We start from the raw sequence: 66,131 nt of genomic DNA on the forward strand, positions 1-66,131 counted from the left end.
ATCAAGTCAACACGTTCTTTTATATTTCATGAAGAATTGTTGCGCTTTACATGTCTTGTCTGTTAAATAAACAATGTTCTTCAAAACAAGAAAACATGTATGTATATTATTATTGAATGATTATTAAAGTTTAACGGTCAAGTCTGAACTTGAATTTCAAACCTCTGCCTTATGCAGAATGTGATGAGTCTCTCAAACTGTTTTGTTTAAATAAGTTTCCTGTCTCTTTCTGCATCGTCTTGAGATAAAATAAAGATTGAATATTGTTGGCTTTGTCACTGAGATAAGGACACAAAGAGGACCAGTGATCAATGAATATAGTTGAGCAAAGATATGCTATTTCACATGATGAGCTGAGTACAGAGCTGTGGTGGGCTCTGTCACATGATGAAGGCAGAAACATCTGCAGCTCAATGTGACCATGACAAAATAACGGATCATGGTCAAAGGAGGGCCAAGACCCCAGTGAGCCCTGTATCTGTCCTGGGGGTCAGTGTGGACACTGTGGAAGACTACATGTACCTGGACAATAACCTGGAGTGGTCAAAGAACACAGAGGGCTGAGCAGCCTCTACTTCCTGAGGAGCCTGAGGTCCATTAACATCTGCAGGATGATGCTGGGGATGTTTTATGAGTCTCTGGTGGTCAGGGCAACCCTGTTTGCTGTTGTGTGCTGGGGCAGTAGGCTGAGGGTAGCAGATGAAAACAAACTCTCTGCAAAGCCAGTGACGTGGGAGAGGTGGCAGTGGTGTTAGAGAGGAGGATGCTAGACTCATCCCCCACAATGCATCAGTGAACGCCAAAGGTGACTTAACTACTCCTCCCTCTAAGTATCAGACACTCTGACCTGTGGACATATTTTTCTGCTTTAAAAATCCTCCCTCTTTATACAAGTACCAGGATGACCTCCTGAGACCCTGTAGTTGACGTTCCATTTGATTTTATTGCTCATGCAATAAAATGATTTTTTTAAGATCAAATTTCTGTTGATCTTAAAAGAGGACAACTGGAGCTTTAAAATGACGTTACATGTGAGGAGGGGTGGCCTTGCTATGTCATTGAAATGGCTTCCATTCTGATTTGCACATTATGAAAAGATGAATAATAAACATGACTTTTGTAATTAAAATGGACCAAGAAGCAGAGAGAGCTTGAGGTGAGTCGACAAAACATCCAGCAGAGAATCCAGGACAGAGAGAAAGATGTAAAACTGCTTCAAGGTGGAGGCTATCAATGGCTCTGCTGATAAAATAGTGGAGAACAGGAAGAAGGTCTTCACTGACGTGATCAGTCTCATGGAGAAAAGACGCTCTGATGTAACGCAGCAGACTCATTTTAAATCTGTTTACAATGAGTACTGTTTGTTTTGCTCTGATTAAAGGCACTACAGAGAGAAAGCATCAGGCCTCTTCTTTCATGCAGATATGATATTTTTACACTCTGCCTGGATTTAGAAAAATGTCCAATTAAATTTATATAGGGATTTCTTGACAAACTGACAGAGGTGGAAAGAGTACTAAAATATTCTACTCAAGTTAAAGTACTACTTAACTGATTAAATGTTACTTAAGTTACATGTGGAATTAGATATGTTTATCACTGTTCATTAAACTGTATATTGTTTTCTTCCTATTTCTCTTACAAATGATACCAAAGATCTCAGTTGTGAATACTTTAGGATATTTAATCACAGAACCCGAAGTGCCTGGAGTGTGAAGAGTGTATGTTTCACATTTTGTCATTTAAAGATGAAATGATTGAAGTGGAACAATTAACAATTTAAAGTTTAAAATGGTACAGCTGCAGAGCAGGATTTAACAAAGGCATCCCTGAGAAATTAGGAAAATATGTTAAGAATTAACAGTGCTGCTTCCCTTTCCTGGTTCAAGGTTGCAGATGACCAACACAAGCTGACATTCACAGCACAACACGTTTTGTGAATGAGAGATGAAAATAGTTTCAGTTCGCAGGAAGTGAAACTCGAACAGTCGTTGTCGCTGAGAGGAGAAATGGCGCAGAGAGGCAATAAGTTCGACCTGGAGACCTTAACTCAGGATAGAACATATTGTAGCCACATACTGATGGCATCCAAAATGCTCTAACGTGCAATTTGTGTGCTTATTGCTTATGTCTGCACATCCGCTGGTCTCCCTCACTGTTCTGTTTGTCAAAAAATATGAACTTAAACAACAAGGAAAAGCATGCACACCAAAAACCAATTAAGTGAATGGAGCTAGGACTGTAAGTCTCTGTGGATAATTAGCATGCTAATGATCAATGAAGTCTCACATCAAAGTTGTTAGCTGAGTCGTTAACACAGTCTTACCTAGAGTTGTCACCGCACCCACTTGTATGTGGGTCGTTGGAGTCACATGTTCTAAGGTGGGACTGGAGTTTCAGTTGTTTTGGTAGCAAATTCAAAATAGAATTGTAGGTTGGTTAAAGATGGTTTCTCAGACCACCACCTCGGTTAAGAAATTTGTGACTGGACTTTAATGTCCCCTTGGTGAAATTCCTTTTCCACAGCACCACTTAAGGTTGGTTCATACGGCAGGATAATTAGGCCGATTTTGTCCCAGATTCTCCCCTTCCGATAATCTTAAGGACGCCCCGATCATCACAAGATATTCTGATACAATAATCCTGCCATGTGTGGTGCGTTAAGACTGCTTTTAAAATCCTGCCGTGTAAACCGGGCATCACTGTCCAAACAGACAAGATCCACCAAAGATCATACATGTACAAAGCAGAATATAACACAGAGTAAGACCGAAGTCTGGGAAGGTTTTTCCATTTTGACATAGATGGATTCTTTAACACCCCTTTTCAAACGAACGTTCTTCCATGCGTACTTTGCCTTCTGCAAAGGAGTGCCGTTTGTCCTTCAGATGTACATGGGGCTCAGAATCCTTTCCCAAAGAGCTGGCTCTCCTATACTGTGTAAGGTGCAGTTGTTTAGTCTCTCCAATGTACAAGTCCATGCACTCCTCTTCTTACTGGATAGTATAAACAGTATTACTTTGCCTGGGAATGTTGTCCTTAGGATGGAAAAACTTCTGACTCAAGGTATTGGAGGATTTGTTCGTCTGTGGCGTGTTGTGTTGGTTCGAAAAGGGGTCTCAAAAGCCATCTGTGTCAAGGTGGAAAAAACATTTCTCAACTGAGGTGGTGGTCTGAGACACCATCTTTTACCAAGCCACAATGCTGTTTTGAATTCTCTCTCAAAACAACTGAAGTCTCAGTCTCACCTGAGAACATGCGACTCCAGCGACCCACAAACTTACTGGGGGTGGTAACAACTCAGGTAACTACTCTGATGTGAGTCATCCTTGACTATTTGCATGCTAATGATCCACAGAGGCTTAAATTTCTGGCTCTGTCCACCAGATAGTTCAGAACTGAAGAAACCTTCTGGAGGAGAGGTGAAACGCCTCGAATATCTTGAACCACTTCAGTTGTCTTCGGATTAAGCTTCGAATTAAATCATCTCGAGAGTCAAGACATTTTTAACAATTCAAAGCTTAAAATGTTTCAGATGTAGAGTATCATTCAACTAAGGTGCCCCTGGGAAACGAGGAAAGTAAGTTAAGAATGAACAGTGCTGCTTCCTTCTCCTGGTTCAAGGTTGCAGATGACCAACACAAGCTGACAATCAATGCACAGCATTTTTTGTAGATCAGAGGTGAAAATAGTTTCAGTTCTCAGGAAGTGAAAGTCGGACAGTTGTTGCCACTGAGAGGAGAAATGGCACAGAAAGGCATTAAGTTGGACCTGAAGACCTTCTCTTGTTCAATCTGTCTGGATCTACTGAAAAATCCGGTGACTGTTCAATGTGGACACAGCTACTGCATGATCTGTATTAAAACCCACTGGGATAAAGAGGAGAAGAAAATCTACAGCTGCCCTCAGTGTAGGCAGACCTTCCCAGCGAGGCCTGTCCTTTTGAAAAACACCATGTTGGCAGTTTTAGTGGAGGAGTTGAAGAAGACTGGACTTAAAGCTGCTCTTGCTGGACCCGAGGATGTGGCCTGTGATTTCTGCACCAAGAGAAAACTGAGAGCTCAAAGGTCCTGTCTGCAATGCTTGGCTTCTTACTGTGAGAAACACCTGCAGCCTCATTACAAATCAGCTACATTCAAAAAACACAAGCTGGTGGAGCCCTCCAAGAAGCTCCGGGAGAATGTCTGCTCTCAACATGATGAGGTGATGAAGATGTTCTGCCGCACTGATCAGCAGACTATCTGTTACCTCTGCTCTGTGGAGAAACATCAAGGCCATGACACAGTCTCTGCTGCAGCAGAGAAGCAGAGAGAGCTGGAGGTGAGTCAACGAAATATCCAGCAGAGAATCCAGGACAGAGAGAAAGATGTGAAGCTGGTTCAACAGGACGTGGGGGCTATCAATGGCTCTGCTGATAAAGCAGTGGAGGGCAGTGAGAAGGTCTTAACTGAGGTGATCCGTCTCATGGAGAAAAGACGCTCTGATGTGAAGCAGCAGGTCAGATCCCAGCAGCAAACTGAAGTGAGTCGACTCAAAGAGCTTCAGGAGAAGCTGGAGCAGGAGATAGCTGATCTGAAGAGGAGAGATGCTGAACTGGGGAAGCTCTCACACACACAGGACCACAACCAGTTTCTACACGACTACCATTCACTGTCACCTCTCTGTGAATCTACACAATCACCCAGCATCAACACCCGTCCTCAGAAGTTATTTGAGGATGTGACAGCAGCTGTGTCAGAAATCAGAGATAAACTAGAGGATGTCCTGAGAGAGAAATGGACAAACATCTCACAGACAGTGACTGAAGTGGATGTCTTACTGCCACAACCACAACCCAAGACCAGAGCTGATTTCTTGCAATATTCACGTGACATCACCCTGGATCCAAACACAGCAAACAAATGGCTGTTATTATCTGATGGGAACAGAAAAGTGACATACAGCAGTCAACAACAGTCTCATTCCAGTCACCCAGACAGATTCACTGAATTTCCACAGGTCCTGAGTCCAGAGAGTCTGACTGGACGTTGTTACTGGGAGGTGGAGTGGAGTGGAGTGGAAAAGGACTTCGTGTAGCAGTCGCGTACAAAAATATCAAGAGAGCAGGAAGCGGGACTGAAAGTGGATTTGGATGGAATAATAAATCTTTCATGTTACATTGTTTGCAAATGCGTAGTACCTTTGTTTACAATGGATATGCCAACACAAATGACTCAGGTACTCTGTCCTCCAGAGTAGGAGTGTACCTGGATCACAGAGCAGGTATTCTGTCCTTCTACAGCATCTCTAAAACCATGACCCCCATCCGCAGATTCCAGACCACATTCACTGAACCTCTCCATGCTGGACTTTGTATTTCTGATGGATCTACTGCTGAGTTTTGTAAACTAAAGTAGACAGAAGTCATATACAGGAAAAGTGGGATCAACTTGAATCCTTTAACTTGATCATTATTCTTGTTTGTTGCTGAGAGCTGATAGGGGTTACATTTTTCACAGGTCAATCAAACTGGTACTGAAAATGTTTGAGTCTCTCTCTCTCTTTTCTGTTTAGTCACAGAGGCTTTACTGCTGATGATGATTCTTATTCAGCTGAACCAACGTTTTATGTGCATGAACACTTTAACTTTTCTTCACTTTAAATCTCTTTACAAAGAGCACTGATTGTTTTTGTTCTGATTTAAGGCTCTTTACAGAGAAAGAACCAGGCCTTTCTTTCATGTAGATATGATATTTAGTTACACTTTGTGCATTTGATTTAGAAATATCTCAAATGACATTTATTGAAGGATGTCTTTTTGCAGAATGAATTATTTGTTTGAACTTAATTTGATTAAAAATGTACTCTGCAGTATGAAATCAGTGAGATTATGTTTTCTTTATTAAAGCTGAGATTCTGATAAAACAAACTGACAGAGGTGGCAAATGGTACTTAAATAGTCTGTTCAAGTTAAATGAAGTTACTTAAGTTACATCTGGAATTAGATATGTATGAAAATGAAAGGATTGATGTGGAAATACATGATTCCACTTCTAACTCAGGTTAGAACAGATTGTAGCCACATACTGATGGCACCCAAAATGCTCCAACATGCAATCTGTGTGCTTATGTCTGCACATCCGCTGGTCTCAAAAGAAAAAGCAAAAGCATGCTCTCCAAAAAAGCAATGTAAGTGGATTGAGCGAGAAATGTAAGTCTGGATAATTAGCATGCTACTGATCAATGATGACTCACATTAGAGTTGTTAGCTGAGTCGTTAACACAGTTTTACCTAGAGTTGTCACCGCACCCAGTTGTATGTGGGTCGTTGGAGTCACATGTTCTAAGGTGGAACTGGGGCTTCAGTTGTTTAGGGAGAGAATTCAAAATCGCATTGTAGGTTGGTTAGAGATGGTTTCTCAGACCACCACCTTGGTTAAGAAATGAATTCCCACAGCACCACTTACTGTTCAAACACACAATTTCCATCAAAGATCATGCATGTACAAAGCACAAACAGAGAGTTAGACGTAAGTGTGTGAGGGTTTTCCCACCTTGACAATAGATGGCTTCTTTAACACCCCTTTTCAAACAAATGTTCTTCCCTGTCCAGAATCTGTACTTAGTCGTGTTAAAAGGAGTGCAGTTTGTCCTGAAGAGCTGGCTCTCCTATACTGTGCAAGTTGACTGTGTAGCTGGACGTTTTAAATTTGTATAAGAACGAGTCACAGGTACAAACTAAGTCTCTGTGCGGCACTCTACAATCTTAAGCCAGCACAATATGATGTGTGAATAAACATTTATCACAAAAGTATGACATTCTGAATAAATACACTGGATCAAAATGTTCTCTTCTGGTCTTCATTCCATGTTGTCATACGAAGCTGACTGAGAGCCAAACTCACTTTGTTCATGTATTGGTGTTAAGAGTTGAAAAGTGTCTGCCACTCACTCTGTTCTTTCAGGTCTCCCTAAATCCTCCCTAAAGAAACTTTGGAGCATGTTCTTGTTTCGCTTACTTTTCTGCCAATTCTCCATAAAACAAATCAACAACTGTCCTCATAGGACAGCCTTTATAATTGTGTGAATGAGGTATCATTGCATTTTAAACAGGTTTTTATTGTTCTCGTAAAACATCAAGATCATGTGAGACTAATATCGGGATATCACTTAAAAGTAACAACATAATAATAGTCCACCTCTAATAGATGTTTCTTTGGATCCTCGTTTTGTCAGAGCAGAACATGTGTGAGATCCAACAACTTAAAAACGCTGCGTCTTCAAAACCCAAGGAACATCCTGAAATGCTGTCTTCAGTCAAATAGCTAATTTGGAGTGGCCCATAGTACAAGTACAAACAAAAGAAAGTGAAATTGAACTTCAGTTTATTTGTGGAGGTATTTGTTAGTGATGTGGTGGATGTTACCAATTGCTTTTCCAGTTCATCATTGGCTGTTAAATGTTTTACGTTACCAAAGAAATCTGATGTCTAACCACATTATAATGTTCACAGAATAAAAGTAGATAATGAAATGTTCATTAAGAAAAAAGAAATCCAGGTGGATCACATGATGTAGCGGAGCTAGGTAGACGCTTGTTCTGGAGCTCTCCGTTTACACTCGGTTAAAACCTGTTGAAAATACCCATTTAACCTCCAACTTTGTCTAGGAGTTGTAATATGGACTTGAGACCTAGAAATAAGGCTCAACATTTGTCTACTGACCAATTTTCAGCTCAAGAAACTGAGCTGAAAAGCAAGCGACAAGTGCGACATGGCGGCGACAGGGCAGCATGAGGCGGAGGGGAGCTCGCTCATACTACAAGAGATAAAACGTGGTAATGAAGCCCTTTCACAAAAGCTCAACTTCAAAACCGCTGAAATCAATCAGTCTATTTCGGAGCTTTAAACAGTGATAGATGGGTTGTGCTCTCGTATTAATAAAGCAGAGGAGCGAATTAGCACGGCGGAGGATAAGCTAACAGGGAGAGGGACTTCCTGATGGATAAAGTTGACCAACTGGAGAATCATAGCAGGCGCAACAACATTCGTATTGTAAATCTCTGTGAGGGCTGTGAAGGGTCGGTCCCGGTACGTTTCTTTACGGACTGGATTCCTTCTGTGTTGGGGCAGGAGCACTTCGCTGAGCCCCTGATCATTGAGTGAGCACACCGGTCCCGACATCCCGCCTGCCGGCAGACCAGCGACCCAGACCCATCCTAATTCGTCTGTTGAAGTACCCAGACCGAGAAAAAATCCTACGCATCTCCGCCAAGCTGTCCAGAGAGAAAGAGGGACCAATTACGTACAACAGGAACCTGGTGATGTTTTTCCCGGACCTGAGTGCGGGTCTGGTGAAGCGCAGGAAGGAATACAACTACGTTGAGAAGGAGCTACATGCGTGAAAACTCGCATCCTGCACCCCGCGATATTGAGAGTCACCCTGCCCGATGGGTAGAAGAAATTCTTCAAAACACCTGAGATGCTTCTGTTCTCCGAGATTTTCCACCAGGCACCAACAACTGATGTCGATCCTCACCTGTATTGCAGCCTCTCGGGGTGCAAAGATGAGAGTGACATGTCCGCGTTGACCTTCTCGATCTTCTCCACAAACTATTCACTGACTTTCTGTAAGTGCAGCATCATACCTTTTGTGTTTGTGTACTATTGAAAACAGAAGAAAATCCATTATAGGGCAGCTGCACTTAAAAAGATTTTTCTAGGTTGACTTCTTTTATGTAAGAGGGTATTTGTGTTATCTACATACCGAGTTTCATAAGTGTTGAAAACAAACAAAAATGACTCCAGGCCTGACAGGGAATTAGTTGAATATGTTAGTTTTGGAAAGCGCTAAGTGTAGGTCCCGCTTTGTGGCTTTGGATGGTGCCTTATGTTCATGGGATTGGCACTCAAGGGAATGGGGAGATTTATGTTTCTTTGGGATCCTTTTTGTTCAAGTTTGTTATGTTGAGAGGCATTGTTCGTTTTTTGAACCTAACTTAAGGAGACTACATGGTGAGCTACTGCAGATTTGTATATTTTCTACATGGATAGGGTGTTAAAATTTGTTAGCTTCAATGTTAATGGTCTAAATGGGCAAGAGTGTTAAAAGGAAAAGAGTATTGACATACTTAAAAAAAGTTAAAACAGACATAGCTTTTATCCAAGAAACCCACCTCACTATGCAGGAGCACAAAAAATTTAAGGAGAATGGATTGGACACGTGTTTTCTTCATCCTTTAATTCTAGGGCGAGAGGAGTTGCTATTTTAATAAATAAAAATCTTCCCATTACTATTCAGGAAACAATTACTGACTCGTTGGGCCGGTTTGTGTTGATACGTTGCCAGATTTACTCAGAAAATTGGACACTTCAAAACTTATATGCCCCAAACTATGACGACGTCTCTTTTATTCAAGACATTTTTCTCAGGGTGGCAGGAAGTCATCAACAGTTGCTCATAGGGGGCGACTTTAATTTTTGTCTAGATCCTGTTCTGGATAAATCAACAGTTGCTTCAGCTAAAACTAGAACAGCCAACACTACCTTGGAGTTTATGAAAGATTTAAACTTAACAGATATTTGGAGACAAATACACCCTCAAACCAGAGATTACTCCTTTTACTCCAGCCGCCATAACTCTCATACTAGAATAGTCCTTTTCTTATTGTCAACACAAGTAACTTATCGAGCATTAGAGTCTGAGTATCTGCCAAGGCTACTCTCAGACAATTCACCACTCACTCTGTCTATCCTCATGCCTGAGAAAACAAAGAGTTTTTACAGATGGTGTTTGAACCCTACCCTTCTTAAAAAAGCTGATTTCTGCAAATTTATTAGAGAACATATAAAGCTGTTTTGACAGTTTGACATAAACTGTCCCTCTGCCCCTAATAGCTTCATATTATGGGACACATTAAAAGCTTATTTAAGAGGACAAATAATTTCCTACACAAAAGGACTCAAAAAAAAATACTGCAGAAGTGGAGAGGTTAGAAAGTGCGCACGTCCCCATGTATTGAGGCTCAGTCCTCACACGGGCGGCCAGGGTTCGCCTCCGGCCTGTGGCTCCTCTCCCCGCATGTCTCTCCCCACTCTCTCTCCCTGATTTCCGCCTCCATCCACTTTCCTCTACAAAAAAGGCCAAAAATAATTCTTTAAAAAAAAGAAAGAAAGGGAAATTCTTCAGCTGGAAAAAGAGTTTCAACAATCCAGAGATAAGAATACATACCGTTTGCTGGTCAATAAAAAACTTAAATATAACACGTTAAGCACCTACATCGTTGAAAAGAATATGATGAGAACAAAACAAAGGTATTATGAATTAGGTGAGAAAGCTCATAAAGTCATGTCCTACCAATTGAAGGCAGAGGAAAGCTCAAGAACAATTAACCAGATACAAAATGAAGCTGGTGACATTACATACAACCCAAAAGACATTAATGAAACCTTTAAACAATATTATGTACATTTTTACAAATCAGAACTATCTGACGACTTGACCACAATAGATTCCTTCTTATCAAATATCGAATTGCCTGAACTGGACCCGGAGGAACAGAAAAGTCTCGATTTTCCATTTACTCCAAAGGAAATCGAAAAGGCCTTAACTTCTTTACGATCCAATAAGTCACCGGGGGAGGATGTTTTCCCCCCAGAATTTTATAAAGAATTTAAAGATTTACTCCTTCCTCTCCTTATAGATGTAATTAATCTAGCATCCAAAACTCAAAGCCTTCTCGATTCCTTCTCCATGGCTATAATTACTGTTATACATTAAAAAAAAAGACCCATTTAAATGCTCCTCCTATCGACCTATCTCATTATTATATTCGGATTATAAACTGATTTCTAAAGCTCTTGCCAATAGACTTAGTAAATACATACCGAAATTGATCAACCCAGACCAGACTGGTTTTATCCCGAAGAGATCCTCTGCTAGTAATTTATGTAGCTTATTTAACATCATCCATTTAGCAACTTCCACGAAAGAGCCTAGTATAGCCATTACTTTAGACGCGGAAAAAGCCTTTGATAGGCTTGAGTGGCCTTACTTGTTCAAGCTCTTGGCTAAATTTGGATTTGGTTCTTCCTTCATTAATTGGGTTCGCACTCTTTATAAAAAACCTCAGGCCAGAATAATCACCAATGGACACATGTCCACTGCTTTCTCATTGAGTAGATCTAGTAGACAGGGTTGTCCCTTGTCTCCTGGGCTCTTTGTTCTTGCCATTGAGTCTTTAGCAGAGGCAATCAGGAAAAATGCAGATATAAAGGGCTTTAACATGGGGCCCACAACTCACAAAATTAGTCTTCTGGCGGATGATATAATGCTTTATTTGACAAATCCACATGATTCACTTGCTAAATTACAGACACTCCTGGATACTTTTGAGACTGTCTCAGGATATAAAGTCAATTGTGAAAAAAGTGAAATTATCCCACTAACAAAATTTGACTACGTTGAACACCAGCAAAAAAGTACATTCAAATGGGCCCCAAACGGAGTGAGATACCTTGGAGTCATGGTTGATAATGATCTTAAAAATATGTATAAACTTAACTATCCTACATTACTTAGTGAAATAATAAGGGATTTGCAGAAATGGACACATTTGATACCCTGATTGGCCAAATAAATTGTGTTAAAATGAATATATTACCACGGTTACAGTATCTCTTCCAGTCCTTACCCATTCCAATACCACAGAGTTTCTTTAAAACACTTAATAAACGTATTCGGCAGTTCATATGGAATGGTAATATTCCGAGAGTTTCTGTGGAGAAACTCACATGGGACTATAAACTGGGCGGTCTTCGACTTCCTAATTATAAAAAGTGTTATTTGGCTGCCCAAATGCGACTTATATCTTTTCTTTTTGAGAAGCTGTTTCCCCCTGGACCTTAATTGGAAAGGATGTTTTTTAAAGAGCCTGTACCTGGTGATCTCTTTTATAAAGGGACCCCAAAGATTATAACTACTACAACTAAGAACCCTATTTTGATACATTTTATTAAAATATGGTATGAGGCCCATAAATGTCTTGGACTAGAAACTGGTCTCTCACCCAGAACACTTCTGAGACAGAATGATCTCATACCTCTGACTCTGGATAACAAGATTCTGGAAATGTGGCATCAGAAAGGAATTCACTACTTGGAGGATTGAAATGATAACAGATCCCTGATGTCTTTTGAGGATCTGAGGAGGAAGTATGACCTGTCCAGCAAAAACTTTTTTTGTTATCTTCAACTAAGATCCTTTCTACTTTGGGACCCAAAAAGACTTTACCTGCACTCAATGATATAGAAGAACTGCTTCATGAGGGAAATGTACCTGGTCTCATTTCTAAAGTATATGCTCTGTTGATGGAGGGAACTTCAAAACCAGGGCTGCATAAATCTAGGGAGAGATGGGAGTCGGACTTGAATGTAACGATTGATGCAGAACTTTGGTCAGAGTTGTGTCAAAGAAGCTTGTCTGCCACTACTAATGCACGATATAGATTGATCCATTATAATTTTCTCCACCAACTCTATATTACACCACAAAGATTGCATGAACATAAACCTGAGCTATCAGATACATGTTTTAGATGTGGTGTGGAGGAGGGCTCATTTCTGCATTGCACCTGGTCGTGTACAAGGCTTACTACTTTTTGGCACGACTCTAGCGACATTATGACGAAGCTTACGGGGTTTGCCTTCCCATTGGATCCACAAATATACTTACTGGGGAATTTTACAACCATAAAGGCGCGTTTTAGAGAGTCTCAGAAGAGATTTTTTTAAATAGCTTTGTGCATTGCAAGGAAGTGTATAGCGATGACATGGAAGACCTACACCTCTATCAGACTTATTATAAAAATGATTTCAAATTGATGCACTACTGATCGCCTGTGTGGCTCAGGATTGTCTACACTGCCTCTCACCTTGTGTTCCCTTTTTTTATCATTATTATTATTGTGTATGTATATGTACGTATACGTATGTGTATGTATATATATATATGTATATTTAATTGTTTTGCCTGAGTTGTCATGGGTTGGATGCGGGGAGGGGAGGGAGGTGGGATGTTCTGTTTTGTATGTTCTGCTACTTTCTGCAACATACTTTATTTCAAAACACCTTGATATTTGGAAAGTAGAAGTTCTTTTTATCATTATTATTATTTCCAACACCAAAGCTCAAGTGCAACAAAAACAAAACAATGGCCTCTCAAGATATGTCTGACTGTGCAAAGTATTTTGTAGTTTTATTTAAGGATGTTAGACAATGGAATAACACCCATAAATACAGTCGGTATGATGCATCGTTGACGTTTTTTTCCTTAAATAAACCTTAACATTTAGTTGTACTGACTTAGACACTTGACTAAATCAAGTAAAAGGTTAACACAATGTTCTTGCAGCCTCTCAGAAATTTAAAAAAGATTCCGGTGAAATGGAAAAAAAACATGGTCTCCATGTGAGATAATTCCTTTGCACCTCCACATGCATACACGGTGCTAGGGAATCATCTCACATGGACATGTTTTTGTTCATTTCACCAGGGTCATTTTCACATTTCAATACCTCCTTTACAATCTTTTGACCAGCAGTACTAAGCAAAAACACCATGGCTATGGCCATCACGACAATATAAATAAAGGAAAGGTTTTCTGCAGCAGCAAGATGTAAGAATCTCTCAGATCTTGTTTTTTTTTTTTTTCTAACAGCTTCAGGTTTTGGGTTTCAGAGTGCAGGTAGCAGGTGCGTTTCTTTGCTGTGATAGTTTAAAATGATTCTGTGACAACATAATTCAAACAAACTTCCATGGAAACCTTCCAGCTTGCTCCAAACCCATGTGTAACAATACCAGGCAGAGACAGAAGACACACGGTACCAATAAAATCTGCCTCTGTGAATGCACTTTTAGCTAACTTGCAGTAACTACCAAAGTAACTACTTCTTCTGTATATAATATTAACGTCAACAGATAGCAAAATACACAATAATTCCTACAATATAATAGGAAACAAAAAAACATTAAAACAAGGGGGTGGATAGAGACAATAAATAAGCCTGACAAAAAAGAAACCTACCTGCCATGGGGAATTGTACAATAAGGGAGAGGGTAAAACTAGTATAAACAACCAAAATAAAAAAGAGGCAGGCAGTGATGCAGACCACAACAGTAAACTACATCACGGAGTCCAGAGAATTTCCTCTCAGAAAAACACACCACTGACAATTTTGTGTAGGTTTAACACATTTGAACTACTTTTTTAACCTATTGTGTTCATCCTCAATAGGCCACATTGTATCCTGTTAAATCGTGGTAAAGGCAATCCCTCCATTAACACATGGCAGTCAGAATTGATCAGGCGGCAGCCAATCAGAGCGCTTCTTTTAGGGCGAGCCTCCGAAGCGCTCAGCCAATCAGATTGACAGAAAGGGACCCGTGCCTCCGAGTTGTGCAGCACCGCGGTCACGTGACGCTGAGGAAAAAAATGCCAACATGGACCCGTGGCAAGGACGGGATGTTAGTGTGCTGCGACAATAACACGACGGAGGAAAAAGGAAAACACGAAGAATTAAAACCCCATCGACGGCGCTGGTTTCCCTCATCTCCTCTAAACTCAACACGGTAGGTCGACACAAATGTCCGGGAACCTCCTGCGTGGATCCTCCGGAGACACGGAGGAGTATAAATAGAAAATGTTTTGACCCAGCTGAACTTGAGACCCGTGGATTCCTATAGAGGAGCTGTTGTGTTCAGGCGGATTACCATGTGATCGATCGGTCCTGCTAAACAAACACGGCCAGAGCGCTGTTTCTGTCCGCTCTGACAGCCCGATTGTCGGCTCTTGTTAGTTTACCTCTCCATACGGGTATGGGCGCGTCAGTGCGGGCCGTGTTTACCCAGCGCCCTGTTCGTGCACTGTGTGCAGTATGAGGCCCTGCTGCAACATGTGCCTGACCGTCTGACAGCAGCGATACACATCCACATAAGCAGAAAGAAAGTTCCCTTTCACTGTAAAGACTATCGACTTGGAAGCAGGTTTCAGATCTGACGGTTGCGGACATGAGACGGGTCCTAGAAACTCATATGCCCTGATATGTGCTCAGTGAAGTTTATCTTTTAATAGGCTAAACCCCAAACTAAAGTTGCCATATCATTTTTTTCTCTCCAAAAATCCTAACTTTATGTGTAACCAAACATTTAAAACGCTGAGGGTTTTGTGCAGAATATAAATTAAAACAGAATGTTTTCAGTTGGAACATATGATAGGTTTTCTTTTTGCTATTTTCAGTTAACATTGGTTTTAGTACCTTGCAAATCACCACAATCTGTTTTATGTCCCATGTTACACAACAATCCAAACTCGTTAAATTTAGTGTGGTAGGCTACTTCAAACATGTCTATGTATCCAATGACATGAGCTCTATGTTCGATGAAGAAGGTTCTCTGTAGCTGAGTAAAAGAAAACTGTCTGAATGGGCCTCTGTCCACGGGCTCCTTGAGGGAATCTGAAGTCCCTCGTTTCCTTTTGTGAACATGTTTTGGAAACGTCATTGCAAATTATTTGATAAATCAACCTACTACAGTACAAGAAAAATAAAATAATAATTATTAGTTGTTCTTAAATAATGACTTTCCTTGTGCACATGTGGCACTTAAATACATGAAAAGTAGTGTTTATTCAAAGCTTTAAAAAAAAAAAAAGCAATACATTAGAGGTTGTTGGAACCTGATTTAGTTAGCTGGTCATAGTGCTAATGGTTTGAACGTGACTGCTCCTGTCCAGACTTAATGTTAATGTGTCCTTGAGCCAAAACCCAGACCCTCTCTTAAGGTGCGTGCATCTGCCAAATGTCATGAACATGAACTGTGGAAGGGTTGGGCAGTCGGACGTGAGCGTTTCATTCAAGTGGAATTATGTCATTACAATGTTACAGTACAATGTTTTTATGGTTAGATTGTTGTGGATGCTATACTGTCGCACTGGAGAAAATAGGTTTGTTTTCATAGCCTCCTTTTTATAACTCAGTAATAAAATCCTATGTCAATGCTTTCCTGCAGATTTTTGTGATCCTGCTTCTGGATAGAGTTTCCACCACATCCTCCCCTCTGTGTTGGGCCTGTATCAATGGTGTCTCTCAGCAGCAGAACGCTGAGTTTGGAGAATGACCTGTTCAGGGACGGCAGCCTGTTCTCCCTCGGACTCGGAGACGGCGCCTGCAGCGAGGGGGGCAGTTCGGCCTCCTGTGACAGCCCTGAGGCAGGGCAGCAGGGGACTGCGCACATCTGCAGCCCTGGAGAGGAGGAGGAAGATGAAGAGGAGGATGAAGAAGACGGGTTGCGTCTGCTTATTTTTCTCGGAAAGGAGCCCGAGAGTCAGGAGCCTAAGCTGCCGGAATTCCCTTTCCATCCCCCTTCTTCGTTCTCCCCGACCCTAGAAGACATAGAGGAGTTCTTGATGGAAAAGATGGAACTTGTGAAAGAGGAGCTGCTTTCCCCAAAAGAGGAGGCCGGCCTCCAACCATGTAGTCACACCACATCCCTAACTTCTCCCCCAGGTGCTTCCTCAGAGACTGGCACTGACCTAGAGACTCGAGCCTGTCGTTGCACATCAAACCCAGACACTCCTAAGAATGAGCAGAGCAGGCCTAGTCCGACTGAACCATCCCCTCATCCCCAAGTTAACCCCTCAGCCTCACCCATACCCTCCACCTCAACCCCGCCTATGCTCCTTGGCGGTCCACTGGTGCTTCAATTTCAGCCACTCCCTTTGACCCAGCCTCAGACCCCAGCAGGCTCTCCTCCTGGGGCCCATAATGGCATTTGGCTCACTCACCTGGTGATGGGGCTCCAGGGTGCAACAGGACAAAATGTCACCCTGCTGACCCCACAGGTTCCCTCAACCGCCACAACCCTGTTAACTCTGAACAGCCTCGACGGCAAATCGGTTGACCAGAAGTACGTGAAGATTGCTCCTCTGCCCATCACCATGAGGACGTTAGAGATCACAGGTGTGACAGGGGCTGGAGCACAGAGCGGTGGTGTGTTGAAGGATGTTCCCCCCCGGGTGACGAGGGTGCCGCCTACAGAGAGGGTCCACAAGTGCTCGCACCCAGGCTGCGGGAAGATGTACACCAAAAGCAGCCACCTGAAAGCTCACTTCCGTCGGCACACAGGAGAGAAGCCCTACACATGTAGCTGGCCTGATTGTGGTTGGAGGTACGTGTCACCCTGCACTGTATCAGGTATCATTACACCAATAAATAACATTGATGCATTAGGCTGAAATTGGGAGAAGGGTTGCTTTTGAATGTTCACAATACAGGAAGTCTAGTATGAGTAACAGAGCAGAGTGTTTGAAGAGGTATGCAAGAGCAAAATGCTGCATGGTGGCGTATACTGTAATGCTATGAGGAAATATTAAACCAATATAGAGACAATGATCTCTTCGGTTGAATCATTGTTATCTACCTGGAATGTAGATTTACAAAGTGACCAAGCCCTTTCCTGAATGACGTAGCTTTGAGTGTCACCTAAAGTTTAACAGATCAACTTTCCTGCAAGATCACCCTGCATTAGTATGCCAGAGTCAGTGTTGGTCCAAACACTTTCATATACCGACCAAGTATTTAGAAACAGTCACAAAAAGTAAGTCATAATTACATCTTCTGCTTCATGCTCACTTGATATGAAGTGTTCAAAGAACGGTAACATTATCTGACACAAATAACCAAAAAAATCATCAATTTAAACGAGGGCTGCTAAAAAGTCCCGCCTCTGAAAAAGCAGATAGCCAATCAGAGTTTAGGATTTTAAGGCGTTCGATCAGATTCCTAGGGCGGCCTTGGCTGCCCCCTGGCTCCGCCCCCTGACTCCGCAAGGTGCGCACATGTAGATGAAACTGAAAACAAAAAGAGGAGCTGTTTGTGCAGATGCGATGAGGGATAGTTTGTGTCAGTGATTCAGCAAAAAGTCCCAGGAGCATCACAGTTATAGATCTATGTTTTCCAGCAGCTTTCCACAACGCTACCAACTTTGTCTGCTGACATTATGGGGATCAATCAGGCTGGAGTGTAGACAGAAATTAAAATATTGAATTTCAGAATTTACCTCTTTTGTGTGGCTTTGAAACCCGAGCCGTCCACTTGCTATATGGGATGCATGAACTAAGCACTTGGCTTCCTGCAGCCCATTTTAGAATGTTTATATTAAAAAAATGAGGGTTCAATGGAAAAATATCACATGAGCACTCATGTTGATTTCTGTTGAGCGATTAGCCATCCCATTGTTTTTGAAGCACCAGTTTGGACAATTAAAATGATTCTATTTGTCAAAACATCACCAATGTTGCATCAAAACCTTATCTGAAGGAGTACATTTGGTTATTCCCAATGAAAACCTGATGTATATATCTGTGTTGCATAGAGCTTATAAATGTGTGACAGGGACTAAGTCTTTGTTTTCATGTCATCCAGTGTGCATTCTCTCTTTGACACTGTGTTTCTCACTCCTCTCTTCCACTCTTGTGTCCTCAGGTTCTCCCGTTCTGATGAACTGTCTCGTCACCGTCGCTCGCACTCTGGTGTCAAGCCGTACGAGTGCTCACTGTGCGAGAAGAAGTTTGCCCGCAGCGACCACTTATCCAAACACACAAAGGTCCACCGCAGCTCCAGGCCCAGCAGGACAATCAGAGCCACTGTGTGACACCTTCAGTTGCTCTAAACTCTGCCCTGCACCGAACCAGCCAGCCCTGCCTGACCTGGTTTTCGCCTTCGACCAAGGGGGGGGGGGGGGGGGGTGGATCCCTCAGGACTTTTGATGCTTCATAAGCAAAATTTCCAGAAGAGTCTTGAGCTGGCTGGTTTTGCCTACTCACAGTTTCTCTCCCTTCCCTGCTGTTTATCTTTCACTTCTCCTTATGAGCAGCTCCTCTGATACTGATTGAACCGCCCACTCAGGAGGAGCTCAGATGAAAGTGGACTTCCTGGCCTTCAAGTACACGCATACAGATACAATAAGTACACACAAACATTGTCCCCTCTTGCAATCACTGCTTGCCTTCTGTCCCTGTTACCAAGCTACCAGGTGCTGTTAGAAGTAGGTTGGTCAACAGTAACAGGAGCGTGGAGTTCAATAATTCCCCGTCTCATTTTCCCTTCTTCATGGAAGCCAAAATTCAGGGTCCAAATGTATGGAGCTTCCATTTTTGTTCCTTGCTAAATTAAAAATTGTATCTTCTTTATGTGAAATGGATGCTATGTGTACTACTCATAAGGCTTCCAATGGACAATATAACAAAGGGTTAAAGCAGCAGGATGGATGCTTTTAGTGTAACTGTGCACTCTAAATGAACTGTAGGACTCTTTAAATAAGTAACAAATGCTTAAACATTGTGTTTGTCAGACTTAACTTGGAGCTTAGCTCACAATTTAGCCACGCCGATAGGCACTTTGGATGCATTGGCATCCAATCCTGGCCTTTACTGCATTCGTCCAATCCTAAACCACCCTACTTTGACACATACACTTTGCCTTTTTCTCTACCCCAGTACAACCTTATGTGTATGGATGCATTTGTCCATATCATAAAACCTCTCTTGACCCTACTGCTATTATATGACTTCTCTTATTGAACTGTGGTTCTGAGGTGGGGGTTGCCAAATGAGAAATCCCTGTTCTGGACATGTGAGAGCATGAAAACAACACTCTTTGGTGCGTGACAGTTTATAAGCTCTTTTGTTCTCTGAAAATCTGTTGAAATCATTGTGCAGCCAACTTGCAGTATGTGGCCTAGAAAACATCTCGGTCTATATGTTACATGTAAGCTGAATGGTGCAGAAGTGATGTAAAACACTGCTTGTTGTTATTTACGGTAGCAATTACTGTAAAACATTTCTTGGTTTGTTATAGCAGCAAGAAAAGCTAATGGGTAAAAACAGCTGGTAAGGCAGCTTAACACTCTATCACCTGTATTAGTGTATTTAACATGATGTGTACTTAACATAACAGACAGAAATAACATGTACAGCTTGTAGCCTTCATATAAATGTTCTTTTTTAATCAAAGAGGATCTTCAATCAGTGCATTAAGCTATAAAGTTGTGTTTCCTGGAGAGGTTTCTGGGTCTAGTTATGTGAGTTCGATTGTAGCGTGATCAATCTGTGGAATGTCAGGATGAATATGGTCTGGGATTTGGAGTCCCGCTCTATCCATTCACAAACCATTAAGCTGAGTCTGCTGCTTTCAAGTGCACTTGTGTTGGTGGAAAGTGAGAAACAATCATTGTGCTCTTATGGCAGTTCCATGAAATATCGTGGAACTGTTAAAAAAAAAAAAAAAATCACTTTAACTAAGGAAGGTTAGTGTGCACCGCGGCGTACAGTTCTTGCTCTTATTTGCTTTTTGATCTCAACACTTTGGTGTTTGTTAATGATTCAGTGCTTCACATAAAGACACTGTATAATGCTTATGGATTGTGGCTGTTTAACCAGCAGACAGTCGTTACTACAAACTGCAGGCTAATTGCAATTTAAACTGAACTCAGCGACGCGACGAAACTCTAAAGCAGAGCTCTTCTGTACGTAGCAGAACACAGCTATTTACATAGAAATGTTCCACATATCATTGCCAACAGCATAATGGATTCATTAAACTTCTCTCCATTTCAAAGCAGCATGCTTCATAATGTACAAACCCATTTAAAGCAGACAGATTGGCAGACGTGTTTATCTGTCTGAACTGTGGCTGTCTTTGTGTCTGAGCCTCCCCAGGCTGCTTCTACTGACCTACATCCAGACCTGTATTCCCTAATCATCATCATCATCATCCAATTCTCTCTCTCTCTCTCTCTCTCTCTCTCAGTCCTGCGTGTGTTTATGGTTGAACACAGGCTGTATTTGTTTTGTTTTTTTTGAATACCAGAAATGCTATTTTCCTATTTGCAAAAATAAAACAGGAAAAAAATTTAATGATTGTCTGTTATTTTTTGAACTGCTTGTTTTGAAAACTACTGTGGGAGTTACAGTAATCACTTGGTTTATACACCCAGTGTTTTCAGTATAGTGACAAGGATCATTATAACCCACACTACCAATCTGACATTACACTATAATAATCTTGTAGTGTGGAGAGATATGGTCAGGTTTGGACACCTAGCACTAATTGTTTGTCTCAAATTACACTTCACACCAGTGGTAAAAAGTGATTCTCTTTAAACTTGTAACATTGGGATGTTGTGTCAAATCTAGATAAGAACAGAATCTAATGGTTGCAAAGCTAATGTTTTTATTTTATGCTTATTTGTTTAGGGACGAGTACAAAGTAAAGCATTGCCACAGACTTAAGCATTTATAGCCTAAGCCAATTTGTAAAGTCAGTCACTGTATAGGCCTTTAAAATACTTAAAAACCTCATTTTAAATCAAAAGAGCAGACAGCGTGTAAAATGTTGGCAAGGAATCTTAATTATTTTTTGAAAATAAATGGCCATTTTGATTGTTACGCCAGCATCACCTTTCAAAAATAGTTACGACAGGGTCATGTTTACCATTGTGTAGCATCACCTCTTCTTTTAAGATTTAGTTTTGAGCTTGTTATACCTTTATTGCAGATATAGAACAGTGGATATAGTTGGAAATCAGGGACAGAGAGAGTGGGAAATGTAATTTGGGAAAAGAGCCACAGGTCAGATTTGAACCCAGGCTGCCCGCTTCAAGGACTACATCATCTGTTCATAAGGCGTACACTCTGACCTCTCAGCCACTGGCGCCCCATCACCTCTGCTTTTACCAACACTGTGTGAATGTTTGGGAACTGAAGAGACCACTTCTCGTCATTTTGGATGGATGGATTATTGTCCCATTCTTGATGAAGGATTTGATTGTTTAATGGTTCTGTGTCTAGACTTTTTCTTGCAATCCTGGAAGAGTCCTTGCTGCAGTGGTTTAGGTTGAATCCTAACTTGGGCTTACTTTCTGAATGCCATATCCTCTTCCTCCAGACTTTCTTGTTCTCTTTTCAGTCTCGCCTTTTTACGTTAAGGCAAAACTGCTTCTCTAACAACAATAAAAAAGAACAAAACTGAAAAACTCTTTCATAATGTCAGCAGTGCAAGTTTAGGATTTCATAAACCCACAATAAGCACAAACATTTGTATATATATATAAAAAAATTCCATAACTATCTGAAATTTGGCCTCAACCTTTTCTTTTGATGTAGATGCATTAAAGATTGTCCGTGAAAATGTTTTGATCAAAAAAGAATACATATCTAATAAATGAGGAACAACAACGAATCCAAAATTGACCTTCACAACACAATTGTTGAATAAAAGAAAGAATAAATTACTATATGCATACATTAAACCTCATGCTAGATTTTTGTTATTGCACATGAATGAATAAAACAAACTTGGAAATGTACTGTTATCACCATATATCTTTATTTAACAGAAGTAAAGCATGAGCAAGTTGTCTTTGTTGTTGCTGCATTGTTTTTTCTCGTCACCTGGTCTCTACTCATTTACCCAGTGACAGCAACAGTCTCTGTGACATGACATCAGTCTGAGTCCCCTGCTGCGTTATGTGTGTGACAGCAGGGATTACAGCACAGAGTGGGTGACAGGATAACAACATCAAGGCCACTACACCAAGTCTCTGATTTAAAAAAAAAAATGCAGCAGGGAGGTTTCAATCCTGCAATCACTTTTCAATACATATCTGGCTGCTGCAATATATGGTGCTACATCTCTCAGTTCACTACTGGGTACACAGTATAGAGGAAGCTGCTGCAGCTCTGTCTGCACTCTTATCAGGCTGGAATTTCTGGCTTTTTGTTGCTTTCCAGTTGTGTTTGGCAGGGAGGGTGCACCAAAAGGAAACAGTGTTACAGCTGAAATATGCGTTGTCTCGTCTCTCTTTTACTTATCGATGATTAAGTGGCTCAGAAATGGCTGCTTGTCTAACTTCTTCAAACTGTTTTGATTTTGTTTTGTTTTAATAGGCCGAGGCAGGAGTCTGAAGAGAAAGTGGGAATGATTAAGACAGAGCTTTCTGCTAATATAATAGATGTGGATGCAGGCTATAATGTTTTAAAATTAGCTGACAACATTATGACCAGTGGTTATTGTACAAAAGGGTAGTGTCTTCAAAAAGCAGCAGCTGAGCTTCTCAAGGGTATTAGAGTAATTTATCTGATAACTGTAACAAGAACATCTTCTTTCTGGAGCTATCAGCTATGGAGCTATATTACTTTAGGACATTCAAAATGTTGTTTCAACCCTTCTTCGGTTTCTTCTTTTCCCTTCACTGCCTCTGCTACACCAGGATGGAAAATAAAAGGAATTAGTGTTGGATTCAGAAAAGCTTCCCAGGGTAAGCTGAATGCTGACCTGATAAATATTCCTTTGTGTATCAGAAACAGATCACATGAATGTGTCATTTAAAAGGCCAGAACTCATGGAGAGAATTGTGACTACACTGTGGAGGATTAAAGCATCTTCACTGTTTTGAATATATGACCCACTACTTTATTGTTTTGGTTCAGTGTCACTGCTCTCATCCACCTTAGGGCTTTAATGCAGAGTAAGATTAGCGGGTTATCAAGATATTTTAGGCCTTTTCAGACCCCAGAAACATTTCATAATTCTGGAAACTGTAATTGTTTATATCACGTGATCAAACCCTTTAGATTTTCCTCTAAACCAATGTGTTTTATGACCTCGCAGGAGACGGCTTCCCCGATATCGATGATGTCCCAGCCCCCTTCATCCCTGACGTGGAGGCAGGTGAGTATGGGTTTCTTTTAGCAGGTGAAGCTGGGAGCAACCCCCCAGTCTCTGACGATGATATCCTACACCTCATAGACATCGATGTCAGCGAGGACGAGATGTCTGAAGACATTGGACGCCGGATGGACCTGGATGAAGATGAAGACTCCGGGTACGAGTCCATGTACGAAGAAGAAGAGGATGAAGATGAAGACTTCAGACCTCACTCCCCTCTTGTGCAGCAGCTCCGTCCAGCGTATCCACCCGTCCCCGTCAGTCCTCCTGTTCTTGCTCGTCCTCCTGCTGGACCGCCTGTCCCTGCTGGTCCTTCGACCTCTGCTGGTCCAGAAGAGTTGGCTCCATCCATCTCAGGCCTGGGCTCCTACTTGAAGAGGATCAGGGAGGAGTGTGCCGCAGCACAGGACCGTGCAGAGGAGGGGACATGGACGATGGGCAGCCTTCCACCTCCGGACTCAGCTCCTCTACACTCAGAAGATTCTGGCAGGCTCCTGTGGACGACAGTGACTCGGACTGAAACAGAGGACCTGTTTGTATACAAATGTTGTCTCCAGTGAGACTGAAGAGTCCCAGCAACCTTCAAGTAGGACCATGTACTCCAAAAACAACAAAATCTTCCATTGTGACTTTTACCCCAGACATCGGCTGCACTGACGGTTCTGACGTGGAGAGTGAAGACTCCGGTATGACTCCATGTACGAAGAAGAAGAGGATGAAGATTCTCGCTCCCCTCTCTGACAGCAGCTCCTTATAGGGTATCCCAACTATTTGATGTGGTTGGTGAACACACAGGTGGTATCTCTAGCACCAGGTTTGAATTCATACCTGGCTGCCTTATGATTTGATTGTATTAATGAAGCTGTAGATACCTGAAGCAGAAGTAAGTTTACAGTTCTTAACGGCTTGAACAAAGATGTATTTCAAATATTACTTTTAGTTATTCTTTTTAGTGTTTATCTCCATAAGGGGAAGATAGTTAATGCAGATTAAGGTCAGTGGATATTTGTTGACAACACATGCAAATGTTTCCTGTAAATCATCATCAAATATTTTAAAAGAAAGTACATTTTTCTCACTCTGTTGTACTGTCATGTTTCTTTAAGCTAGGTGTAGGTGGTTGTCCAAGACAAAGGTAAGGTAACAAAGGTAATCAATTATAAAAATATTATAATTGATTAAATAATATCTGTTGAATATGCTAACTGTGTTTTATTTTGTCCATTTTAATAAGGAATAGATGGCTCTTTCTCTATGATCTGCAAAGAGTTGTCACCAAAAACAACTTTGATGTGGTTTCTTGCACTTCTTAACATTGAATTAGTTACATAATGGTGATTTTTGTACCAACAGGTCAACAAGGAGAATGAAGACTCTACATCAAGAGAGGATGTTTACATCCCAGGCCAGACGAGAAGGATGGATGGATACAGGAGCAGCTGGAGAGGGTGGTCGCCTTTCTTTTTCATTGTCAAAGTAAGTAATCCCCTCACTGAGACTGCAATAGAAGTAAAAACATAAAGTTAAGGTCAAATGTTTATTAGGCTAAATCATCCCATTCTTGGAAAGCAATTCAAAAAAAAATTTCTACTGTTCTGTTCACTCTTATTTACTATTTGTATTTCTGCCTCACAGAGAAGGAGCCCCTAGTCCTCGAGTCCTGGAGCAGCTGACTCAAAACATGAAACCTTTGAATTCGATTCGATTTGTTTCCTTCTTCTTCTGAGATGGTCGGTTTGGGATGCTTCTCACTCACCTCCAGGGAGTTCATTGAATCTTGATTTTCATATAAACTCAAATAAATTATTGTTATCAGTCCAACTTTTAAATCTGTGATATTGAATCATTTGGTTATGGTAGAATTTATTTTATATGCAAAACTCATTATTTTAATCTGATGAATAATAGAAGAAAGAACATTGAAAATAATCAATCAGTCAATCTTTATTTGTTGAGCACCAATTCATAACAAATGTTATCTCGAGGTACTCAAAAGCAGGTAAAAGACCTTACTCATTGCCATATATCATGTTGCACTTCAGAAACATTTTAGCAAAAGTCACAGTGTCGAAAAACACTGTCCTTTTAATGGTCACAGAAATGTACAGTATGTGAAGTCTTACCAAAAAAACACCTTTAAAAACCTTTAAACTGGACTAAAGTTCTTCACTGTAGTCAAGAACATACAGCAGGGACTGGTAGCTACACTCATATATGTTACAGTGGACTAAGTCACTCCTGCACATACTATAAATGCTCACTGCTTTCCTAGATATGACTGTATTCAAGTCTACAAGTACTGGCTTTTCAAACTATACACATCATTTCAGTTTAAAATGTGAACACATAAATAGATATCATAAATATAATAAAACAGAAGAAGATGTGTGAGGGTATCCAAATACTTCACATTTCTCCCTCAGCTGTGACGAGTCACTGAGCCAGCAGGTAAAACCAGAAACACCACGCTATAGATAATTACCCTCTGAACTTTGACTGAGCAGTTTTGATTTGCGTTTGGCTGATTGTCACAATCCTTTGATTACTAATACAGTTCTGTGATCAGCTGCCAATAAGGAGTTTTAAAGTGCAGCAAAAGAGACGTTTGCTTGGGATTTTTTTTTATTCACTGATTTTGTTTTTTAAAAGTTGGCATGGTGGAACGCTTTGCTTACTTCTGCGTAGTGTTAGTCTTGCTTCAACCCTCAGTTCAGCCCATCTGACCAGCAGGAAATGTAATTTAATGGTGTGATTGCACTTAGTGTATACTGCTACTGGATGCCTTGAATTTCCCTCGGGATCAATAAAGTATCTATCTATCTATCTATCTATCTATCTATCTAGTATGTTGGCCTTTCCAAGTTAAGTCAGTGAACACAGTTTTATTTTAAATAAGTTGATTTTTATATACATTCCTTTATATACATTAAATGCATCAACATGGGTCAATTTAACTTTGTAGACTATGTTCACACCAGAATGATCAAAATGTGCTGAGTGTTAGTAACTGTAATCACTGCTATGATTTGCTGCCACTTGGTGGTTAATCAGACAACACATTCACCATTTCTAAGGATGATACTATTAGTGTCTGAAAAAAGGGTTTATTCTACCCTAAAAGGAAATCACTATGATGAAGTGTACTATGTTGCATAATACTTAAATGTATATAAATTACTCATTACAACAGTTATGAGTGCCTTGCCTAATTAATCTGGCCCTTCACATTTGGAATGGGTCTGATCATTAAGGAACTAATGGATGATACATATGATGTTTTTTTCTGGCTCACTGCATGCTGGGATAAACTGAAAACCAGTCTGTTGGGCCCCTAGGCAAAAATTCATTGGGGGCCCCTCCAACCAGCATTCATCACCATTTGTCTGCCAGTTTCCCAGCATTTTCTCGTCTTTCAGTTTTTTCTTCACTCTTAGATGGATAATTTCATTTTCTTCTATGACTTTCATTGACAAACGCTGGTTTTCATAGCAAAAATGCATGACACACTAAACAGGGCAACGAGAGAGAATGATGTCAAATGGGGCCCCCTTAGTGCAACACATGTAGATTCTGCAAACACAACATGTGCTCTTGTTGGTAAGCCCCAGGGGCCCCCATTGGCCTGAGGCCCAAAGTATTTGCCTGCATTTCCTGTAGACAAACAACGCCTCTGAATAAGAGTGAGGAAGAAATAAATGCATTGTGATACTGACTGCTCTGGCATTATTGGCTGGCTCAACCACACATCTTTTGAATGAATTCCTCTCTAGTGCTAATTATCCACAGGTGCCAAAAGAGTTACCCACAATGCCCTGCTTTAGCTCTAAATATGCATTCCCCTTTATTGGCACCTAATCAAATTATTCAGGAGCGCGTCCATTTATGTTTCAAGTGGCTTAAGTGCAAGATAACAAAAGTAAAATGTATTCATATTCCTCTTTGAGAAAATATAAATCGTTTAAAGGTGTCATTTCATTTAAAGACTGTCTCTTTGTCGTTTCAATAACCGATTATGTGAACAAATTCAAGAAATATGTTTTCCCCTTTGTTTCGTGTGATTTGTATACGCCTGGATAGTTGCCCACATAAGTATCAAGTCTTATTCATCTTTAACTCGAGGAAGTTTGTAGGAGGGTAAAGTGACAACAAGATGATAAACATCCTAGATATAATGTATCTATGATAAACATAACCAGAGAAACGAGAGAGGAAGTGATCTCAGCACGAGTTTAATGACACATTTACGGCCTTTCGGAAGCAACGGAATTCTTACTATAATACACAAACGAGCAAACAGGTGGATATTTTCTCTTACAGAAGAAGGTGCTGATCATGTGGACAAATTCCTTCACAAGAGCTCGCAAGCTGCGTCGACGAGTGAAACTTGGAAGGTGGGGTTGCTCATATATGCTTTCAAAATTTGTACTCAGTGACATTTTGTAATGTCACATTTCTATCGTAAATGCGTTTAAATGTTTTGATAAATTTAATGACCAAACATTTCAGAATGGAAAAAAGCTTTTTTCAACTATAAACTATTAACACAAAAAACATGCAAGATTTCTGGATTACTCAAACAATCCTACATTCAACTAAAATACTGGTCGCAAACGCATACATTTCTGGATATTCAGATATACGACGTACTTTGAACGCATCATCTTTTCGGAAGAATAATTCGCCTGTGGGAGCCAAAGGCAGTTTAATGTGTGTTTTATCCGAGTGTTTTCTTGACACCCTTTCCACAACTCGTTTTCTGAGCCATGGTACTATAGAAAGCTTTCCAGCAATGTTTTGGGAATATTTTTACGCGGCTCGAGGACTCGGAAATTCAGCGGGCTCTACGAGCGAGGTAATGTTAGCACATAGGCTAACGAAGCTAGCTTGTCCTATTAATTAAACTAACATGCATATTGTGATTTTTTCTTCTCCTCGGTTGTTTGGAGACACGTTGAAGAAAAGTTTAAGCATGTGAAACACATGGACTTTGAACTATTGGGAAACTGCTGGTTGACTGGGTTGTGGGTAACGAAACCATCGTTGTTCATCAACAAGTGGTCTTTTATTTTGCTCTGTGTGGGCTCCTGGCTCTCTGACAGTGGAAACCAGTCACTCCAGTCCGATGGCATGAAATAAACCACCTTATAGGACTGGACTGACCTCGTTTGGGAGATCTTAGTGCATCGTTTATAACGTTTAACGCTAATGTGGGATGTTACATAACGCTCATCTGTTACCTTACTGTCCTATTTTTACCCCGATATCATCGGTTTTAACATGACAGATTGTGTGTGTGTGTGTGTGTGTTGGGGGAGGCTGTCACCACACCAGCAGGTTTGGATGAATCTGGGCAGATTTACTCGTATCCATAAGTAGATTACACACACACACACACACACACAGACACACACACACACACACACACACACACTTGTTGACAGATTCTAACATGCAGAGCAAGTCACAGTCAGTCTCTAACATCGAGCTGACAAAACAACATAATTCAACCTTCTGACAGTGATTCCTGGTGGGACAGTTTGGGGGTAAATCTCAGCTGTCAGTCTGTGAGTTGCAGGATAAATCCACATCAGGATATCTGAAGCACTTACAACAGAAGAACACACATCTCTACTTTAGAGAAGAAGTGGGGTTTTTCTTGACATGAGTGTGTCATTTCATGAGGCAGTGTGCAAAACTCCATCTGCACACTTGGAAGGTGGCTTGTATTGGGTACAGATTGTTGTTGTTGTTGTTGTTGTCATAAGATATTACAAAATGCAAGATGGGTTTTGGCCATTGATTAAAAAAAATCACAGAAATGTTGGTTTATAAAAGGAAATAATTGACTATTATTAAATGCATGGACAGCCTAGCAGATTCTCAGCAATTTTAGTTTTGATTACATTTTAAGTTTTGTTATTTAGACCAAAAAGCGTCAGCATCATTTGTAGTAGTATGAAGAACTTTATGAACAAATGAGACTGACACGTTTGCATGCACCTTGATAGTTGAAGTTGTGCCACCTCTGCTTCTTTAGTTTTATATCATTTAAAAGTCTGATGCTCCTTTTTAATTTCTCTTACAAGCACTAGGTTTAAGCAACAAATTCCCCTGCTGCATACACAGCTGTGATCGAGGTAGCGCCAGTGTATGAAAAGGTGGAAAGATTTGACTGAATAATCATTTGAACACATCCTATTGATAATAAGTAATAAAGACTTTTTATAATTTAATTTTAGAATTTTATAGTAGGGTTCAGGAAAAGCAACATGCTCTCTGGCTCTTTGTTTATGGCCTCTCCAACCACCAAGTCTAAACAAGACTGAATCTTCATGTGGAGTGGATTTCCTCTTTTTCATCTCGCAGACATGCTGGCTGTCAGGATGCAGAGACACAGCGGGACCAAGACCACTGAAGCTTTTTTTTTTTTCTGCAGGTAGAGAAATGAAAAGAGTAGACAGCCCTTTGCTCCAAGAAACAAACCGTTTCTCAATCTTTGTTAACACAATGCCTCCTCTCCTCCTGAGGAAGTCACTCCTTTCTGTGGTACCAGTGAAGGGGCAAAAAAGAGATGAGTGGAGGGCAGGTTGGGGCTGAAGAACACACTTGCTGCGTTTACATGGACACAAATAATCAGAATAAAAGCTTGATCAGAATAAAAATGCTGCATGTAAACATGTCAATCAGAACAGACCGATCCGATCAGGCTCATTCCGACGGAGAGGGGTGGTTAATGCTGATCATTGTTTGGCTCAGGATCCATGTACACGCTCGATCCGATCGTGTCTGCCTGACTGGGGCCAAATGGTCTCCCAGTAAAGTGACATGTTTCCATCAGAGCCTAATGTTTACAGCCAGACTGAACTTCAGGAATGATGGCTGTGTCATCTGAAAGTTTAGTCTCTCCTCTTACTCAGTGAACTCCATGAGGACTATGGTCTTCCACCACTTTTGTGTTTTATGTAAAAGTCTCATTAATCTCTTTTATAGATAGGATTTCATACAACCTTATTTTATACCAATATTACATCACGGTAAAAGAGTCTACTTTGGAGCGACGGTTTCGTTAGCTGCAGTAACATCTGTGATATCAGCAGGTTGCTTGTAAACTGTTCATTCATATGATATCAATGTTGTCGTACTTGCATTAAAACTGATTCCGCTACGTCTGCCTAAAAATAATGACCTTTAACATCAGGTGAGACAAATGACACTGCAGAAGAATCAAAGTCACAAGCTTATACAGCCTCATTTTAAAGTCCTGGGGCCTGTACTGCAAAGCGAGTTCCAGGGTCTCTTTGGGTGATCTGGCTTCACTAACCCTAACATCAGAGCTCGTGCTCATCAGTCCTACGAAGCTGTTTATCAACCTGATCTGTACACCCAGGGTTGCCAAGAGCGCGTTCACGTGAAAGGGGCGGAGTTAGCGTCATTTAACCTATCACAATCATCACCGCGTCTGCCATCAGCCGATCATCATATCTACAAACATATTTACAAAAAGTACATCCTATATTAAAAATATACATTTGTTAAGACAAACCGGCTCCCAAGAGACACAGCTGCAGAAACAAATGCGGGAAGGAGAGAAAAAAGGAAAATCTGCAAGTAAAAACTGCAGCTTATATTTATTCCATCGTTTGTTCACCTTATGATAACTCCTGTTTCTTCTCTGATCGGAATGTGTTGCTCTGACTCTTTAAAGTGGAGAGTAGAAAAGGTTTTAGAAGTTATTTTTAAACTGCAGCTCTGACCATCACAAACAGAGCGACTTTGGGACATTAAACTTTAATGAAAATACAATTCAACGCCACAAGAAAATATTTGTACTTGTACATCTTCAACTAAAATTTTACAGCACTTTTTTCAGTCTCTCTTGAAGGATGTCAGTGAAAAATAATCATTAACTAAACAGACTATAGTCTAATGTAAAATCATGCGGGCTACATGAAGCGTCCTCCCCCCTCTCCATCAGCTCCACAATCAAAAGATCTGATTGGTCAGTGGGTGGAGCTTTTCACAGTTTGATCTCTTATCTCCAACATAACCTGCTCCGGAGCTGGTTTTGTGTTCAGCATATGTTACCGTGGTAACATACCCAGGTAAAAAGTAATCCACCCTCGTAGGACTGAAAACCCAGGGTTAACCCTGAAGTTACCTCGCTAAGCTCAAATCCTGCTTCATCGTACAGGCCTCTGATGACAAGCATCGCATTCACATTTACAACCAATAAGATCACAGTCTAGACAGTCAAAGCCTTTAGAGCAGGAACTATAGCAAGTTAAAAAGTCAATGGTTCCAATGTCTGAATGTTGCATACAATATAATGTTCACATTATTTTTAAACTATGAGGAAATATGTCTCCCATTTTCAGGATGTAAAACAAAACAGAGTTTAGAGTTTTCACAGGTCATTTCTGATGATTGTTCACAAACAGGCTGAAATGTCGACTTCTTCTTCTGATGTTATACCGGCAGATAAGACGGGTAGGACCAGTCTGCACATGTCGCATTGGTTTTATTTTGTTATTCATGAACATGCAGAGCATAATCTGATCATTTTATTGAGCATCCATGTAAACGGTGAATTCGGAATGATTTCAGTCAGACTGAAGAAATTGTGCACATGTAAACGTAGCCGCTGATCAGTAGAGTGTTTGGGTGTATTCACACCTACCTTGTTTGGTTCGCTTAAAACAAACTAAAACCCGGACCTTTTGGGCATGTGTGAATACAAACCATCGAACTCAGGTGCGCACCAAACAGCCGGACCGAGACCCAGCCGAAGAGGTGGTCTCGGTCCGCTTCCAAACGAACCCTGGAACGATTCGTTTGAAGCAGACCTCAGTCCCGTAGCCCGTTGCCTCACGCATTAAGGGAAATAATTGTTTGGTTAGCAGCACAGTGTTCTTGTTTGTTTCTATTGCCTACTTCTTTGATATAAGACGCGGAGGTAATCTTTAGTCTATCTTTCAGACACTTTCACTAGTGTTTCATCGCTCTGTTCCTTTATTATCCAATACTTTTAAATCACACTGACTATGAACAGAACAGCGGCAGTCTGATCCTCCTTTCCCCTACGCCACATACTTCATTGATAACCTCGACCACATTCATCATAACTCCGGTTGATTGCCCACACATAGATCTACATTTTCTACACAAATATTTTCGTACCTGTACTAAATGGATGAAAAAGTTGCTAAAATGTTTAATACCAGGACGGCGAGTGCAGCACGCAAGCTCTCCATGATTGTTTACTTTCATCTTGCGATTACCGCTTTACCCCGCCCTAAACCTTTTTATCCAATGATTGAACGATCTTTGCACACATGTGGTTTTGTTGATGAATTCTGGGCCTCTTGTGAAAAGTGCAATGTGAAAACAAACCGCACCAAACCAAAAAAGAAACCTTGTATTTGGTCCGAACCAAAGAAAGCAGACTTTCCTGGTGTGAATGCACCCTTGGATTGGCGGAGAAGCCATTATGTTAATCATTTGTTCCGTCTCATAAGGCATCTTTAAAGTCTGAGCCTGGATGCAACAAAACTAGAATACCTTGTGCACACACCCACTCAGCCCTCAGGTCCAGTCAGCTACAGATTAACCGTCTGTGTAGGCGTTCAACCAGTGCCTATGGCATCTCACCCCCATATAGGGGATGGAAAAACCCATTCAAAAGTATCATACTGCTACATGGCGGTTGCATTTTTAGATGTGAAAAGTCATATAATATAGAAAAACAGTAAAACAAAAGCCCAGTACTCAAATATTTCTACCCTGTCACCCTGTCATTGTGGTTCATGCAACCTACTAACAGGGCGTGGCTTTTTCTTTTTCTCTCCATAAAACTCAACAAGAGCGAACGTAATGTCTCTCTGAGGGTTAATAAATCATCCTGAAATTCTCTTTGGAGGTTAAAGTGCAAGCTGAACGTGCACCATGCAGTTTCATGGTTCAGTAAAAGTAGAGATGAGATAAAGCTACTTCAGCGCTAATACTTGTGGCGGGGTTGCACATACCTGGGGCCCGCCACAGTAAAAGCATGCATTAATGCATGTGCTAAGTCCTGTTTGTGCATGTGCAGGCCTATGTGTGTGAGAAGCATGCCTTTCAAGAACAGAGAGTGGAGACAAGAACTTCCCGTCGGGGATTAATAAAGTGTGTAAAGTCAAGTTAAACGCCTGCAGATGGTAAACATGCATCATGCTCAATAATACAAATGTCTGTGATGTTACTTTAAACTGTAAGCAGAAAACGTGCTATTAGGATATTCTGTTCACCTTGGATGAAGCTCTTATTTCAGGGTGCTTTCTGAATGTCTCTCCCTCACCCCCGTTGGTTTGAATTCACTCCTTCTTGATGATCATTCGTTACCTCCATCTGTGAGGGGGCTTTTCATTTTAAAGGCCATATGTTGGAACGCTACACTTTAAAAGCCAGATGTGAGCAAGATGTTTGGCTTTGATTTGCAATAGTGAGTAGCCACATCACAGTGGAACATTTTTCAAGGTGTTCTTAAAAGAAACGAAAACCCCCCCAAAAAACAGGTGTTAATGATGAAGTGGTAGTTTCTTGTTTTAAAATAATTGGCCAGTGTGAGCAGTGCTGCTGCAGACCGTTTTAACCACTGGTGATGGAATAAGTTGTATGGTTGCATTATCTCACTGGAATGTGGTTCATATGATGGAGCAGTGTTTCTCCCACATGGTGCACCTGGAACTGTGACACAGCCTCTTATTCAGTAACCTTTGACTGTAAACGGTTTGTTATTTTAAATATTCACATGAAGTCGATTTTTACCAACGTTTTCCCTTTGCTGTAATGAAGCTCACATTAAAACCTTAGTCTGAACTGAATTGCACATTTATTCAAACTGACTTTTGGCCTCACTTCTTTGGGCTGATATCCGTGCACATGCAGAATGCTTGGACTTTAATTCATTTAAAAAAAAAAAAAAAACCCTGTCAGAGCAGAGTGGATAAAATAAGAACTTAATTTCAGCTCTCTGTTTCCCTAGTGGGCGGAGGAAGTCCCTCCTGTTGGGTTGCGAGCAGCACTTTTTGTGGTTTATTGACTTGTAATTGTTCTCTCCTATTTCTGTCTTTTTTTCTTCAAGTGAGAGACATGGACAACTCTGTCACCCTGTGGCAGTTTCTTCTCCAGCTCCTATTGGATTCCAGTAATGAGCAGCTGATCTGCTGGACCAATGAGGAGGGGGAGTTTAAACTGCTGCAGGCGGAGGAGGTGGCCCGTCTGTGGGGAGCCCGCAAGAACAAGCCCAACATGAACTATGACAAACTCAGCAGGGCCCTAAGATACTACTACGACAAGGTAAGCACATCAGCTCCCTTTGTCTTGGACACCGCAGTGACTTTCAGGTGACTAATAACGGCCGCTGTGTTTTCTGTTTTTAATTAATTTAACATTAATTTATAATGTTAATGATGTAAGCCACCACAAAACCATTATTGAGTGAACCATCAGCCAGCTGTTTTCCTGCTTTTGATTCAGTTCAATTCAAACATCTTTATTTGTCCCCAGGGGGGCCATTCAAGGGCACACAGAGCAGTAAATGAACGACGATGCTAAAACATTTAACCAAGATAAGAGTCAACAAAGAATAAAGTGTCGAAGAAGAATAGGTGTCAAGAGTGTTAAAATACAAAATTACAAAGTTAGATACAAGGAAGAGCAGAGAGAAAAGGTCTAGAGGTTCAAAAACACAAGTCATAGAGTTAGATTCAGAGGACAGTAAAGGACATGCATGTAACAGATGAAAGCAGACGTGAACAGACGTATATGATGTAAACAGACATGCAGTAGACTGTTGAAATAGACGTAAACAGAACTAACTAACTGACTAAATATGTACTAGCTATAAACAAAGATGAATGCTGAAGAATAAAGTGACCGTAGTGCTATGATGGATACGATACGGACCTGATATCAGACAGAATAAAGTGATTGGACACATCTCCTCACCTCTTCATCCCCACAGGAAACCTGAAGAGACATATTTCTTGACTAAACACACAACACTTCCTAGCCTTCCTAGTCCAGGTCCAAACTACAAACGGGATGTTCTTTAACCTCGCTGGCTTGTTAAACTTTGGACCAATTACAGCTTTTTTTCCCCCCGCACATTTCTGATGTTGGCCTGTGTGGCTAAAAGAATGTCAGAACATGGTTGGATAAAACAACCCTCTGAATAGTGGATTGGCCACAATGTGGTTTGTAGAGTGGAGTTTTAATTGAAGTCCTGTTTCTCTTCTTCACTGACTCCATCTGACATCCAAAGCCTGAGACAGTCGGCTCGTTCTGCTAGAACAACATATAGATCGTTTGAGGTATCCATTATGTTCACAGAGCCTTCCTTGAATGCTGATGTGATTCCAATGTACATGTTTATGACCAGTTTACCAATGCCTTTGAACAATGCACGACTAAAGGGAAATGTATCCATCTGTCTGGAACACCCTCACATACTATATAAATATACATTGCACACTAAGTTGTTCCCTGCAGAGCTGTCTTTATTTTATTGCAAGTTATAGAAAAGTTCTTGCATAGATAGGAAAAATACCCAAGTGCAGACGGCGCACTTTAATTTGACTGTAAATGATGTAATAATGCTACATAGTCGCACATGGTGCATGAAGCAACAACAAGAAGACCACTTGGTAACTATTTCTGTAAGGCAGCTGCATCATAGAGTGACTGTGCAGCACAATAAACACAAGTTAATTGCACCTAAGCATGGTCAAAGTCCTGCTGATGGAGAGAGAGAGAGAGTGAGAGAGAGAGAGAGAGAGAGCGCCATCCGTCTCTCAGTCTGCCTGTGGTTTGACAGAAGCACAGCCTGGCTCAGTGGGCGTTCTGGGCTGGGCTGCTCTGGTTTGTTTGGCAGCAGCATTAGTGGCTGCTAGTTTGGTACAGACAGAGCTGTCCCCACGCACAAAGCTCAGCTGTGGTCTCACACTTCCATTTTTTTCTTTAAGAGCCTCTTTGGTGAAGGCAGACTACTGACATGTAAATCTTGTGTCTCCTGAATTGGGTCTGCATACAATTGATGTATCATTTTACTTTAATATCTAACAGATCACCTGGTGCATTTTTTTGTTTGTTTTCCAGAACATCATAAAGAAGGTGAATGGTCAGAAGTTTGTCTACCGCTTTGTGTCATACCCTGACATCCTGAAAGGGGATGTTGCTACTCGAGCAGAGGGCGGGGACGTCGGTGCTGGGGCCCTTCCTGTCCTGTCGAAGAGAGGGGACAGCGTCCTCCAGGAGGATGAGTCTGGGGAGCGCAGCAGGGTGGCAGGCAGCACAGCAGCTCTGAGCTCCAGCACCAAGCAGTCAAACCGTAATGACTACATCCACTCCGGTCTGTACACGTCCTTCACCCTCAACTCGCTGCAGAATGGACGCCAGCTCTTCAAGTCCATCAAAATAGAGAACCCAGCAGAGAAGATGGCTGACAAGAGAGGGGTCACTGCCTCAGCCCAGAGCCAGGAGCAGTCGCCTCAGCCTCAGCAGCCCAATGCTTTGCCATCCGTCATCAAGTTTGGAAACACCCCTCCGAAGCCAGCGTCGGCACCAGCACAGCCTCCTCAGGCTGGAATAGAGCACGCGCTCACGTCCAGCCGTCTGGATTCTCTGCAAACACTGCCCACGAGGGCTGCAGACGCCAGCACACACTCCCCACTGCCGTCCCAGTCCATCTACACATTCGAACACATCCGTCCGTCAGAATCACCGTTCAGCCTACAAGACCTGACCTCGGCCAGCCCATCCCCAAGCCTTGTGCCTGACTCCTCCCAGGAGCTGGTGATTGACAGTGACATTGAGTCAGGATCATCTCAGCCTGCAGACTCTCAGGCACTGGAAAAGGCGAGTATACTCAACACACACCTCAACAGAAATGAATGAATGAATGAGTCATCAAAACAGCTTAAAGGGTTTTTTAAAAGGACATGAAAACAAAACAGCTTTGTTGGTTTCTATAACTTTGGAAGAAAATCATTCTAAATTCCATTTAGTTTATTAGTTTGGATATTTATATTTATGCTCTTTCACTTATTCACACTTATTATGTGACATCCTAACTAAAAGGGAGCAGGTGGTTTTCGATGGTTGGAGGTTTAGCAACTTGACAGGGTCGTGTGTGGCCAGGCGAGACTGCTTCATTGTTTTTTTTACTTTTTCAGAGCTTATTCATGCTCCCCATATAAACGGCCATCAGCTCATTGCAAGTCAGATACAAATGGTTAGCTGTTGAACTGAAATCATTGGCAGATCATGTCAGTGCCGGCTTTCCTGTGAATCCAGACTGAATTCATTTTTAACCAACAGTTCACTGCCTGCAGTTCATCATGTGTGAGAAAACGTCTCATATTCGTTATAAATTCCTGATCCTCGGATGTTTTCATTGTACTCCATGTATTTACACTGAGAGACATTTCTGTCCCTTGTCCAGCAGGTGGACAGCAGCATGGTTTTGTCAGGAGAGGAGAGCAGTTTGGTGGATGCTGAGACCAGTTCGTCCTCGGTGAGCAGCTGCACCACGGTCAGCACTCAAAACTCAGGAAAGACACGCAAGCCGCCCAAAATCCTGCAGATCAGCCCGCCCACTCTGCTGGTCACCACCTCGGACTTCTCCCCCATGAACCTCTGCAGCCCCTCTCTACCTACTGCCTCTCTCACACCAGCAATGCTGCAGGTAAAAGTTGATGATCGATCCAATATGGCCGCCGTACCGGTTTAATAATGTCAACACCATGTTAAGCAGCTTGAACATGACACAAGACAGAGGATGCAAAGAGCTGCTTGTTATTCGTTATCCTGACTGGACAACCAAAACATGACGAGTCTGAATGATTGAACACGTATGAAACATAAAAGCATTTAAAGAAAACGTGCGGTAAAAACGGGTTTAGCTGCAGCTGTGATCGATGCCTTCCACATGGGTCACTGCTACACGATACTCATTAAATCATGTAGAACCATCTGCAGACACTAAGCCTGACCAGTAGGTGGCAGCAGTACATTGAACCTTCCTGATCATCCAATGTGATGCAGGTTGCCTCATGACTGTTTGTGCCGCTTCATATAATGAACTGGTCTATTAGATCTGTTGTGTCAGACAGAGTTTCTTCTGAAGGCTCGGCTCAGGTTTGATGATCACGAGATTTAGAATCAGATGCATTCAGACCGGAATGTGTTCCTCTTCACTTTACTCCGCTGTCTGTGGTTGACTTTAAACATGGCCTCTTATTCACACGGGTGATGTACGCATTTAAGATGCTAAAAGAAAAGAGTTTTTAATGTTAAAGTGATCAACTTAGATTGAGCCTGAATAATTAAAAGGTAAATTATTGAAACATACACACAGAAGATTTGAAAAATTAAACACAATGTGAACTTTCTTTGTATGATTCCCCACACTTGTTTAAATATGAGCTGTATCTAAGATTCAGCATTTGCAATATGAACTTTCTCTGTAATAACACAGACATGTTCCTTTAGGATTTCTATCCCATTTTTTGATCTTTGTTTTTACAGTTTTAAGCCAGGAAGTTCAACAGTCAGGTCCCATCTTAAAGAAAAGCATCTACATTTGGTCAGTGTGGGCCATGCTGTTGTTTTGGATTAGTCCTAACAAAAACACACTCTTGTTGTTGTTCTTTTTTCCTCTCCAGACTCCCACTCTGTTGCTAACTCCCAGTCCGCTGCTGTCAAACATCCACTTCTGGAGCACTCTGAGTCCGGTGGCTCCCCTCAGCCCAGCCACACGACGCCAAGGAGCCCACCTGTTCCAGGTAACATTTGAGAGCAGGGTTACCTCTCCAGCATAACGTCATAATACAACATGAATGGATTTACGTTGTTAGGAAAGCGAAATGATATGAAAGGGACACACGGTGGAGTCTGCATCTGCACATCAGAGAACATGAGAGCTCCTTTACTGACTCATGAGTCATGTTAGTCAGAAACAGCCAGAACACTCGATAATGAAGGCTGTCGTGCTTGTGCCCTACATGAACTGTGCCATGTACGGACTGGTCAAATGAACTGGACTTAAGGGTTGAAGGGTGCTGAGGCACGGTGCAGATCGCCTCGTGCGACCGATCACAGCTGTTAACGTGTGCATCAGGTTCAAAGATGTCGCCCAGAAAAGGCGATCTAAAGACAGTCTCTTTGTTTAGTGGTCTGATTAAAGAGCAGAGCTCATTCATTTCACCGGACTGCTCCCATTCAGATCAATGAACTCTTTTTTCATGGGAAAAAGAAAGAAGGAATTTATTGAATCACTGCGACAGCATTTTGTGTTGAAAGTTTCCGATTGTCACCAACCAGAGTCAAACCCTGCTCAGTCTCTTCTTCTTCGCCTTTTTAGATATTTATCTTACCTTCTCACACGTCCTCTCTCGGGCCAGCTTAATTTATATACGATTCCAGCTTTAAAGAGCTGCTGGGTGTTCATCTTTGCTCCATGCTCGAATACGTCGGCAGAGCCTGGGTTACTCCAACAGCTGTGTGTGTAGTGTTTAAAAAAAAAAGGTCACTGTGGTTTAGTAGGGACATCCAGCAGCACAACATGAAATGTGTGCATTTAAATATGGATCAGCATAATAGATGTCCTTTAAAAGACTGCTGTCTTTGAGATAACTGTGTCTTTTTGTTAAATCTGGGCCGAAGCTGTCTTAACACACATTCCTGCTCTTTTTCAGTTTCCATCAGTCCTCACCCCACAGTTCCAGATCCCTGTACACAGTATGGATGGGACCAACACTCCAGGGCCCATTTCTCCAGACCCTCAGAAGACATAGGGTTAATCCTCACCAGCATCAAGCCCCCCCCCCCCCCCCCCCATCTCATTCTCTCTCAAACAGAACGATCACATAGGAGCTGCGTCTTTGCCATTCCTCATCACTCCGGTGCTGCCACAGACTTTGCACTACAAGCAGAATTTCCGAGGGAGGATCTAAAGGATCTAAGGGGGAATCAGCAGGCCAGGTTAAAGGACGATGAGAACATTTGAGTTTGTTTCAAAGCATTTACACCCCCACAGATGCTTTCCTACTCTCACACACACACTCGTGCCATCTCTCCTTGTGCACTCATGGATTTATTCCGTCTGTTTTTTTTGGGATCCTCAAGTCAACGATTCAAATGAGGGAGGACTAACCATGGCAACAATAGCTGCGTGTAAATTGAACCCTCTGCAGTGACAATCTGCTTCATACTTGGACACACTGAGCGGTGATATAGTAGACTCCTTTTCTAGACTGTCCTTCTTGTCTTGTGCGCCAGTGTTACATTTAGTCATCAGTTTCTAACCTCTGCTGACAATAATTCTGTTCCCTCTCATGCTCTGTCCTTAACTAATACTCTTCTTGAAGGGTAGTGCTTTAACCCCGCGCGGTGACTCTGATATCTTTTACCCAGATCTTGCCTGCCTCAGTGTGCACAGTTTGCTGCTCTGTGAAGCCATGTCCAGCACGACTTTGACCCTGACAGTAACTGACGTTCACCTCGGCCACAATCAGAGTTAGCATGCATTTAAACTGTGAGCATGTTCTAATGCAACAATAACCCCGCAAGCCAGTGTGCTCCGGTCAGCCAACAGCCAGTAAGCTTTCACGTGATGATGAAAGAAATGAAGCCATAATCTTGTCTGTGCATCACCTCAGCTGACAACATCACGAATATCTTCTTTTTCAACTCCCTCATAATGCCTTTTTGAATGAACGTAACCGTTTTAGGCAGCAATCATGTTGAATACACTTTAAGGAGTCGAGGAGTGGTAAAGGAATAATTTGACATTTTGGAAACATTCTCCCTCTAAAACTGAAGTGTCAAAATGTCGATCTCTATCCTTGCATGGACGTCATGTGCCGGGCGTCATGTGATGGACGTCATGTGCCGGTCTCTGTTGGTCACTGGGAAATGGATTGGCCATGCTATGAAAATTGTTGTCCCATTACATGTATTTTTTTTTTAAACACTAAACAAGATGGTGTTTGTTCATTATATCGAGGAAGTGCCCTTGAAGTGCCAGCCAAGGTGAATCTGATTGGCAGCTTGCTCCAGCCTCACGTTTACCACGACGTCTTACCTGACTTTGAGAAGACCGTAAAGAAGTGTTTATTTTTTTTCCAAATGTTGAACTTTTCATTTATGAAAAGTCAAAACCAAATCAGGGCGACATCGTCTCATGAATCAGAAGTTGAAACCATGTAGATTTTTTTTCGAATGAACGAACTGTTGTCACTGCATCAGTGTAGTTCTTTGAAAAATCCAGATCTGAGCTTCAAACCTTTCCTCGCCTTCGAATTCTGTCCACAGGTGATCTCCTGGACTGTATTAGTCAGCCATGAGCACTCTGCAAACCTCTCTGAAGCCATAACTCTGAGCCACACACTCAAGAGGTAGATCCATATTTCTATGCTGTTCGATGTAGAAATTGTGCAACACACACGTTTACGTGATACTTGGATGAAACACGTTTCAGTGTTTTCTTAACCCAAGTGTCCCTTTTTTAACCCAGGGAGGGATGATCTTAAAGGGGGGGGATGCACACTTGTTTTTACTAAACGTACACACACACACCTGCCCCCCTGCATTCTGCAGCCAATCATAATAGTCTATAAGGTGCCTTACCACAGCCAAGCCCAAGTTTAAAGTGGACAAAGCTCCATCATTCAAAAGTAAGAGGAGAGATATACGACAGCACTTGTGTGTTTTTAAGGCCATAACTCTCAGCCCAGGAAGTTTGAATCCAAACTTCACGCGATCTCAAACGTGCTGCGGCGTTCTTCAGGATGTACATACACGCGTTACCAGGAGGGAGTTCAGCTGCTCTCTTTCTAACCTGCTTCTAAATGTTTGTCAAGCAAAGTTTGCATAAAGTATATAATATACATATATCTATGAAACCTGTCTTATTTTTGTGTAACCTCTCTTTTTTTCCCTGTAATACCAATAGAACTCTTAAGATTAATTTCTCTATTTTTGTAACGGCCAGATATTTCGACGTGTGCTTTGTTTTGTTTCCGTTTCCCCGTGCACGTGGGTTGCTTTCCGTTGTTTTCCTCCTCGTGTATTTGGGAGGCGGCTGCCCCACCGCGGCGTCGGCTGTTTTTAGGAATTCAAGCCTTACGGGGGACAAATCTGAATCTCTGTTTTGTATGTGAAGTGTTTTGATATGGTGTTGACTTTGTACATGCAGACTTTGTGACGGGACGTTTGCACTTAAACTTCGGGGGTTCCTGTAGTATTGGATCGTGTGGCTTTTCTAAGACGCTGATTTTCCTCTTTGATGATGAAATGTTGTCGATGTTTGCTCACTGAGAAAAATGTATATTCACCCAAAAGGGAAGACAAATTATGCACTTGGCATTTTATACAGTAAATTGTATCTTTTCGATATATATATATCTAAAGATTTAAAATCATTTGTGATCAGGCACTACCACACTATTTATTTGAATTCCGAGCAGAGCCACAGAGAACTGGCTGCTTGTTTTGCATTTTCGCAGTAACTTTGAGAAACGATAAAATAGCTGCATATTAAACCTCAAGCCCATTCGAACCTCTACCTTCTCTTATCGAGTCTTTCGACTGGTTTCGTTTATGGTTTGTATCATTTGATGTTTGTCCTTAGACTTACCTTTAAATAATGTAAGGTCCAGGACGCGACAGTTCCTGCTTAGTTTGGTCCCGTTTCTGTTTGTTTCATGCTTTTTCAAAATGTTTACAAGCTACTTGTCTTAAGTGGCGTATCGATGTCTGAGAGGTGTCGAGGAAATGTTTATCATGAATAAGATAGTTGAGACCAATAATAAAAGACCTCTAATATCAGTGTTTGTGTTCTGCCATTACTTCCTTTGTAATTTATGTCCAACAACTTCATTGTGTGTCAGAAAATCACAAAATGAGCACTTTCATACTCTGCCAAGAGTCGTATCCCAACAGTTCAATTAAAGTCCACCTATAGAGTTCTCTGTAAGTGTTTTAGAAATCAAGCTGCAGCGGAGCTACAAGATGCTGCAAAATGTGCAAAAAATTCATTATTTCAAGTAACGGTCATCCAATGACCTGCTTGATCAGGAGGCTTCTGAATGTTCAGAAAAAGTTGAGTTGGAGGAGACCAGGAGGGAGTGACTGTTCAGTTTGGACATTAAAGGACGATATGTGCCTTCCCACGCTCCCTTTTCCTCGTCCTTCATGTCCTGAGATCCTCTTATGGATCCTCAGATCAGGAGCTCCCAGGCTTTGGCTTCTCTTCCATTTCTGTGTATTTAGACCAGTCTGAAAGATCAACAGTGTTGATTATTGAAAATATGAGTCATCCACCAGGGACACAATAACACAACAAAACAAATGACTTCTCCTTGGAGGAAATTCTATTTTTCCACTGTTGTTGAGACGTGCTACACACACGCAGGACAAAATGTAAATACATATTCACAATGATACTCTGTATCTTTGTTAATTATATAACGCAATATCATTTCAGTGTTATTGAAAGTCCACACACTCTCCCCATGAGTCGACCTGATAGGTGCTTACCTTTCTGAAAGTTCCTGTGGATGTGATGAATGTAAAGGAAGAGCAGGAACAGGCAGAAGGAGATAAATGAAGCCCCCGTACAACACAACAGGAAAGAGTAACTGCCCTGGCTGTTGATCACCTGTGAGAAGAGACACATCGAATCTGATACAACTCTGCAGCTGACCCTGCACCGCAGCATCAGAACAGGTTTATAAAGGCAGTGTTTACTTTACGCTTTATTCCTTCAGACACAATGAGCAGCCACAGTTCTCCTCCCTAACACTAAGGTGCTGCTGCAGAGAAGCACTGACAATGAATGAGTAGGCCTACAAGTCTTTTCTTGTAATAATTACTTCAGATTTGTCAATAAGGGGCAACTGGTTAGGAAAAGCAAATATGAGCATTTCAAAAGAAAAAGCAAGCATGCAGAAATAACCCTTGAAAAATCAGGAATAAACACCGACTCTCAGAGGTGGTACAGGTATAAATGAAATCAATAAAGTTTGCATTCAAAGACAGTTGTGTGAATATTTCTTACAGATCCAACGATCAGCTGCAGCGCCATCTCTCCTGTGCTGGCACACGTCACCAGGACAGTTGTGGCACAACCTTTGGCACAAGGGACAAACAAGAAAATACATAAAAAACTGAAGATTATAAAATGTTTAATTCATCAATAAACAAGTAAATACTAACAGCACCCAGGATACACTTTTCTATCACTTTTGTTTTTACCATCTCTGCCAACAATGATCTACTTTATCCTACTCATTTTAAGATCTTACTGCTGACCTTTAACCATTTATAGGGCAAGGAACTATTTTTGTTAATTTCCGTACACATTACATATGGCCACCCTTCTGCACCTCAGTAAGGTTGAGAAGCATGTGATCCTCACTCAGCCAATCAGAAAAGATCAACATACTTTACTGATCCTGCTATTGTGGCATTTGAACCAAATATGGTAACTTTGTCAATGTTTATTACAATTGCAATTTTTGAAATAAAGTTCTGTTATGTCCCTGAATAACACTATGAGGTTGAATTTTTGAATTTCAAAGTATTTCAATGTGTGCCCGAAAGCTCTTTAAAAAACAAACAGATGACTATTTGTTTTCTAGGAATTTTAACAATAGATAATATGCTCCCATTTTTAAGAATTAGAGTATGGGACTTCTCAGATACACTCATACTGAGACTTTGTGTATGTCTCAATGTGTGTGCTAGATTACCTTTGTAGTCCAGTATGTCCTCTGTAAAGGCCAGCATGGAGGGAAACACACTGCTGATGCACAGTCCCAACACACAGGTCCCAACGAAAAGGAACACAGAGCTGGTGTAGAAGATCAACAACAGACACTGCACCAGTATGACCCCAACCTAACACACACGCACACACACACACACACATGAGAATGAGACAAACATCATTTTTGACACTTTTGATTTCAGCATCAGAGCTACAGAGCAAAACTCTCTGCTCAAACAAAAACACATCACAAATCTTTTTGTTTAATCCGGGAAAGCTCATCATAGCTTTAAAACATTTATTTCAAAATGGAAATTAAACTTGGCACTGTTGGCTCTGCTATGAAGACGCTCCGTGGGTGAGCTGAGCAGCCTGCCTCAGCTTTCCACAGAGCGTAATGCTAAACCCTCGGTGTGAGGCTGCACCAACAGCTTTAGGCTAGAAGGGAGGAGGGTGGTGGAGGCAAGGCTTCTCCAGCAGCAGCGCAGTGTGAGCAGCGTTAGTGTTGAAGGAATCAAAGAGAAGGAAGTTGTGTTTAGACGGACCGTCTGGTGACGGGCTGGGATTGGTTTGTTGATCATTTAAAACAATGATTCAATCAGCAGGCTGTCAGCTGACCTCGGCTTGTCCTGCATGAACAAACATGAAGCTTCACTGAACAGACAACACTCAACTGATGCAAATATACTCCAAGATGACATGTCATCTGCTTATCTAGTCATTTCATCAATCAACTGGGTTTGTGCTTGATAGAATTTAGCTTGTTTTTTCTTGGTATGAGCGACAGAGTGAAGAATTATAAGCAATGAAGATGATCAAAACAGGATTCAAAATCATTTGCTCTCTGATCATGTTTCCCCTCACTGACAAATGCTAACTCACTGTTAAGTAAATTTATGTGCAAGTTTGATGTTTGAAAGGTTGTATTTGTATATATTTAAAGCTATATATTTTAGCTCTGTTGGCTAGAACTCCATTGTAGAGTGTGTATTATTTTGAGGTTTGCTCTTTAACAGTCAAACCTGGGACCTTTTTATTTTCAAAGGTTTATTTTTTGGGCTCTTTACGCCTTTAATTAAAGACAGGAAAGTGGATAGAGGCAGACATCGGGGAGTGCAGGGTGCCCATTAGCCTCACAGTTACATCAGGCACCCCATGTACAAAGGCTTTAGTCCTCATCACAGCAGCCGTGTGCTGGAAGCTGACAATAAAGACAAAAAGCCCCAAAAATAGCTTTAAAAAAGAAAAAGGAAAAGACAGAGAGTGCAGGGGGACTGACATGCTGGAGAGGAGCCACAGGTTGCCTCCGCCCCAAACCTGGGACCTTGTGTTCTTCAATCATAAACTATGCCCCCCCCCACTGCTAATACGTCACAGCAAGCCTTCTTTATCTAAGGCTTGACTTTTGGAACAAGAAAAGCTGCATTTCAAACACAGGAAACACACTGTGGTCTTCAAGTCATTTCTCTTCATCTAACATTTTACATCAGCCAAATGTGACTACCTGGGAATATAAAGATGATTTGAAGGGGGGAAATTGCATGAACTCTAAATAAATAAGTAGGAAGAAACGTGAAAAAAAAAAGAAGCCCAATCACACTGCTATGAGTTTCCTGCTCAAAGCACAACGGACAGAGCTCATGATCAAATGAGGACATGCACATGATCTGTAGCTTTGTATCTGATCTAAGGGTTCATTTCAGACCTTAAAATCCTTTCTTCTTTTTCAAACGACCTACTCTCAACTATAACTGACTGTATTTTACAACATTAGCATATCTTAGTGGGATATACAATTTGCCCAGTGACACATGCTGCTCTTCATGAGGTGGTATTTTTCTTTAGTGTTTAGCTTTCAACTCAGTCTTTGAGTGAATCAACACAGGAGAACATGATGCAGACCTTATTCTGTGTACAGTACGACAAAATCTGTGCAGTGACAGCCTTAGAAAAAACTGCAGTCTAGAAGCTAAGGGAATGTTTCATCATCCAATATATTAAAAGTACAAAAGAAAGACACAGCAAGCAAACATACAGGACCAGTGTTGTCAAACAGACATCAAGCATCCAGACTTTTATGAACACAAGGGAATATCTGATTCATAGAGAATCTTAAACAGGACTGTTGAAAGTCAGAGGCTTGACTCACAAAGGGAAAGTGTATTTCCAAAAAACACAGCCCTCCAGCTGCCGAAACCCGGGATCGAACCAGGGACCTTTAGATCTTCAGTCTAACGCTCTCCCAACTGAGCTATTTCGGCTATGAAGCTCAGGGAACAGAGACCCTGAATAGTAAACAAACTTAATCCAGAAAATCCCACAGAGCAGTTTCTCTGTCAAAGAGCGGGATTGGTTTATCTACAGTCTCTGGAATGCAGGTTTAAAAAGAGCTCCACGTGACACAGATCCTGTTTGCTGAGTCACAAACCAGGACAGGTGCAGCTAAAGCACAGCTACACTGTGCAGCATGAACAATCACTGTGTTCTCTGACCTTTCCTGTGTGTGAGCGTAGCATGTTTGGCTAATACACTGTGCCCTTTGCTTTTTAAGAAAAATGTAAACCATATTTAACTTTCACTACATCTTTCAATCAGGTTTGGGCCAATGATGAAAGACTACAGACACATGGACAGATGTGTTGCCATGTTGTGAAGCACATCTGTGTGAACACAGTAAGGAAGAAGTTTGTATTTCAGAAACACTGCTCACCAGTAGTGTGGTTGTTTATTATCCACGTTTTATCTCAACACGCATTGTGTCTTTTCGTGTTATTGAATGCAATTAGGAACATACAGACACCTCTGTACAGTAAATGGTAAATGGACTTGAGCTTGTAGGCTATAGTGCTTTTCTACTCTTCTGCGCTTAAAGTGCTTTTTACCCCGCATGTCACATCTACAGGAGCGACAGAGAGTCAGCCCGCAGCTTGAGTCAGTTAAACTCAAAACCAAAGACCAGACAAGAAATCTGGGCGTAGTGATGGACTCAGACCTACATTTTAAAAGCCACATCAAGGCAATTACAAAATCAGCCTAACATCACCTGAGGACATGAGAAAAATGTGTTTTTCTTTGCTTGAAAGTTTTCTTCATGTGATGCAAAAAGCGTCATATTGCATCACATGAAGAAAACTTCCAGGCAAAGAAAAACATATTTTTCTCGTCTCAGGGCAAAATGAGGGCTGGATTCACGACCATTCAACACTACTACCATGTTTCTAATGATACAAAGCTTCATGCAAATGGGTGAAGTATCCCTTTAAAGGACTTATGTCCCAGTAGGACTTATCTTCAGTCGTCTTGATTATTGTGACAGTGTCTTTACAGGTCTGCCTAAAACATCAGTCAGACAACTGCAGCTGATCCAGAACGCTGCTGCTAGAGTCCTCACCAAAACCCAAAAAAATCATTACATGCATAAAACACCAACGAAACAGCGCGAGCAACTTGGGGTGGAATGTCTTCCCCAAGGACATGTTGCTCCAGGAGCTGGAGATCAAACCTTCCAGTTGAGAGACAAATGACTCGACCAACTTTGTCACAGCCGCCCCACAAAAGCAAACTAAACATATAAAACACCATCTGATTCAAATAAAAATCCCAGCAACTATGCACACATTGTATTAAATTGGGGGAAAAAAGGCCTTCAACTTGCATATTGCAGGAGGAAAAACAGTTGACTAACAACTCCACAGAAAGGTGCTAGTTAGCTTCAGTATAAGCTGCAACCACAAACTACATCTTCAAAAGACTAAACTGAGAGCAGACACCTGACCGGTCAGCACGAGATCTAAACTGTGAAATAAATGTAATCCTTTCAACCCTGCTAATAAACAGCATTAAAAATATTTTAGTTTTTTAATGAAGCAATGGATATGCATGTGTGTGAATGTGCTTAGAATCGTACTGCTACATTATATGCAAAGCAGCCTCTGCCACAGGGTTTGGGTGTGTGTGATGGTATAAAGGACTTGGATAACTCAGAAGCAAAGTGTGAAATAAATGTAGTTTAAAATGTACACCTCAAGAATTTACTTTATACTCACTTATTTACACAAGTAATGAAGTTATATATCTGGGGAGTTCGTCTAAATAAACCCGTCTTTCATTGAGGTTTGTTAACTTTACACATTATGAGGAGTGGGGGCACCAATAATTAAGCTTTTAAGATACTAAATTAAATTGTTTTTTTATTTATTGTCCAAGTACAAAATGGCCCTGGTTTGTCCTGAGAATAGTTCCTTCTTTGTTCTCTAATCACACATTTGTCTGATACATTCTGGAGATAAATAAAGTCCTAACATTTGACATATCAGATAAACATATTCAGTAATTAATTAAAGTCTGATTTTACAGTCGACGTTAAGTCAAAACCTTCAAATACACGAAGATCTAATGACTCTTTGCTCATCTGTTGCTTCAGGCTGTTCACCTCATATTCCACTAGAGGGCAGATCTGTGCAAAAGTTGGTGCTGGTATTGAGTGGACATGAGTCAGAATCAGTGTTATTTTATTATAGATAATGTGTCTTATATGATAAATGTAAGTTATTCGGGTAACCAACAACCTCGTCTCTTTGAGCTGCTTTGAGCAAACACAAACACAAACAAACCTTCTTAAAGTTTAGTGTCCAGCATTAAGCTGCAACATACTGAAGAATCAAGCAGCTGAGAGGTCACCTCCATGAAACAAAACAGGTCAGCTATTTGTTCAAGGATATCTACAGTATATTAACTTTCAGAGGTGATGCACATTCAGATGTTGTAATTCCAGTTTGTTTCCATGCTCAGATATGGGGAATTATTCAAACTGCTTAAAGAACATGTCAAAGCTTTATCTCTATGTAACAAGACACAGTACGTTATTAAATATCTTATTGTGTTCACTTTTTCCAATAAATACTGTAAGTTTTTGGTTTGACATAAACATTTCCAGCGTCGTGACATTTCAACGCTGTAAAATTTTGTTCTTTGTTTGCAAGTGCAGAAATAAAAGGTTGAGCACGACAAAGTAGCTGGCTTTAAGATCCTGTTGTTTGTGTGCATATTTAATCCTCCTCTGGATGACACCACCAGATGAAGTCAGGCATGTGGCCAGGTCAAATATTTGATTGTACCTCTCATATGACATCTGCTCTATTATCTTTTATATTAAACTATGGTGGAGTGTTACTCATAAGTATCTATTTAAATGTTTGCGATCAAAAAATATTTACTTTATGGTTAATTGTGTTCTTACCAGACTAATGGTGAGCAGCCTGGATGATGTGTATTTGCTAGACAGGTAAATGAAAGCCAATCTTCCCAAAGTGATGGCTGCCCAAAATATACTGTCCAGACAACCTGCAGTCTTGTGACCCATCAGCAGAGGAGGGGACACCGCGTAGGTATAGACGAAGCCAGCGTAGGAGCCCTGCGCGACAGGAAACACAAAAGTTGATTAACACAGAGCAGAGGTCTGATATTTGGATCCCTTTGCTCGTGGCACCATAAAAAACTTTGCCATATTAGCTATTATCACTTCCTGTTTGCAGTGTATCCATAGAGTCACAGACAGCAATCTCGTAATTACTTTGAAGAAAAAGTAAAAAAGTGATAACTTAAAGGCAATATCTGAAGTTTTAAAGAGTGTCTGATCTTAGAGATGTGGCAACTCTCAGCAGTAATTTGATCTATAAAATGGAGAGTGGCTGTGTCAGGTTAAACTGGCATATTCAACAGCTATCACTAGCACTGCTAATGTTAGCCAGTCTGCAAACTAATCTGACATGATTTAGCAACAGATGCTATGATCCTGTGTAAATATGTGCCAAATAAATTGTGCTTAGTGTTGACCTTTTAATGAGTGTTTTTTGAACTTTAGTTGATGTAAAATGTACATTTAGTTCACAGGGAAATTAGTGGCTATCGGAACCCCTGATTAAAATACAACAAACAACCAGACATTGTTAGTCATAAACACCATCTGTCAATTTGACCTCCAGCAGAATCTTTGTGTTAGAGCTCATCCTCCAAGCCCTTCTACCACTACAACCTTTAGCCACTCCTCATAGTTTGAGAACCCTCTTGCAGAGAGTTCAGTGCTTAACTTTTGTATGTATATTTGTAATGTGAGCAGGATGTCTCACTATTATCCCGTCAGTGATGAAGAGGATGGCCCCACCCAGAGCGTGGATGACAAAGAAAGTAGCTGGATGACCTCGGATGTTGGCAGTGTTACAACAGCAAAACAAACTCCCGTGACCTGAAGAGACAAGCACACTGAGAGGTCGAACATTTTATAGGCATTGAGAGTTTATAACACACACCTACACTTCAAGCTTTACCTTCCTCAGTGTCCACATTGTGACTTTCACTCTCCCCACTAGGACTTCTGCTGGTCTTAGAGTCTTTGTCCAGCAGATGTTGACTCTTGCTGGAGCAAGGCAGCATTCTTTCGCGGTACATCAATGTGAGCACTGCTGCAGGCACAGGGAGCTGTAGCGACACAAACAAACAAGCTCATAAAGATGCTCGTTACACAACATTTCCTGTCAGCTGATTCAAATTTTGAGCATCTCCACATGAAAGAGGAATCCAGCCTTTGTTATCTCTCTTTTTTTCATCAAACAGATCTAGGTCAAACAGAAAATGAAGAGGTATTTCTGGGAGCTTATCATCTTGTCTTCGGGGTAATGTCAAGGTTTATATCGAGAGAAATGAAAATAATTGGGGTGCCAGATAGCTTAGGGAGATATTTTGTGCATCCAATGTAATCCCACTCTCTCTCCTCCTAACCCTTCCTTCAGCTGTTCCATACTATGAGGTAGCTGTGTTGGCTGGTTGACAGTGTTGGTCGTCTCTTAACGGGATGGTCAGGGGTTCGATCCCCAGCTCCTGTAGCCACATGTCCGATGAGTCCTTGGGCACGACCCTTAACCCCTAAGTTACTTCTGCTGCTGTCAGTGGCGGCGCATGAGTGTTTGTATATGGGAAGAGTTTCTTCTGATGGTCCCTTACACAGCAGCCTCTACCATCAGTGTATAAGTGACCTGCTGTGTAAAAATGCTTTGAGTAGTCAGAAGACTACAAAAATCCAATACAAGCTGAAGTCCATTTATCATTTACTATAAATTGCATACATTTACAACTATTTGATTTGACAAAACTTTAAGTCGAGATGTTGCTGTTTCAACAAGATAGCTTTTTATCCCTTGAATAAACGTAACTCTTACTGTTCATCAAGCCCAGCCACAATTGTTCTACTACTTCAGTTTCCAATGAAATACAAAGTAAATATTCCCATCAACATCGGCCGTGCTTACATGCTGAATACATTTTGTTCTAACTGAAAATCTGCTTGTGAGAGTATTCAGCACGAGAGGTTACAGATGTTAGCCTTTAGCTAAAAGCTTTGCTGTACCTAACGTAAACATCACAGAGCTGCTAACCAACTCTGGATTCTCTTTTTTTGGCCAGAGAAAACAAGTTGATAAATGTCTACTGCTATACCTCTATTTGATGTTGAGCACACAGAACATTAACATAGATCCTGACTTATCCTGTCGGCATGTCTGTAGATTTTTTCGCCTCGTGCATGAGTGTTTATTGACTGATAAAATGTCTGATGATATGGAAATGCCTCAGTCTGCTTGGAACACATTTGACACAGCATCCTGTGCGTGTTCTGTTTGTGCAGTTTGCAGTGAAAGGAGAGACGTTAAATGAGCTGGTCAGAGTTTGGTTCATTTATAAATGAAAAACTAAAATCTGCAGAAGAACAATGTGCCAGCCTGCAGACACACTGAGCTTTGAAAGGGAATGAGAGCTGACACTGATTCATGTTACTCCAAAACAACAACTTAATCCAGCGTCTTTGCGTCCTGCTGCACCTCCCTTAGCGCCCATTTGTGTACCACTCATATCACAAAATGTAGTTGGACACACCTCAAATCAAGCCATGCTGTACACCGTCAAGACAGTGACAGTGACAGTGAATCTTATACAGTGTGAACAAACAACATGAATAATGACATAAACTCACATTGATTATGGCCATGATCCAGAAGGCATACGACACCCTGGTGATGACTCGGCCCTCTGTGTGCAGAGGATACTGGGAGATATTTGGAAGCGCTGCTCCCTGCCCGGCCATGCTGCTGCGGAGGTGCCCAAGGTCAGAGGTAGAAGAAGACGAAGAGTTGGCGGTAAAGTTGACACCAAGAACACAGGAGTCCTCGGCTAGGAAAGGATCAGCGACAAGGGGCGTAACCAAAGCTCCCAGGCCTATGAAGAAATGCAGGGCCTAGGAGGAGACAGGAACATAAATAACCCAGAAGATACAGCAGTAAGGGAACAAATGCATTGAAACTTTTTTCATGCATGTTGCCTCAGTTATTGATCACTTTTCTCTTCAAGTGTGAGCACAATTCTTTTTGTGAACATGTGAACATGAATGCCCAAATCTCCTACAGGTGTAGTAGTACTTGTACTTAATTTATTTGAGGAGATGGGGGAGGCTATAATGGTTTTATCTATTTGTTTTATGTTCAATATCAGCACAAGTAAGATTGACTCTAGCATAATAAATATTAAGTAGAGGTATTGTACATTGTACAGTGTAATGGAAAGTTATTTATCCCTACGGTGTCTTTGCCTCTTTTTGATTGAGTGTTCTAATCCTGCCTTTCTGGACGTGGTGTGTTGATGCTGAAGCAAAGTACAGGGTTTTAAAATCCATACCCCAAAAGAAGAGATTGAAAACAGTTTTCCTTTAGAAAACACATGGAGGCATCTGTTAAAGATGAATAATGTCACATAAAGTTGTGTGTTTCATAGCAAAAAGAAGACAAAGTTAAAGAGCCTTTAAACAACTATGTTTAAAAAAGTAGCAATGTGGCAAAGATTAAAGTCACACACACACACACACACACACACACACACACACACACACACACTGACCTGCAGGAAGGTGGCAGAGTCTTTTTGGTACAGCTTCACCAGCTGCCTGTTGGCGATGGTGTCAATAACTCCCATTGATAGACCAGCAATTGCCATGGCGATGGATAACAACACTACATGGTTACATAATGGTATGACCGCAAACACCAGTGAGATGACAAAAGTGCAGCAGAAGAGCGCTGACAGGGAGCACAGGAGTCTGAAGAAGACAAAGAAAAAGACGACACCCACAGGATTAAGGACAGACAGCGATTTAACGATATAATACAGCGACTCATTGCACATCGAGAGTTAAAACCAGAAGACATTACCCATTTGTGCACCATTACTCAGACCTGGTTTTGCTGTTTGAGTAAAGTCACCTTGATGACTTTCTACTCCGCTAGCTTTTATTTACCAAGTGACTTTATCACAGCCCTCCAGCAGCTGTACACCTCCACATGATCTTCACCCGGTATTCTCAGAACTTCCCACACCACATGTTTAACCTTGTCCTAGATTACTTTTATTTGGTTTCTGGGAAATGTCTTCAAGCCCTTGTGATACAAAGGCTAATAAAGTTACACGTAGAGCAGCTCAAATCAGTTCTGGCGTTGATCACCAGTTACACATGTATAAAGGAACCACACTGAACTTACACTCTTAATAAACTTTGATGCTTTTATTCAAAAAACTTTATTAAAGAACATTTCTGTAGTGCTTATCCACAGGATACTCTAACTCACAGTTACAAATACTCTCAGCACTGTCTGCAAAACATATAGTATCAAAATGATGGTGACCTCCACTGTTGTGGTTGCTTCCTCTTAAACTGTATCGGTATCAAATATAACATATGTCTGCTGGAAAACAGAGTGATACTGGGTCAGTAGTACACCCATCAACTCTTTTCAACAGGCTAATAAAATGGATATGGTTATAGTGTCAAGTCAAGTTTATTTGTATAGCACATTTAAAAACAGTTTCATCTGACCAAAGTGCACCGCAGGCAATGCTTAAAAAACAAAACAAAACCAAAGGAAAATTAAAAAAACAACAGAGAAAGACATTAAGATAGCATACATATTACATACAAATACACACACTCATACGTATACATGCACATACAGTATACATACCTGTAAATAAACTAAAATATAGGACCTGTTTCAATTTGGGCTGAAAAGTGGGCTGATTTTTTGCTGATAAATTTGGTGAAGCAGGAGCTGACATTTACACCCAGACTAAGAACTAGATCCAGGGTGTGGCTGTTTTTGTGGGTGCTATTGTGTCAGAAACACATGATTTTGTAAATGTGTTTATAAAAGTTTTGAAAGGGTTTTGATTATCGCTGCATTTCTTAAAATAATTTGCAGGGGTCGGTAAAATCCTGCCCACGCAAAGATATAATTCAATACTTTACATTTTCCATGTAAAAATGTCAAATATGGTACCATATTGAATGCATTTATTTGTCATTGTTACAGGTACAAGTACAAGCACAACAAAATTACAAAGGTCCGATCCTCAGCGACTGTGCTGTGACACCGGTGTCTTCTCTGACATCTCGAGGGAAGGCGGTGTGCGTCCGCCTTCCCTGAGAATCTAGAGAAGAAGAGGTGGTATGTATGTGCATGTGTAATGTTAACAAGAGAGTTCTGAGACATCCGAAAGGGAGCACTCCTCACGGAAGCCAATTTACACTGAGCGGGTATTTAGGCTGTAAAGCTTCAACAACCAAAGTAGAAAGACCTCTGGGTGCTGACGCTCGGTATCCAGGTTTATTTGCCTTTTTTTATCCATTGGTATGTGATGCACTGCTCACTTGTGCAATCATTTAAGTCGCTACAGTTAAAAATATGAGATTGGTATTGAAAATCAATTATGTGTGATTGTGAACTGCATTTAAAAGAAGTGGATTTCTAAACATCTTTTCTAAACATAAAGATTTATCCACAATGTCAAATAGTTAAGGATGACTTTCACTTTTTGAATAAGTTTTGAATGTCTTTTCAAACACCAGCCATAGTCATCTCCTAATTATCTTATCTTTTCAATGATCGAATGCTTACCTGGAGGCCTTGGTTCTATTGTATTAATCTTTACCAAACAGGCCGACAACATGTTGCATAAACCCTGTGTGACTCCAAACAGCCAGTCAATCCAGACACAGCTGACTAATTCAGGGAGGGACAGAGAAAGAATGTATACATGTGGGCATGTTATGGTCTCCTTAACCACAATAATTTGAAATTGTGCAGAGCCAAGAACATAATAGACCAACAATACTGTAGGACCACTGGTGATCTCCAACCCAAACTAACAAAACAAAAGCTAACAATCTAGAAAAAACGGTAGAAACTGTGTTGACTTCAAGAAAAAGAGACTTCCCCCCACTCCCATCACCATCACCATCGTTGGGATGGTTTCTTTCTACTTCCTTGGGACCATCATCGCCCAGAACCTCAAGTGGGAACTGAACATCACCTCCCTCATCAAGAAAGGACAGCAGAGGGTGTACTTCCTGAAGCAGCTGAAGAAGTTTAACCTGCCAAAGACCATGATGGTGCACTTCTACACTGCCATCATCGACTCCACCCTCCATTCTTTATATTCAACATTTGCTTCTCATATCTTTTTGTATTTGAGTACTTGTTATTTTAGCCTTATTTCCCATGTTAGCTGGGGTTTTTTTTGCCCCAATACACCAAGACAAATTCCTTGTTTATGTAAATGGTCTTGGCAATAAAAAGCGATTCTCATTCTGAAATACAGAAAGAAATAGGGAAAAGTTAAAATTGGGTATGAGAGCTCCTCGCCACATTGCTGGTCAAAGTGTGACTGAGTCTCTCTTACCTGGCTCCTCTACCCTTTCTCCTCCCTGAGCACAGATGACACTCAGGTGTGCGGCAGGTGAAGGATGAGGGAGAATCAAGAAGAGTGTGCAGAATATAAAGGAGGGAAAAGAGAGAACAGGGCCGCTCCTAACAGGGCCATTGTTCACTGATGTAATTTGATTTCTGACATTGCAAATATGACTCTGACCTTGCCCCACTTCAGGATCTTTATAACTGTTGCATGGATTTCCATGAATTTACATCCCATGAAGATGAATCTTGCAGACCCTGAACTTTCTTCTAGTTCCATCTGTATCCACTGAAGCATGTCAGACCTTGACTGGATGATCAACACACTCATATTCCTATAATAATAAAGATCGTGTTACTCTGACTTTTTGTTTAACATGACATACAAACATTCAAATGTTATAAATGTAAACTATCGTGTTTCTGTTTAATTACAAATATTTTTTTATTTTTTTTTTGTCTATTAATTTCAAAGGATTGTGGTTCAATCACCTGCTCCGACCTGTAGTCTTAATGTAAGTGTCCTATGGCAAGTGACTGAACCCCTTCCTAAAGGCATGGCCTTAGGTGTGTGTGTGTGTGTGACTGAAATATATTAGTTCCTGATGGGCAGGTTTTTACCTCGTGACTGCTGGCGTCATTACTGTATAAATGTATTCGTATAATGGGAAGTAGCAGTAGGGTGAAACACTTTGATACTGTGAGAAAGGTGTGTTACAGTCCAATCATGATTCATCTGACAGGACTTACAGGTGGCAGGACTGTCAAACAATCCATTTATCAAAGAACTCGTCTGTGATCAAAGACAGACACAAGTTATTTTGCATACATGTGTCATCCATGGAAAACATCTGATTATTTTCACCTCAGATTCTAATAACACACACATGCATGTCAGGTCTACAGAGTGTTCAATGTGTGAAGGACAGCCTGAACAAAAAAAATGTATTTGAATACCCCAGATTTGATAGTCAAATTAAGAATAAAGCAACTGTCAGTGAACATCTCAATATGGACATTGAGATACTTCAGACTGACTCCGTCTACCATGAATATCAATCGTTTTACATCAAGGCTGGGTTGTAGCCAGGTTTGAGAAATCTTCAAGAGAATCTTAAAGGGTCAAGCAGAACCTCATCCACTTTCTAAAGCTGAAGTCAGTCATTGGGACGGCACCAGGGCCACAGCCTGAGGAGACTGTGAAGTCCCAGACGCACGACTTTCGGACAATCTGTACTGCTAGTCAAAGGACCTAAATATTGTAATACTCGACTACTCACAATAAGAGACTCACAAACATGTAACTTTCAAAACACACCTCAAACAGTGGATAAAAGAACACCAAGTCTGTGACCACGTTTAACCTTTACCTTGTATTATTGTCTTGTGTTACTTGTGTCTTGTGTGCCTTTGTATTTTATTTGTAATGTGTCTGTCTATGTTACCTGCCGAGGGACAACAGATGGAAACTCGCACTTCTGCTACAATCTGGCATCTTTTACAACTGTAATTGTAAAAGCTGTTCATTCATATGCACTGTCCCTAAAAAAATAAATAAAGTAAAGAAAGAAAGAACATTAAACCTCCACCAGTTGGGATGGTTATGATTATTTTGTATTCCTTCTTCATCCCTTATTATGGTCTTTACATTTTTATCTTAGTGTGTGCTATATCAGTGATGTTATATTGACATCACAACACTGTACTGTGTGTTGTAACGTTTGTTTGTTTGCTTTTTTATTTCTAAAATGCCTAAAATACATTTTAGGTATTTAGGTTAAATAAAGCAGGCACCATTTGCTGATAAACATACACATTTAACTGGTGTATTTCCATGACTTTAACAAAGGAAAACAATACTCAATCAACCAACCAATCGTTGTAGAGTGCCAAATCTCGAGACACTTTACAAAAAGCAGGGAAAAACCCTGACTCACCTATTACAAAGATCCAGCTTAAGCCATCATGAGCTTTGCGCTTTAACAACAATTTAGTAAAAAAACATCTCTGTGTTTGGTTCACTTTGTTTTTTTACTCCTCGTTTATCTTTTTTTCCCTCTAAAGTAAATTTCTTATCAGAGATTTTTATGTTATCTCAATATTAATTTCAGTCCCACAGGCACAATTAGTCTTAACTTGATTACCTTCAGATACGATCTGGTGTTATGGTCTAAAAACATCCAACTCACAAGCACAAACTCACTCACGTCTTCTTGAAGAGTCCTCCCACGCTGCTGCCCACCAGCAGGAAGAGCTGCTGAGAAAAGAAGACCCAGGTAATCTGCTGCAGCGTGGACTGGGTTTGACACCTCAGGTCCAGGATGGTGGGCCCGAGGAAAGCGATACACAGGCCGAAACTGAAGAACACACTCCAGAAGACAAGAGTGTGCTGCCAGTGGCACTTAAAAAGCACACAGATCCGCTCGTCCAGGAGCTTCATGTCGGTCTGATCTCCTGAAAGCTACAGATACCGAGCGACTGCCAGCTGTTCATTGAGCTCCGTCTTCATAAATACAAACACTGCCAACGGTGAAAGTCAACACAACTTTACGAGTCACTCAGACCGAGAACTGTCCGCTTTGGTGCTACTTTATTGACGGACATGATCTTGATTGGCTGTTGTAGCATGGGCACCGCCCACAATTACTGCCGGGCTTCAGATGACTTTAACTCGTAGATGAGGACATGAACAAAAGAGTGGGGCAGAAATAGTTGTTTTCTTAACTAGAAGCATCATTATGTAACCAGTACTTTTAACTAATCAGCCTCTGGTGGACACATTTCAGTGATAACAGGGAGCTTGTTTAGTGGGAAAATTACAGGTTTTATGGCTTGTATGTCTACAGACCATAAACATCTCCCGACAGTTGTCAATGATCGTTCAAACACTTTGAATAAAAAGGGCACGAAACACGAAATCAGGTTAAAATATTTAAATAGACAGTAACCGAGGCGGAGCCAGACTCAGCAAAACTGGAGCACTGACGTTAAAGGTGCAACAACCACAGGTGAGAAGCATTCTGTCTACCCTTATCACGCTGGTTAACTAATAGGAATACCATTTAGGTAGGTTATCTAAAGTATGCCCCAGAAAAGAAATGTACCGACATTGAAAAAATAACACAACCCTACTGGCAATGAATATAGCCTACAGGTTTATCAGTTAAATTCTTTCAAGGCTCAAAACGATGATGTTTTTTCTAACATATCAAGAAGTTAAAACAAAAAAGAAATACATTTCAAAAAAAGCCGAGGAACCTGAAGCAATAGTTAGACAGTAGAGCTAGTGTGGTGATGTCAAGTGGACCAGTTCAGCATAGGTGTTATATAAGGATGTGTTACGTGTAAGCAGAAATAAGGCTCTTTGTTTCTATGGAGCTGAACTGAACAAGTTCATTAACAGTTGATGTATCATGTTTCATCATGGGTCTCTCACATGTTTGGATTGCAAAATCAGAAAGTTATTGGAAACTAAGCCACATGAATTTATTGAAAGTTGAAAAAAGAAACATATTTCTGAGTGAATCACGGTGGAAAAAAAACAAGCATTCCAAAAAGCTTTTCTTATGTCCCTTTGATTATAGTTTTATTACAAGGAAATGCATTCATGAATACCATTTTAGAATGTCTTTATCAGATTTTGTTTGTGCAGATGTTAAACCTTTCTGACTCCTAGTTTCCCATACTGGTTTCATCCATCTGAGATCTACTGATGAAGACCAACCAGTGTATCTTTGGCCTCTCTCACGTTCAGCATCGCAGAAATAAGAACCCAATCCTACGTTGCTTTAAGCATACATTAAATTATAGCGTTCAATGTTAAATCTTCATGTAATGTTACCGATTCAAAGACGCGTGTCCAATAGTGCATTGGTTTTTTCAAATCTCTCTTGTTAAATTATCTCTTGTATTTCAGTAAAGGTTTAAAGCCTTATTGACTAGAAGCACTTCAGCACTGTATGTTCTAGATTAAAAGTTACATGGCACAATCGAAGGCTGTAGTGTATGTGCATTAGACCCACCGCTGTTTTTTTTAAAAATCCTTCCTGCTTCACTCTATTCTTTTGATGAATGAAATAATTCAGCCTGTAAAAAATCAAAACAAAGAACATGTAACAATAAAAGCTTTAAAAATAGGGTATTGTGAAAACAGGTGCAATCCATTTAATAAAAGAGTTACAGGACTAAACAAGCAGCATTGAAATCCAAAAATGCCTTCAGTCTCAACTGGTTGGACAGCTTTAGAGTTTCACAGCTGTTTAGCTTTGAAAGGACTTTATTTAGATCTTTTGTAATAATACAGACAATAAGAGGAGTAGGAGGGTCTCCCTGCAACAAACATTTTATAGAGGTCGATAAGTCCATTAAAAAGGTAATAGCAAGGCCATTGATGGTCTAAACGTTGGTACAGTCAGTTAAAATGATGGAGATAGGATGAGATTGTGTCTGGATATTTGATGGATGAGTGTGAGATTGGAGATGGAGTTTGGCTTAGTCCCAAAAACAGGTTAGTGCAACCCCTTCTGATTTGTATGCCATGTTGAGTATGTGATAATAAACAATATTTGTAATAATTATTCCCACAAAGACAATGTGTTCAAAGTGAAGGAATGCAATGTATGGATGCATGTTTGCTTTCTGTATGATGTTACTATTGGTGACTAAGCTTATAGTTCGAGCTGGCCCAGGCATTGACCAGCTCTCACGCGCTCTCTCCGTTTTTGTATGCATTCATATCAGATCACAGCACGTGACCGACTTGAAGTCTTCATGTACTATTTAAATGACTAAACAGATTGTATATTTCCTGAGAGTTCCATTTCTCCCTTGTCTTGTAGGTTCCTCTGGTTAAAAACAGTATTATATCTAATATCATTATTATCAATCTTAATGTGAATCGTAGAGGTGCTCCAATTCAACTGAGATTATTAACATATCAATCGCCTCCATTTCATTGTTATAATAGTTGCTAATGTTAATATTCAAATAATTGGTCTATAATAATAGTTCTCTGTTCCTGATAATACCCATATGTCACGACCATTTTGTTCTTGGGAGGCCCAGCACAAAGGGAGTATGGAAGAAGTTGACGCACCACAGTTTGTTTACCTTTTAAATCCGTTGTTGAGTTTTATTTGAAAGAATGTTGCAGAAAGTGTTTTTTAGAATAATCCTTGTATTTTATCTGAACGAAACAGTTGATGAATGGTACAAAATATAAGGGTTCAAACCGTCTGGTCAAAAACAATGTGGCCACCATACACCACCTCACACCGGCCTTCACCCAAACCAAAAAAGGCCGCTCTGTTTACGTCATACCCCACGTCATTAGCACGTAAAGTAAAACATAAATAGCCCCATAACTGTCATAAATACACCGAGTAATAATAACATAAACTCACTAAACAAACAAACATCTCTTTTCATATCAAAATAAACTATGAAGGCTTGAATTGGCTGTAACACCCACACTTTAACAATGAATACTAGCATTGTAGCTATAAATCTATTCTGTTATTGTTGTTTCTCGAATCTTATTTCTTGGGGCAGTTCTGGATCAGTATGGAGTCATCGTCTTTCAAGATGGTCGACGGTTCGATCCCCAGCTGCTGCAGCAACATGTCCAATGTGTCCTTCGGCAAGACACTCAACCCAAAGTTGCTCCTTCTATTTAGTCGGCAGTGTGTGAATATGTATGAATGGGATCATTTACTTCTGATCTTACTACATACAGTGGATTTAAAAAGTCTACACAGCCCTGTTATAATGCCAGGTTTTTGTGATGTAAAAATATGACACCAAGATAAATCATTTCAGAACTTTTTCCACCTTTAATGTGACCTATATGTACAACACAATTGAAAAACAAACTGAAATATTTTACGGGGAGGATATAAAAATAAAAAACTAAAATAATGTGGTTGCATAAGTGTGCACACCCTTAACTAATACTTTGTTGAAGCACCTTTTGATTTTATTACAGCACTCAATCTTTTTGGGTAGGAGTCTATCAGCATGGCACATCTTGACTTGGCAATATTTGCCCACTCTTCTTTGCAAAAATGCTCCAAATCTTTCAGATTGCGAGGGCATCTCCTGTGCACAGCCCTCTTTAGATCACCCCACAGATTTTCTTCTGGTGAAGCCATTCTTTTGTTGATTTGGACGTATGCTTTGGGTCGTTGTCATGCTGAAAGATGAAGTTCCTCTTCATCTTCAACTTTCTCGCAGAAGCCTGAAGGTTTTGTGCCAATATTGACTGGTACTTGGAACTATTCATAATTCCCTCCACCTTGACTAAGGCCCCAGGTCCAGCTGAAGAAAAACAGCCCCAAAGCATGATGCTGCCACCACCATGCTTCACTGTGGGTATGGTGTTCTTTTGTTCATGTGCAGTGTTATTTTTGCGCCAAACATACCTCCTGGAATGATGGCCAAAAAGTTCAACTTTGGTTTCATCAGACCACAACACATTTTTCCACATGCTTTTGGGAGACTTCAAAATGTGTTTTTGCAAAGTTTAGCTGGGCTCGGATGTTTTTCTTTGTAAGAAAAGGCTTCCGTCTTGCCACCCTACCCCATAGCCCAGATGTATGAAGAATACGGGAGATTGTTGTCACATGTACCACACAGCCAGTACTTGCCAGAAATTCCTGCAACTCCTTTAATGTTGCTGTAGGACTCTTGGCAGCCTCCCTGACCAGTTTTCTTCTTGTCTTTTCATCAATTTTGGAGGGACGTCCAGTTCTTGGTAATGTCACTGTTGTGCCATATTTTCTCCACTTGATGATGACTGTCTTCACTGTGTTCCATGGTACATCTAATGCCTTGGAAATTCTTTTGTACCCTTCTCCTGACTGGTACCTTTTAACAATGAGATCCCTCTGCTGCTTTGGAAGCTCTCTGCGGACCATGGCTTTTGCAGTAAGGTGCGATTGAGAAAATGTCAGGAACAGCCTACTAGAACAGCTGAACTTTATTTGGGCTTAATCAGAGGCACTTTAAATGATGGCAGGTGTGTACTGACTCCTATTTAACATGAGTTTGGATGCGATTGGTTTATTCTGTGCACGGCCACATCCAGTTATAAGAGGGTGTGCACACTTATGCAACCACATTATTTTAGTTTTTTATTTTTGTATCCTCCCCGTAAAAGATTTCAGTTTGTTTTTCAATTGTGTTGTACACATTATAGGTCACATTAAAGGTGGAAAAAGTTCTGAAATGATTTATCTTGGGCTCATATTTTTACATCACAAAAACCTGGCATTTTAACAGGGCTGTGTAGACTTTTTAAATCCATTGTAGATGAATGTGAATGTGTCGGTGTGACCTGCAGTGTAAAAGTGCTTTAAGGAGTCTGAAGACTCCAAAAACACTATTAACCATTTCTGGATCTCCCTTTAACCCACTTTTTAACAAACCATACTCAGACAGGCACAAAAAAATCTTCGCAGATCTCATGTTCTCCACTCTGAGCAAGGCAGGAAGGTAAGGCGGGAACAAAGGGAAAGCTTTGATAAGTTGTGGGCATTTCCACTGAACTTAGGTGTTAGTGATTTTTATGTTGATGTAACCATACCTGTACCTGAACAAAAGTCAGGACGTCAGAGAGCATTTGACCCCAACAATATCTTCTAAAAACAATAATAAAAAAGACTTTATTTGTATAGCACCTTTAAAAACTAATTCTTTACAAGGAGGACAACAACAGAACAGACATCAACAGACGGGCCAAACAGAGAGTTTAAATGTAATATACAATGAACAACGACGAAAAATTTGTTTAGTTTCAACCAGGAGAAAACAAAATATAAATGAAAATGAAGGAGTGAGATGACATCACATCACAGATAAGAAGAAGAAATAAACGAGAGATGGTTAAATGAATATCGAGTTAAACATTAAAAAGGAGTATCAATAAATAAAGACTAAGAGCAGTAAAATTAAGAAAAGGAGGGGTACATTAAAAGGCATTTAGAGAAGAGGTGGATAAAACTGTTAAAAGCATTACAATTAGAAAAAGGAAGCGATAGATTAATAGAAATATTAAGAGGTGAAATCACATAAAAGCAAGTCTTTAAAAGTGAGTTTTAAGAAGGGATTTCAAAGATGTTACTGACTCTGCCCCCTCTTATCTCCTCAGGCAGGTCGTTCTAAATTCAAGGAGCCCTGATTGCAAACACTCACTCTCTTCGACTTTGGAAATGGGCGCCCCCTGACGATCTGAGGTCATGAGATGATTTGTACGGAGTTAAACTTTTGCAAATCAGGGCAAGACGAGCTTTAAAAGTGATCGTTTTTTCAGTGAACTCCAAAAGCTGATCAGAGCCAGGGAGAGGTTAGCCAGGAAGCTATAGCACTGACACTACTAATCCAACACACATGTAATGATTTTATTAAATGACATGGGCCCATTCACTTGGGTTTTCAAGGCCCAACCATTTACGTGGGTAGCTCCTCCCTTCAGGCAAATAATACCTTTGGGCAGGAACAACCTTTTTAAAAATTCCTTTGTCCTATTGTCTATTAAAGCCCTCAACACCACTTAAGCTGTAAGGTGTGTACTGTATGTGTGTACACAGTGCATGAGTGTGTGTGTGTTTTTGGATCTGTAGCTTTACCTGCAGTTATTCATCACTGGTCTTAATTATCACATATTCATTGTTTTAGTTTAAGTTTTACTTTGTATGGAAGTCAATGATTATTGAAATGGATATGTTTGACAGATCCATGAATGTATTTTGATATTTTGTTTATTGCATCAGAGCAACATG

General features: G+C 40.8%; 4 protein-coding genes and 1 long non-coding RNA gene across 6 annotated transcripts; 4 read left to right on the forward strand and 1 right to left on the reverse strand.

Moving 5' to 3' along the window:
- Nucleotides 1-3,744: 3,744 nt before the first annotated feature.
- On the forward strand, nt 3,745-5,396 carry LOC306822943 (tripartite motif-containing protein 16-like; the record flags this gene model as incomplete). The annotated part of the gene is given in 2 exon segments (XM_079342256.1): nt 3,745-5,052; nt 5,055-5,396. Coding segments are annotated over 2 exon segments (1,650 nt in total).
- Nucleotides 5,397-14,421: 9,025 nt separating this feature from the next.
- LOC306823214 (Krueppel-like factor 15) lies at nt 14,422-20,937 on the forward strand. Its single transcript, XM_079342643.1, has 3 exons — nt 14,422-14,605; nt 16,043-17,200; nt 18,517-20,937. The coding sequence occupies exons 2-3, from the start codon at nt 16,110-16,112 to the stop codon at nt 18,683-18,685; spliced, it is 1,260 nt and encodes a 419-aa protein (XP_079198769.1). The 5' UTR covers nt 14,422-14,605; nt 16,043-16,109; the 3' UTR covers nt 18,686-20,937.
- A 3,758-nt stretch (nt 20,938-24,695) lies between these two features.
- On the forward strand, nt 24,696-25,457 carry LOC306823132. Its single transcript, XR_013778979.1, has 3 exons — nt 24,696-24,909; nt 25,114-25,236; nt 25,396-25,457. It is a non-coding gene; the product is annotated as an uncharacterized lncRNA (long non-coding RNA).
- Nucleotides 25,458-28,381: 2,924 nt separating this feature from the next.
- elk4 (ETS transcription factor ELK4) lies at nt 28,382-43,627 on the forward strand. 2 transcript variants are annotated; one of them, XM_079342638.1, is made up of 6 exons: nt 28,382-28,612; nt 34,880-35,094; nt 36,895-37,653; nt 38,240-38,482; nt 39,462-39,581; nt 40,494-43,627. In XM_079342638.1, exons 2-6 carry the CDS (start codon nt 34,888-34,890, stop codon nt 40,590-40,592), a joined length of 1,428 nt encoding a protein of 475 aa, XP_079198764.1. In that variant the 5' UTR covers nt 28,382-28,612; nt 34,880-34,887; the 3' UTR covers nt 40,593-43,627. The 2 variants fall into 2 exon arrangements, with proteins under 2 accessions (XP_079198764.1, XP_079198765.1); XM_079342639.1 differs by having other exon boundaries at nt 28,383-28,612; nt 38,243-38,482.
- On the reverse strand, nt 42,246-59,929 carry mfsd4aa (major facilitator superfamily domain containing 4Aa). Its single transcript, XM_079342637.1, has 10 exons — nt 59,562-59,929; nt 54,509-54,707; nt 53,592-53,852; nt 51,895-52,045; nt 51,697-51,812; nt 50,808-50,981; nt 45,552-45,699; nt 44,858-44,928; nt 44,338-44,458; nt 42,246-44,076 (listed from the first exon to the last, which is right to left on the reverse strand). The coding sequence occupies exons 1-10, from the start codon at nt 59,792-59,794 to the stop codon at nt 44,024-44,026; spliced, it is 1,527 nt and encodes a 508-aa protein (XP_079198763.1). The 5' UTR covers nt 59,795-59,929; the 3' UTR covers nt 42,246-44,023.
- Between the last annotated feature and the right edge of the window lie 6,202 nt (nt 59,930-66,131).

This window comes from Symphodus melops (assembly GCF_947650265.1).
Source record: "Symphodus melops genome assembly, chromosome: 4".
Taxonomy (NCBI): domain Eukaryota; kingdom Metazoa; phylum Chordata; class Actinopteri; order Labriformes; family Labridae; genus Symphodus; species Symphodus melops.

What these genes read in the sequence shown, in the direction of transcription:
- LOC306823214 (XM_079342643.1), top strand. Translation starts at nt 16,110, where the DNA reads ATGGTGTCTCTCAGCAGCAGAACGCTGAGTTTGGAGAATGACCTGTTC. An exon ending in TGGCCTGATTGTGGTTGGAG is followed by an intron (nt 17,201 to 18,516) that starts GTACGTGTCACC and finishes TTGTGTCCTCAG; the next exon opens with GTTCTCCCGTTCTGATGAAC.
- elk4 (XM_079342638.1), top strand. Translation starts at nt 34,888, where the DNA reads ATGGACAACTCTGTCACCCTGTGGCAGTTTCTTCTCCAGCTCCTATTG. An exon ending in TCACACCAGCAATGCTGCAG is followed by an intron (nt 38,483 to 39,461) that starts GTAAAAGTTGAT and finishes TTTCCTCTCCAG; the next exon opens with ACTCCCACTCTGTTGCTAAC. An exon ending in AAGGAGCCCACCTGTTCCAG is followed by an intron (nt 39,582 to 40,493) that starts GTAACATTTGAG and finishes GCTCTTTTTCAG; the next exon opens with TTTCCATCAGTCCTCACCCC.
- mfsd4aa (XM_079342637.1), bottom strand. Translation starts at nt 59,794, where the DNA reads ATGAAGCTCCTGGACGAGCGGATCTGTGTGCTTTTTAAGTGCCACTGG. An exon ending in GGCTGCTCACCATTAGTCTG is followed by an intron (nt 45,700 to 50,807) that starts GTAAGAACACAA and finishes CGTGTGTGTTAG; the next exon opens with GTTGGGGTCATACTGGTGCA. An exon ending in GGACATACTGGACTACAAAG is followed by an intron (nt 44,929 to 45,551) that starts GTAATCTAGCAC and finishes CTTGTGCCAAAG; the next exon opens with GTTGTGCCACAACTGTCCTG.